Genomic DNA, 72,089 nt, shown 5'->3' with positions numbered 1-72,089 from the left:
ACTTTGCTTGTAAAAGAAAATATAAGTAAAAGAATTGTACTTAGGGATAATTTTCTGACACTGCAAGCTAGAAGAGAATCTCAGTCGTGCAAAATTTTCCAACCATTGTTATCCACAATTTAATTTGCGATAAGTTTCTTTACTTCTTGTAGTTTAAAAGAGGTTAAAATGGATTGCAAAATGGATGTTCTGTTTAATCTTTAGCTCCTCAGTTTGCAGCAGTTAAATGGTTTGTCTGAAGGGAAACAAACAAAGCCATTCAAGTATATTCACTAACTGTTCAAAAGAAACTACCAAACACATCCATTTTCAGCACTCTACATAGCTTGAGAAATCTGTCATTCTACCCTTTACTAATTAGTTCCATTGTCTGAAACATATGTAGCAAGTTTTTAGTATGAAAGAGGAAAAAATTGAATAATGTGAATTATGGACAGGATTAGGCAATCCATTCCCTCCATTGGCTCCTCTCTATTCATTTCATATATTGACTAGTTTGTATCTCATCTTTATTTTTCTGCCTTTAATCCATATCGAACAAAGGAAATTCACCATTCATTCCTCTAATTTCACAGATTATTGGCAGGTCAAACACTGGCCGAAATTGCTATTGAATCAATCGTGGTGATGGTAAAAACTGCAGTGGTTGTATCTCATCCAAAAAACTTTTAATAATTTTCCGCACTGACCAGGATTCCATGAAGAACTTTTGGATCTTGTAGAAACAAATGGCCAAAAAAGTTTCCTTTTGATTAATTTTAGCTTTGCAAGGAGTGAAAGAAAAGGCAACTTTTTTTCTTCAAAGCAGATATGCTTTCAAATTTCTTAGAAATTCCCATGAATGTGGTCCTAAGAAGCCATTATAAGTCTCTCTCAAGCCATTGTATTTTGACATGTAACATTACTCAATTCTGAGGAATCCAGCCAGTCCTTCTAAATTAGATATTATTCAGAAGGAATGACATAAGGCACTTTCAAGCAGGGAAAACACCTGTCTGTAAAGGCGGAGGTACTTCGGCCTTACACCTAAAGACTTACCTTTGAATGTGCCATGGTCAGTTCCAAGGCGCTTCTTGGGGAAGGATAATCGAAGGAGTGCTGCTGGTTAGGGGTGGGCTAATGATACCATCAACCCGTGACCCATCTCCCCACTCACCATTCTCCCTCCATGACCCCTCAAGGCAGGGGTGGCGGGCAGGAGCCATCAGGCTGAGGATACATTTCAGATACAATTTTTTTTATTCCTACGTTGTATAAGTAGAATTTCAAATTTTGACTGCCTTGCCAACTTTAAAGGATTTTCAAAATTTTTCAATAATGAAGCTTTAACTTGATAAGAACAAAAAAATACTTTTTCGAATTTCATATTTCTCATTCATTCTTTGAAAAGAAATAAAATGACCAGGTTCGTAGCAATCTTGAACAGTCTTAATTCCTTTCTGATCCCATATTTTCAAATGTTGATTATTAAGAGTAAAAGGAAAAAGTTTATGCTAATGCAAGGGTGTCTTACCTGAAGTTTTCCCGTGTACATATTTCCTCATTTATCATACTCCATAATTCAATTAAATGTCTCAAAATAGGTGAATTATAAATAAGTTGCAATTTAGAATTTCATTTATAAATAAATTGCTCCATCTTCTTCTCACCAATTTTAGTTTACAAAATATTAGCCCATACTAATAAATTTTCCAAATCAAACATTCTATTGATAAATTTCATTTGAGGGAATTAATTTCAGTTCTTCAGTTATTCTATCCATTTAGATTTACGTATGGTTTATGTCCCATTGAGCCATTGTCTTGTTAATGTAAATCAGGTGTGTGTGATTTCTATTATCAAACCCAATGGTTTGATGTACGATCTCATACTTCATACATTAATAGCATAATAGGTTGCTCCTTGTTTTTTTTTTTGACAGTGAAGTGCCAATTCTATATCAGGTTCACTACAGTCCAAAGCTATTTTAATCAGCTCTTTCTCCTAAAATTTGGTATCAGCATCTGAGTATCACTTCAGTCACTCAATCCCAATATGGAACCAGACTCATTTGTCAGCCCAAAAGTTGGACTTATTCTTTCAACTTATTATTTGTAGGAATTGCATGTATGATGACCAGGATTTGCATTAAGGTTATGCATGCCTTCCTAATGTTACATTCCATGTTCATTTGAATCTCTTTGCAAGTGAGGTAGAAATGTACAAGACTGTTGTATATTCTATAGTACTACATTCCACTATGAATCTGGAAGAATCTGGAGCATGTATATCTATACCTAGGGCACTCAAAATTATAGCAAATTTTTGATAATCCACTATCTGACTGTAGTAAAATCCCTGGTATCCAGCATCTATAGGTATTGGTAGATGCTGGATAAGTGAATTTTTTGGTTGCTTGAAATTGAGTGTTGCGTGAATGGAGAACTAATGGTGAGGAGCACCAATTTTAAACTTCCATATTTTTTACCCATTTATATTCTGCAATTTTTTTTTGCCAGTTGCTTAAGGCTGCCGGTTGTTTGAATTCTGAATAACAGAAAAATACCAATTGTTCATCTTCTGGTTCCTTGGGTGTTGCTTAGAATACTCCAATTCCATTCTACAGGGTTCTGGTTCCCAAATTCCCTTTAAAAACCTATGTATACCAATATCACATTAATCCAATTTTCTCCTCTCATATTCCCAGCAACACACCCCAATTCTCCTGCCACCTACTTACAGTAAAAGCAATTTAGCAGTCAAAAACATACCATCAGCAAGTGTTTGGTATGTGTAAAGAAACTGGAGCACCTGTGTGGTCACAAGAATGACATGCAACCGCAGAGATCACCCAAGATCAGAACTAAACCCAGATCATGTAAACACTGCACCAACAGACATCACTGTATCACATCTTTACACTAGAATTCATCTACTCCTTCTGGGGTTATTGCATTCCTACACCTTATAGCAGTATCCTACAGACTTTGCAAATAAAAACCCAATTCTTGTTTGAATAGCTTATCTTCCAATAGGCAGAGAATTTATCTGCAACACCTTGTTCTTCTCCATCACAAATGATATATCACATCTCATCTCAGGGTGAATTTGATATATCCCCCCCAAAATTCCACAGCTTATCTAATGGATATTAGATTTCAGATTTATTGTCAGAGTGCATACATTACATCACATACAACCCTGAGATTCTTTTTCCTCCAGGCGAGGCAAAATTACAATTTATTGCACTGCAAAAAAACTACTCAATGTACACTTGCAAACAATACACAGAATTTAAAAAAAAAGTTCATAAGAGTCCTTTAACGTGTCTCTGATTGAGTTTGTCATTGAGGAGTCTGATGGTGGTGAGGGAGTTGTTGTTCCTGAACCTAGTGGTGCAAGCATTATGGCACCTATACCTCTTTCCTGATGGTAGCAGTGAGAACAGAACATGTGCTTAGTGGTGTGGATCCTTGATGATGCTGTTGCTGCTCTGAGCCACTGTTCCATGTAGATTTTCTCAATGGTGACGAGAGTTTTGCCAGTGATGTCCTGGCCTGTGTCCACTACCTTTTGCAGGGCTTTTCACTCGAGGGTATTGGTGTCACCATATGAGACCATGATGCAGCTGGTCAGCACACTTTCCACCACACAACTATAGAAATTTGCTAGGGTTTCCGATGTCATATGAAACCTCAGAAAATTTGTGAGGATGGAGAGATGCGGACGTGCTTTCTTCATGATGCCATTAATGTGTTAGGTCCAAGATAGTGACTCCCAAGAACTTAAATTTCCTCACCCTCTCCAATATTATCAACTTTGTGTACATATGTAGGAGGTAAAAATAAGTTAATCAGTTTTTGAGATTCAGGGTAAGATTGTTCATTAAGGATTCAAATGCCCATGAGTGCAAATCTCCACAGTATCGCACCAGTGTTTTAAAAAATAATTTATTTTAGTTTTATGCTCAAACAAGTATCAGGAATTAACCATCACAAATATATAATCACAGCAGTGGTTGTCTGTCCCTTTGTCATTGCTCAATTAGCTATTTGAATGAAATGAACATATGATATTGATGTAGTTTCATCTTGAGATTTCTCTTAAATTAGCATGTGTTGACTATTTCTTTGCATTCTCTCAGTATGAAGAAAGATCAGTGCGGATGTTGGCAGGTTGGCAACAGTGCCAAAGTGATTAACTCGATCTGAATCTTGAAATAGCTGGATCTCAGTAAGACAGAAAAAAGAATAGAGAGAAAAAAAGAACAGAGTCCCATTCAGATCAATTGTAAGGTTGGAGCAAGAGATGTAGTGCCATCTAATGGTGGTAAAATGACAGCTCTCCGATATTTCATATTCAGAAATCAGAATGTGCTATTCAGGACACACATTACATGCTTGAAATTAGCTCAATCGTCTTCCAAAAGAATTGGCTAAATACAAGGGTTTAACTTTTTTAAAAAGAAAAAAGCTATGGTGATAGGACTGCTGTCAGAAAACCTTTGAACTGAGATGTTGCTTGGAAAACTGAATTGATTTAGAAACATGCTGCACAAATTCCTGTAAAAGGATCTATGGTGAGGATTGAATGATTTTGGATCCATCTAACAGAATAGGGTGCTGACAGCCACATAACCAGATATTATGGAAGGCCTTAAAAGGCAAAATTTTGAGAGTGCGGTTTGCATGTTCCAGTCAGGATTAAAGGTAAAATTAACAGGCATAGGGAACCTTGATTTTCAAGAGATATTAGCAATCTGATTAAGAGGAAGAGAGAGGTGTATAGCAAGTATAGGCAACAAGGAGCAAATTAGAAACTAGAAGAGTATAGAAAATGTAAGAAAGTACTGAAGAATGAAATCAGGAAGGCAAAAAGAAGACATGAGGTTGCTTTGGCAGATGATGTGAAGGTAAAACCAAAGGGTTTCTACAAATATGTTAAGAGTAAAAGGATAGTAAGGGACAAATTAGTCCCTAGAAGTTCAGAGTGGCCATCTATGTGTGGAGCCTAATGAAACTTGTTTTGCATCAATATTTACTCAGGAAACTGGAATAGTGTATAAATTGGGAATAGTTGATAATGAGAATAAAAAATGAACATGCAATAAGACTGAGACATTTAATGCAACCGTAACTGAAGTTGTTGGTTGCAAATTGAGTTCTGAGGGATTCACTGATCTGTGACAGGGTGGTACACAAGATTCAAATGCAGGACTGAGAAAGTACCAGATCATAAAAACAGGTTCATCAAAACCCGACAAAGTATATCATATCGTTTTCAGCCTCAGATGTGTACACAGCCCTACCTGATGAGTTTGAAAAGCACAGAACAGAATTGTGTCCATGCAGTCAAACAGAAGAATAGAAGGAAAGAACAGCATGTACAGTGCAAAATCTGCAGTGAACAGTATGAATTTCAAAATGAGAAATACTCAGCTTATGGAAAAGAGTACTGCAAGTGCAAAAGACAAACCAATTTTCATCCCAGTGCAGAATGAGGAAGATAGCCAACAGGTAGATGGGTATTAGGAAAGTGACAAGGCCAACTCACATTGTTCCACCCAAGGCCTATTGTTTCCATGAGGCATCTGGGGGGAAAAGTCAAAGTAGTGACATTAAAATCAGGCCGAGAAAAAATGAAACAAGTGAACAAAGTATAGGAGGCCAAATACCCAATACAGATCTTTTCTATCAAGACAGTAGCAGAAATAGACAATGTTGCATGTAACAATATCTTTCCTAAATGTGCAAAGAAACTTGATGAAACAAATCAAATATGTTATGTCACAACTCCAAATACCATTGGGAAAATGCAAGCTAAAAATTAAAAATCAAAAAAAATGGATAACAGTATATAGAAGAAATTATACCTGAAGAGTCTCAATGCAGCCCAGTGTGGATCTGTTAACAGTAAACAAAGAGCCATATGAGAATATAGGTTACTGCAGATGTAACTTTTATACTCAATAAAGGAGCATCTGCTAGTTAGATTTATAGATAAGTTTGAAGAAAATGGAAAGCTCCAGGAAAAATATCTGGAGCTAGGTGAGAGTTTACAGTAGCCAGGTGTCTTTTGGGACCTGTTTCAACAACTCCAAAAGTCAAAATAAATGGCAGGTGTGAAATATTGATGGAGGCGGAGTTCATAGCACCAGTGGACATTCCAACCACTTGGATATCTTCAAAGATCAGGAAATATCATTGGTGAATACATGGAGATGTAAACTAGATGGATAGTAAGTGAACACTGGGGGTTCTGGGTGTTGAATAGTGTTGGATTTACATTCATGAGGAAGTATAATTGCTCATACAATATGTCACAGCAGAACCAGTGGTATACTCCTCAATACTGAAAAGAAAATTGGCAGTGCAAGCAAAAACCTCAGAAAAGAATATTAGAGCTGCTATCATGCAAGAGGGCTAACACAGTCTCTACAAAGTGAATTCTAATAAAGACACTGAGACAAGCTAAACTAAAATTAAAAAGGATCTCTTGGATGTGACATACGGGCTTAATAGGACCTCACGTCTTTATAAATGATTGTGATGAATAATTTTCAAAATGCCTCAAGAAAGCTACATTGACCTTGCAGTAAGTTTGTTGATATAGAATTGTCTACTATTAAGACTGTTTCACAAATACACAATACATCTCTCTGCAGGAGAGACAGATAGAGACACATTTAGAGAAAGTGAATCTGCTGAGTAAAGGATCTGCCGAAGGCAAAACTATTGTTGAAGAAGCTCCAACAAGGCAAATCATTTGTTAAAAAACAGCATAAGTTACATACAGTTCAAATTAAATAGCTGGAGAAGCAGCAGACACACCAGGACAGTCTGACAAATTAATAATTTTTCTGAGGTAAAAGAGTGATGGTGCCAAAATCCTCATGGAAAAAAATGTTGAAGTGTATAAACTTACTTACCACTTCAGGAGGAGACTGGTTGTTTGATGAGAGCTTGTCAATCATTACACCTGTCAGGAATGAATGAAGAAAAGGCAAATGTTGCAACTATTTTCCTTTATAGTCGCTTCCAGGAATTAGAATGTTGTTGCTGTCTATGTCTCATTCAAACAAATCTGTACTAAAGTTGAGTTGAGTTTTCCTCAGTTTATTTAACTCTATATTAGTTACTACATTATTACAAACTGTTTAAAAAAACTTGGTTATACAGTACTAAAACAGTGATTAAACAATTAAACGATCAACAAAAGTTGTCAGAACAAAACTAATTCCACACAAATCTCTCTAGCCTATCTACTCTGAGATATTGTAAATATCACTCACCAATAATCAGAATTCAATTTGAATTAGTTGTTTATTTTCCTTTCAGTTATTTATTTTTGAAGAAATCGTATGAACTTTCATCCTCATGAATAATTGTGACTAATTATGAAGGAAATTTGATGTTCTTTTTAAAGCTTCCTATGGTTTACACTTTCTTTCATAACTTTGTGTACAATTACTCCAGTTTATCTGATTACCTCTTTTAAATGTTGCTGGATATCAAATTATTCACCCTACTTGATTCCCTTCTCTCTCAGTAGGAGTTGTAATTTCCTAAGTTATAATTCTTAAAGGCTTCATAAATTATCAGAAATCAGAAACCATGGGTTTCTTTGTTTAAATATTTTGTCTTTTCACAGCCAGTTGGATGAAATTTATGAGAAAATTACCCTTGATACAAATATTTGAAGATGCACAGTACTGCATTTCTAAAAACAATAAAAAGCTTGATAGATGTTGTATTCACTCCTTTTATATTGCATGTAATTTGAGTTCAGTCTATCCCAATGAGTAAGAGACTTGTCAAATTAAGGATTATCTATGATGACCCTTTTATCCCTCTAGCATTCTTAGGCAAGTGAACAAAGTATGTTCAAGATCTAATGTGTAATTAACTGTCATTATCAATCATTTCCTTTTGTTCCATTTAGATTTCATTTTTAAAATATTTTTATGAGTTTAATTGAGAACATATATAATAGATTCCTAAAGAACCAATACGATATATATTATTTTTTTTATTTCCTACTGTACATTAGTGATAGTAAATGAAATCTCGATCAAATCCATAAGTATTTAGTCCCGCGAGAGAAAAAAGACTAATTGCAAAAAAAACAATTACACTAACCCTCCTACTAACAAGGTTGAATTAATAATATTAGCAGCCTTGGAATTGAGTGACGATCTTCGGAGGTCCAGCAAAGCATACCAGTCAACCACATCCATGTACCTTAATTACTCAAATTGTGGTAATAAACCATAAACCATCTTATCACATGTGATTTTAAGTTTCATGACATTATATCTAATTTTCTCGAAACTCAAAAATGAAATATTCTGTAACCATTGCAAGTGGGTAGGTGGAAACTCATCTTTCCATTTTCACAGAGTAAGTTGCGAAGGGGGTGATTGGTGAGAAGGGAGGAGTGGACAAGTGAGTCACGGCGGGAGATACAGATTCAGATTTATTGTCAGAGTACATACATGACATCACATACAACCCTGAGATTCTTTTTCCTGGGGGCAAGGTAAAATTACCACTTGTTGGTGGTGCAAAAAAAATACTGTACTCAATGTACACATGTAAACAAATAAATGTAAACAAACTGTGCAATACAGAGAATTTTTAAAAAATCAATGAAGTGCTAAAACTCCTTAAATTAGTCCCTGATTGAGTTTGAGACTTATGGTGGAGGGGTAGCAGCTGTTCCTAATCTGGTGGTGCACGTCTTGTGGCACCTAGACCTCTTTTCTGATGGCAGCAGTGAGAATCGAGAATTTGCTGGGTGGTGTGGATCCTTGATGATTGCAGCTGCTCTCTGACAGCAGCATTCCCTGTAGATATTCTCAAGGGTTTTACCTGTGATGTTCTGAGCTGTGACCATTACCTCTTGGAGGGTTTTATGGTCAGGAATATTGTTGTCCCCATACCAGACCATGATGCAGCCGGTCAGCACACTTTCCACCACACATCTATAGAAATTTACCAGGGTTTCTGGTGTCATACCAAACTTCCACAAACTCCTGAGGAAGTAGAGGCACTGACATACTTTCTTCATGTTGCCATCAGTGTGTTGGGTCCGGGAAAGATCCTCTGAGATAGTGACTCCCAAGAACTTAAATTTCCTCACCCTTTCTACCTCTGATCCCCCAATAATCATTGGGTCATACACCTCTGGTTTTCCCTTCCTGAACTCCATAATCAGCTCCTTGGTTTTGGTGACATTGAGTGCAAAGTTGTTGTTGGTGCTCCATTTGGCCACGTTTTCAATTTACTTCCTGTATGCTGACTCCTTGCCTTTCTTTATATAACCTACTACCGTGATATTGTCAGCTAAGTTGTAGATGATGTCATTGTCATACCATGCCACACAGTTGTAAATGTAAAGTGATTAGAGCAGTGGGCTAAGAATGCAGCCTTGTGGTGCTCTGGTACTGATAGAGATTGTGGAGATGTTCTTAGCAATCCTCACTGATTGTGGTCTGAAGCTGAGGAAATCCCTGATGCAATTACACAATGGAGTGTTGAGTTCCCCGTCTTAGAGTTTGCTTATCAGTTTTGAGGGGATGATGCTGAACTGTAGTTGATAAAGAGCATCCTGATGAATGCATCCCTTCAGGATTATACCATTGTTTAGCCATAATTAAAATACAGTAATTAATAAACATTGCTTTTAAAAATCTCTTTCCTCCAATATTGTTTCCAAACTGCTCTTTTGCAAGTGAAGAAGTTAATCAAAAGTTGATTCCACAGCAACCCCGGTGACTTTTTGGAATACAGAGAATTTGATTCACTGAATATATTTATCATGAAGCAAACCTTATAACTTAATTGGAAATATAAATTTAGAATTGCTGATGTCAACATAATAACAAAAACAGTGACTATAAAATATTCTACGCAATGAGCCCAAATGGATAGATAGCTTTGTCGACAGCTTCTTTGTTATCATTTACTTCAGAAGCTATCACAATTTCATTCACTTGAAGCTATCACTTTCTGTTTTCTGTTACTTCTTTGTTTATAGTCATATTCGGGTGAAACATGAAGCTGCTGAACATTGTAGAATCTAGTTCAATGCGAATGAGATCAGACATTGACCGAATATTCCACACAACTGAGCATTGAAAAAGGCATTAACCTGTAAATAGCTCAAATAATCTCTCCACAAAGCGTTTTGTCACTTTTTTCAAAGATGTTAAATCTGAGATATCCTTCAAAGTGTTCACTGGATAATTAGGAAATGTAATAATAGTCTCTTGTGGCTTATATTCCAGTTTACCATAGCAATCTAGGCAAGGGTAAACAAGCTGTTCCTTTAAAAAAAAGTAACTATATATTAATTTGTACACCTTTTCAATACAAAATAAAGATTCTATAAATTTATTAATGGCAGGTTTTCAGGTCCATCTAATTTAATATAGAGTGTTTTACATCGATGTCATAGAAAAAAAGTGAAATGGACTGAAGAAAAGCAATATGGTTAGCATAGCGGTTAGTGCAACACTGTTACAGCATAAGCGACCCAGATTTGAGTCCAGTGCTCTCTGTAAGGAAACTGTATGTTCTCCTTGTACTTTTGTGGATTTTCTCCAGTTCTCGGGTTTCCTTCCACCCTTCAATACGTATTGGGGCTGAGGTGTGGGTCAGGAGGAGGGTTGTAGATTAATTGAGTGGCATGGGCTTGTGGGCCAAAGGGCCTGTTACTATGCTGTATGTCTAAAATAAAATAAGAGTTTAATTGAGATCAGCTAACTCAATCAGCTAACCTCATTATTGAATTGTGTTAGCTGATTTCAACCAGACTCAGCAACTTACCAACCAGAGTGGCAATAGGCTAATGTTTCTTTATCAATTCCAGCATCTTGACTGAGAGGAAAGGAAAGTCATCTTGCTCTTCAATTGTTTATTCAAAATGGCAAGATTTAATTGAACATTCTAACCAATGTTAACTTGAAAAAAATATGATTATATTTTTTCAGGGAATGTTATTGTAGAGGGTTGTGCTTTTTTATTTTGTTATTTACACCAAATTTCTCATGCTTTTCATAAAGGTGTGAGCTTCAGCATAATTTGAGCATCTCATATATGAGGCAATATGGTGTCAGCATATGCTCAAGGATTGTCTCTGTTCAATTAAATCTTGCCATTTTGAATAAACAATTGAAGAGCAAGGTGACTTTCCTTTCCTCTCAGTCAAGATGCTGGAATTGATAAAGAAACATTAGCCTATTGCCACTCTGGTTGGTAAGTTGCTGAGTCTGGTTGAAATCAGCTAACACAATTCAATAATGAGATTAGCTGATTGAGTTAGATGATCTCAATTAAACTCTTATTTTATTTTAGACATACAGCATGGTAACAGGCCCTTTGGCCCACAAGCCCGTGCCACCCAATTACACTCAATTAATCTACAACCCTCCTCCTGACCCACACCACACCCCCAGTACGTTTTGAAGGGTGGAAGGAAACCAGAGAACTGGAGTGTTATATAGAGAATTTAGGTTAAAATGACTTAAGTTAAAATGTGATGATTAATCATAAAAAGGGAAGCCAGAACGGACAGGGAGCTTACTAGCAGCCAAGGACAAAAGGTTCAGCTGGATATGTTTTTTTTAAAACCTATCTTTTCATGGTCATAGTGAGAGACATGCAGGAGACAAAGGATTGATAAGAAGGGTGAGAAACAGAATTTAGTGTATGTAGAGTTCACAGCGTACGTAACGAACGTGATAATTAAAAATGCAGTTATACTTAGAATGCTTTTGCAATACTAACCAATTAAAACAGTATTAATAAGAAGGGGAAGGGCAAACAATAAGGGTATAAAAATCAATGCACTGTATGTATCGGGGCTTAACTGGTGAGAAGCCAGTTGAGTCCAACTCTGCAGACTTGTAAATAAAGCTTGTCGTGTCATCAGTTTTAAAGAGACTCATGTGTGAGAAGTTTTATTTCTGACAAATGGGGGCTCGTCCGGGATCTACACTCCGGCCGTGAGGGGAGGCGAGAAGAGGGACATCGGAGGCGGTGCACCCTGCTGAGTTCAGCGGCTCCTAGTCCCTTGCTCGTCGCTTCGGGCGGCTTGAGCGAGTGGTATCCGGACAAGGTGACACAACAAGACGGAGAGGAGAAGGGTGACGGTTCAATCCCCGGGAAGACACCGGTAAGTGACGACTTACGGTTGTGGTGTGGGGATTGGGTAACAGGTGTAATGGGATACACCTGTTTGGATAAAAAAACCTAACATAATAGATCAGGTATAGAGCTTTTGTCGTGGCGTGAGGACCCTGTCGTGGGACTCTAGGATAGACCCCAGGGAAACCTCGGCGGTAACCGAAGGAGGGACAGCACCTCCGACGAAGTGCCGAGAAGAGAGGGGTCAACCCCAGGGAAACCTCAGCGGTAACCGAAGGAGGGACAGTACCTCCGACGAGGCGTCTGAGAAGAAGGGAGTAGGGTCCACAACGAGAGAGTCCTCAGCAACGATAAACAGATCTAGGTGGGAAAATGGGAGGATCAAAATCTAAGGGCTCGTCTGAAAATTCAGGACAATTCCTGGGAGTTCCCCTTGACAGCCCTTTGGGGAGAATGTTTGAAAATTGGGATAGTAAAAGATATCGAGACAAAAACAAGAAAAAGATGGTCCAATATTGTCTCCTTTGGTCGAAACAACCTATTAAAGGTTCCTCGGTCTGGTGGCCGAAATTTGGATCTGATGAGGATTGGGTTAGACAAGCATTAAACATATATGTAAATTCGAGACCAAAGGTGAATCAAGAAGAGTCAGCATATGCATTTTGTTGGGTTCCCTGGCCAGGATCCTTAACAAAATGTTTTAAATTGAGGGTAGTGGGAGAAAAGAAATGGGAACCTCTGGACAACCTTCCCCCTCCTTATATTCCCCCGGTGCCTACTGCGCCCGAGGAAAGCTTATTACCGGAGGGGAAAGGTGATGAATCTGATTGCCCCGAAAGGGGCCGGGAAAAAAAGGATGAATTAAGGGAGTCGGATCCTAAACTTCCACCGGTAAACCGACCCTGGACAAGATCCCAGACTGGTCCAGGACCATCAAAGTTTTCAATAAGCCTAAATCCCCTGAGGGAAGTTCCTATGGGAGGACCGGGAGGGGGAACGGGATATGTGAATGTTCCCCTAACTAGTACAGAGGTGCGGGGATTTAAGAAAGAAATGAAAAAGTTATTGGAAGATCCTATAGGATTGGCTGAACAGCTCGACCAATTCCTGGGACCAAACACATATACGTGGGAAGAGATGCAGGCAATAATGGGAACATTATTCTCACCCCAGGAGAGGCAGATGATTCGACGGGCTGCCCTCCTCATGTGGGAATATGAACAACCTGGGGACCCCAGACCCCATGAACAAAAATATCCCTTAAATGAACCCAGGTGGGACAAACGAACACCCGAGGGATTGGCAAGTATGAGACAATATAGAGAGTGGACAATTAAAGGGATACGGGAGGCTGTGCCAAAGGGTCACAATTTCACCAAGGCATTTGGGAACCACCAGGGGAAAGACGAGTCCCCTACTGATTTTTTGGAGAGGGTGAGAAAGAATGTCCAACAGTATGCGGGCGTGGACCCTAGTACACCAATGGGTGAACAGCTTATTCGAATTGAATTTGTTTCCAAATCATGGCAGGACATTAGAAAGAAACTAGAAAAGGAGGAGGACTGGAGCGAAAAACCCCTAAGTGACCTGTTAAAAAAGGCGCAAAAAGTATATGTGCAGAGAGAAGAAGAAGATCAAAAGAGGGCGACAAAGGTTATGGTACAGACTATCCGACAGATGAATGCCGAATCCAGAGGGGAAAGAAAACAAAACCTTCCTCTAAACAATCCAAGATATCCAAGAGAGGGAAGACCCCGGAGGTTCATTAAGTGCTATTACTGCAATGAGGAATAATCCGCCCAGAATTTTTCCTCCTACCCCACGATCACGGTCATAAATTAGGCGTGAAGGTTTTTGATACATTACACCGTCAGCCCCGCTCTAGCACGGTACATTTGGGACAATGGGGAGATGATTGGCCTCCAGAACGCATAATTCAATATTATGGTCCCGCTACATGGGCTCAAGATGGATCCTGGGGTTATCGTACTCCTATTTATATGTTAAATCGCATTATTCGCTTACAAGCAGTCCTTGAAATTGTTACAAATCAAACAGCTCTAGCCCTGCAATTACTTGCATCCCAGCAAGGTCAAATGCGCTCTGCTATATATCAGAACCGTCTGGCCCTAGACTATCTCCTAGCCATGGAAGGAGGTGTATGTGGAAAGCTTAACTTGACTAACTGCTGCTTACAGATTGATGATAATGGCCAAGCCATTCGAAAAATCGCTGATAATATTCGTACTTTGTCCCATGTACCGGTTCAAACCTGGCATCCTTTTGCACAATTAAATTGGATGGACAAATGGTTTGGGGGAACCTGGTGGCGTACCTTCTTGTGGGTCATCGGAGGTATTTTATTCCTCCTACTTATTTTGCCCTGTATTATTCCCTGTCTACGCAGCCTGGTGATTTCCATGGTACAACAGGCTATGCAACCAGGGGGACTGGGAGACCCCGTTAGAATTTTACTTCAGCACGAGATTAATGTATCATGAAACGTTTCTCTTCCCCAGGTTAAAATCCCCATTCATATCTATATATATATATTACACACATTTTAAAGAGAGAAAGGGGTGGATTGTTATATAGAGAATTTAGGTTAAAATGACTTAAGTTAAAATGTGATGATTAATCATAAAAAGGGAAGCCAGAACGGACAGGGAGCTTACTAGCAGAAGTAAGAAGCATTATAAAACGTGCAATATATACAATGTAGAAAATGAGGATGTTGTTTTGGTGGCATAGAAAGAACAGTGAAATGGACAGAAGCACAGCATATAGCTTCACTTCAACTGCATTAAATTCCATATGGTTTGAGGGAGTAAAGAAACCATACAACAAAAATATGTAAATTGTTGAAAAGTAGGATCCTTCAAGGCAATAAAGTCCTTCAAGTTTGATAAAGTGGCTAAAATTGATTTAAAATATAGAGAATAAAGTCAAAGAATATTATAATTAATTAATTTGTCCTCAGCTGAAGTGCTTTGGAGATTATAACATGTGGATTTGGACTGGACTTTGTGTGGCTGCAGGTGCTGTGGTAGTGTTGGAGACAAATCCACAGGCACACCAGGTCTCTGAGGGTACCCTCTTTTGCTTCTCCATCTCTAACTGTAAGAGCCATTCTGCCGAAAATGAATCTGTCTGCCTTATAGCAGACAAAAACAAATTCCGTGTAATATTGCACTGTTTTCATTAGTCAAAAGACTCACAGTATTGTTACTGGTGATGAGACTGTCTTTCTTGCAAGACAGGAAGTTAAATTAAATAAGAGTTATCTCAAAGTTTCTAGAGGATTTGAAGAGAATACTTTTTTTTACACAAAAGAATTGTCAGAATCTATGATATTGGAATCTGATAAAAGATACGGTGAGGTGTTTTTCATTCTTTTTCAGGACATCGATGACGAAGCCACCATTTAATGTCCTTACTATGTGGTACTTGAGATGGGGGTGATGAGCCACCTTCTTCAACTCCTGTCCTTCTCGTGAGTATTTCCAAGACTAATGCGAGTGGAAACAAAGCAATAACAAGTTTTTCTGTCTGCTATTTGGCAGGGAACATGCAAGTTGTGGCTTTTTTATATACTTGAACCTCTTGGCCTGATGTTTATAGATTTGTGAGGTGTTTGCCAAACAATTGTAGTTTATTTTGAAGATGGTAGATACTCAATCCGTTGCTAACTAATGGTGGAAGTAATAAATGCTTAGTGATAGATAGGTATTACTTTCTCCTAGGTTCTTGAGTGTTATAGGACTGTAGTCATCCAGTCAAGCAGAGGCAATTCCATCACTGTTTCGAGCCCAGAGGACCCCAAAACCCAGCAGCAATAGAAATTCACCAAGGCAAATGATTACTTAACAAAAGTTGCTTTTAATTTTCTTTAAATATAAAAACCAGATCAAACTTTAACTTTTTACTATTAACTTAACCTAACTTAACCCCCTTCTAATTCTAAGCGCACATGTATGCAATGTGTATATGTTCAGGAAAGTTCTTTGCTTTAATAATCTAATCATTCACTTCTCACTTCTTCATGTTCACTGGTATATTATGCATAGAATTTAACATTTATGAATTTTCACCACATTCTGGTGCTTAAAGGTAAATGGTTACCGCTCAGGAAGATTCTAGTTGGTTTCAGAGAGAGATTTGTTGCTCGTTGGACACACACCCAAACTGATTTCCTCCAATCAGTCACTTCAGAGTCTTGCCAAAGAAACTTTCCCCATCACAGATTTTCCAAATTATAACCTCTTTTTCCAGGTCATCACAGAGTTCCTCTTGTTTCCCTTATTTCAGGAGAAACACCCTAGCCAGCCATTTCCTCTTGTAAGGACAACAAAGGTTTTCAACAGGCTGAACTCAGAACTCTCAACTTGTCTTCAAAATGGGATTTTCAACAAGCCTGCCAGCTTGCCATGTTGCAACCTCAAAAGCTACTGAAGAACTCAGTTCTCTCTCCCTCTGCTTGTAAAAACCAAACCTCCTTGCAGGGCTCCAAACCCAACTTTTGAAAGATCTTTATCAGCACTTTGAACCTAGACTTTTCCATTTGCACCTGATTTTGAAATTCTTTCCCAAAGCAGTTCCATTGTCTTTGCAAAATTATTGGTGCCTGAAAGTCTAGCTTCAGCAAAACTCTTGCATTTTAAATGAGATGTAAAGTGTTACTCTATTTGTGAAATGACCTACACTGAACCCCCATAATCTATCTCTTTTAAAAACATATTTATATATAATATAACCCATAACAGTCACATTTTTAACGAGTAAATTATCTGGAAAATGGATCACTTGCTGTTCCCATTGTAACTATACTTATGCGACTGATCCATTTGAGTTCCTAGTCATGATGCTGATGTTATGTAATATAAATACAGTATTCACTTTGATATGCATCCAACACCTCCTCCCTTTAAGAGTCTATTTCATCAAAAAGTATTAGCATTGATTGTCTGCAGGTACAGGGTGACCAAAGGGCCTGTTTCTGTGCTGTTTTATTCCATGAGTGAAATGGATGAAAACTGTGAGTTATAATGCTGTTAGGTCTACCTCAAGGCTGAGATAGACAATTTTTTTGAAATATACAAGAGTCAGGTGTTATAGAAACAGGTGGGAAAGTAAAGTTCAGATCAGCCTTGCTATTATGGAAATGTTAAGCAAATAGGTAGTCTGGCCTCTTTATGTTATAAGTATTTCTAAAATTGTGCATAGTTTTGAAAAAATGTTTTCAATTAAGTTTCTCTTAATTCCTGATGCATTTGTTCACTCTCTATACATTAATTTGTTGTTTTTTTACCCCTGTCAGTCTGATTTTAGTGAAAGTTTAATGTAGCCAATTACATTTTGGTATGGATAGATGATCAACTGGCCAATAGGAAACTAAATATGTTCAAATGCATATTTTTTCTGATCAGTAAGTTGCAGCGATATCAGTGCTAGGGCCTCAACTCTTTACAGTTGTTATGAATTATGCAAGAAGGTAATGAGGCATGGTCATTCGATTTTCAACATCACAAATATATGCTAGAAAATAAGTTATGAAGAAATTATGAACTTTTGGCCAGCCATGGTTTTATTGGATGCTGGAACAATGAACGGATAGGTGGTTGTGTTTAAATTCAGGAAGTTGTAAGGAAGCAAAAGTAATGCAAAATCACTGGCATTGACTGCACCAAATTGATTATTTCAGTATCATATATGCTATGAAGTTTGTTGATTCTCGTGTCTCACCTGACATAGCTGTTGATAGAAGAAGACATCTGCACTTCATAACCTGTGTGTGTGGTGGCTACTGGGTATTGTTCCATCGCCGTTGGATGCAAAATCCAGGCTGTTGTCCACAATGGAACTTCTGTTCTGGTGCTCACCACATATGTTGCTCAAGGCCTATTGACTAGCTCCTAGTTCACTTTTCCACCAACTCCGGTTTGACTTTGCTAGGTAGTTATCCCATTAAATCACTGGGATCATGAGTATTAGCTTTTCTGAGTTACCCATCTTATTTGAGCTTTGTGAAAGTAGTCAAACAAGTTTATTGTCATTCGATTGCACAAGTACAACCAGTGTTCTCTGGTCCTTGGTGCAAAACACGCAGGCACACAACCAAACATAACACACATACTAACAGACAATACATACGCAAGACAAATATTCATATATGCAAATATTTTTTTCCTGAATATAATAATCTCAGATGGTTAGTGTGAGTGGTTCTTTTGGTTGCTCAGCATTCTCATTGTCTGTGGGAAGAAGCTGTTCCTCAGCTAGTTGTGCTGGCTCTTATACTCCTGTATCTCTTAAAATTGTTTGCTTCAAACACTACTTGCAACTTTCACAAACCTAACTACGTAAAACATCACGCGAATGTTATTTAACTTCATGCTGCATTAAAGTGATCTCCAACAGTAATTGACGAAAATCAAAATCATTGATGACCCCTTCCACCCCGCACACAGCATCTTTCAGCTGCTCACGTTCTGGAAGAGATACCAGAGTATCAAGGCCAGTGTCACCAGGTACAGCTTATTCCCACAGGAAGAGAGAATGTTGAATGACCAAAGGAACTGCTTACACTAACCGAGATTCTCATATATGTAAAACAATATGTATTTATTTGTATCGATTAAATACTTGTCCTGCATATATGTATTGCCTGTCTGTATGTGTGTTGTGCCTGTATGTTTTGCCTGAGAACACTGTTTCATCTGGTTGTACGTGTACAATCAGAAAAAAATATCCAGAGATTCTCTGTCTAGTGTCTGGAAGTCACTATTCAATCCATATTTTCACAATTGTTACAAGTTAACCTTGATTAGAAGGAGGAGCTAGATTAGATTTAGCTATTTTTTTTCTTTTTAGATTAACTGGTTAAACATGGGTTTAAATATGATTGTCATGGATCATATAATTAAGATAGAATTTACCCTTTGTTTCGATAAAGGAATTGTTTAATTCAGTCATTTATTTTCTATCCAGTACCATATTGGATTATATAAAGAGATAAATGGCTCAGGACCATAATGATAGAATTTTATGTTTTAAATAAATATTGTTAAAGAAACAATTATGGATAGGTTTTTGATTGATTTATATTTAATTTGTGATATGCATATGATACGACCTGTTGTTTGTTATGTACGATTTGTATGTTAAATTCAATACAAATATTTTAAAAAGAAAACAATAAACTGGAGTTATTGCATTCATGAATAAATCGAGAGCAATCACAATTCAGCGCGCATGCGCAGAATACACCCCCCCCCCCCCCCCCCCCAGAAGGCAACCGACCAATGGCGGCGCAGGGCGGGTGCTGCAGCCCAGTTTGAAGGGATCCGCAGCGACAGCCGGCGTATGTGCTCATGGAGGCGGCCTTGGAGAATGCGGAGCGGTTCGCCGACGTGCTGGCGGTAGCGCGAAGTCCGTGGGCCAGCGACTGGGACGAGGTGGCGGTGAGCCGAGCTTTCCAATGGGCCCGTTACTTCGAGCACTTGAACGCCCAGCTGGCGGGGAGCGCGGGCGCTCAGGCGGCCTGGCGGCGGCGGCTCCGGAGCCGGCGGGCGGACCTGCGGCTGGAAGAGCTGGGCCGCGGCCAGGAGGTGCTCAGCCAGGCGCTGCTGCTCAACCCCGCCGCCTCGGTCGCCGCCTTCCATCGCGCTGCCGCCGCCTGGCGCCGTGGCGCCGGTCGCAGCTGCGAGGCCGCGCTGTCATCGTCGCTCGGCAGCGCCGTCAGGCGAGCGGCGGCGGTGCGTGTCCTTCGGGCCTGCGGGCAGAGCGCGACTGGGCCCGGCGCTGAGCCGCCAGAACAGCGGGCCGCGGTCGCAACCCAAGCGGCGATCCTGTGCCAGCGCCTTGGGGAGCAGAGGCAGGATTTACCGGAGCAGGAGGTTTTACGACGGGCCTTGACAGCCGGCGGTTGGGAGCCAATCGCCGAGTTGCTGGCGGGTGCTGCTGCGCCACCGCCCGCGCTGCAGTGGTTGCTGGGGAACGCTAGCGCCGCCTGCCGTGAGCTGCCATGCGCAGTGTTGACCGAACTCGCTGCTCGGCAGCCGGCGTTTGCGCGTGCGTACTCGAACTACCTCCTGCAGTGGGCCGGTGGCATGCGGTTCGATGCGGGAAGTGGCCAATGGATACACGAAGAGGCGCCCGAGCAAAACTGGGAGAGGTTGTTACAGCACTTTGCCAGTCTCCTGCAGGGTCCGCCGAAAATTAAGGAGTCGACGCAAGAGACGTTAAACTCTTTGAAAACCACAGATGGAAACTTTGAAGTTTGGGGGATCAGTGTCTGGACAGATCTGTTACTCGCATTAACACGATAGAAATGTGTTTGATTATACGCTGTATTCTGAAATATACTTGGGTGTTGAAAGCTAGGAAGATGCTTGCACAGCGAAAATTATTTCCTGATATTCAGTCCAACTGAAATAATACTGAATACATTGGCATAAAGCAGGGAGTGCTCAGATCTGATAGTATCTGGACAAACAGCTAAGGATTCAAATTTTCATGGAACAGGAAGGAGCAAGGCATTGGCCACCGTCTAAACGAGCCCAGCTGGGTATTTTTTTGGCTCCGTTTTTTATTTATAAAGTCTGGCCTGTAGGGCATCTTTCACAGGCCTGGCGTTCAATTTTCCATACCATATAGCCTGTGACTAGGCAAAAGATTGAATGACAAAATGAGTGAGAAAGCAGATGTCACTGGGACCTGCCAGTGCGTTCAGTACTTCTGTGTTCAGATGTCCAGCCTCTGCTATTTTGCTTTAAAATGTTGGTATGTTTTTTTTTTGTCTTGACAAGTGGTTTAAAGAGGAACTTGGCACCTTTACATTCCATTTGAGTAAAACTAAGCTGTAATGTGATTATTCAGAAATCTTGATGGTTTAACGTCTGCCTCACTGAATTCTGGTTTCTGCACTCCCCATGAATTCACTGGGTCCTGGTTACTGCAGTCTTACCAGGTTTATTCAACGTAACATTGGTTTTTTTTAAGTGAATTAAAAGTTAGTATTTTCTTCCCAACAATTATTTTTCCAAATGGTTTTTAAATGTTATAATATCTACCTTTTGCAGTTAGTTTCAACTATAAAGCACTATGTACAGATGAGAGAACTTGCCACGGTTATCTTTTAAATCTCTCTTTCCTCCCCCCCCCCCCTCCCCCCCCTCCCCCCCCCCCCCACCCCCCCACCACTACTTTGCCTTAAATCACTGTAAAGGATGCAGAAGTATCACACAGGAATGTCAAACACTAAGGGAAGTTTCCTCTGCTTTGTGTGTGATGAAGATTAGACAATATGATTGAAACCAAGGCTGCATAAACACAAAGGTTTCTTGTTTTGTGTACTATTTCTTTGTTCTGGCAATCCCTTTTAAGAATTTTATTCTGTACCTTATTGGAAGCTATTTACTGGTAGTTGTGGCCCCTGCAAACATTAACATTTTTTCATTTCACATTTCATAGTTTTAAAAGCACTTCTTGTGCCTTTTTTCTAATGGAGATCCCCAACCTATTTCTAGATGGTTATTAATAATATATATTTTTTTATGCAATTCCTGTCTTAACCCAGTGCAGTAGAGGGTGGATCGAGTTTATGCTGTTTTAAGTTTTATCTTTTTACACACACTTCAGTTTTTCTTCATTGTACTGTATTTATTGTAAAACAATTAAAAAAAAAAAAATTGAAAAAGAAAAATATAATCGTTTGAGTCTTGGCAGCAGTATTTTCAGCAGTAATTATTTTACTTTGAAGATTCTTTTTGTATTGAATTTGTGTCGATGAGGTGTAAAATTTGGCATTTTCAGCAATGTATCCAGATGATTCATGATGCAAGAGGCTTTAATTTCCACTCCAGAAACTTGAGCACCTAATCTAAGTTGACACCATGTGCTCTAAAAAGAAAGTGTGATGCTGTCCTTGGCGCCACTGAACTGACGCCTAGTTCTCTTGTGAAAAGACATTAAAGAATTCAAGTCTCTATCCATGGGCTTGTTCAAACATCAGATATATTCTCCTGACTCCTGTATAAATTTGAAATGATCCACCTGAAATTTGACTTGATTATTGATCATTATTTGTGGGGGTTGTCTGTTTGGAAACTTTGCAATGTTTTATAATTCAAACATTCTTGATTTAAATTCTTTGAGATATTGAGATTGGAGGGGGGGGGGAAGAGAAAGTCAATATAAATGTCAATTCTTTGGTTTGTTTAGTTAATCCATTTGTTTTCTGAATATCAAAATATTGAAGTGTTAACATGGAATATTGAAGTGTTAACAAGTGAAGTTGTAACATGGAAATAAATGACACTCTCCTGACCATAATTTCAACCAGAAGTGTGATCATGCCATTTGTATATTTTGAAGTTTAAAAAAAAAGAGATTAAAGTGATCTTTATCATTGTATGCTTGATTTGTTTGTCGCATCCATAGAAATTATATATTATACAGTTTGCATGTGATTAATACTTGGAAGTTATAAAAATCCAGCAGATTACTAAGGACTCCCTTGCTCCTATCTACCTTGATATTTATTTTTTCTCTTCTGTGAACATTCTGGGCTGGTACTAAATATAAACCATTTTTTTGCTTTGTCCTTGTCATTTGTTTCTTCACAATGCTTGTAGAAACTATTGACCAATTCTAATTGTGATGCAAAGGTGAGAAAGTCAAGAAGAGTAATATGGAACGAAATCTTGAGGTATAAAAAGTGTTCCTGACGCACTATATCCATAAAATATGGGAGCAGTGGGAGGCCCATTGACCCATCGAGTCTGCTCTGCCATTCTAATCATGAATTGATCCATCCTCCCACTCACGGGCTTTCTCCCCATAACACTTGATGCCTTGACTAATCAAATACCTGTCAATCTTTGCCTTAAGTACACTCAACAACTGTGCTTCCACAGCTGCCTGTGGTGATACTCCAAAGACTCTCGACCCTCTGACTAAAGTAATTTTTCTACACCTCTGTTTTAAATTGACACCCTTTTACAACTCTCTCTGCTCTAATCCCTGAAGGGGTCATGTTTAGTCAGCAAGACTGATTGAGAAGGAATCTGTTGCGGATGTCCTGGAAGAGGAATCTCTGAAAACCAGCAAGAACCCTCCTGAGTGGTAATCATTTGCCTGTTAAGCACCAAAAACTGGTGAACTTTGTTGATGCTAACTTCTGTGCACAGTAAAAGAATTGCCTGCACCAGTGAGATTGGACTGTGATCCAAAGAACTTTTCTAATCTTAAATATACATTACACACACCTGTACTTAGTATTAGAGGGGGTGGGGGGAGAAATTAAGTAGGTTAAGTAATAAGTTAAAGTCTAATTCTGTTTTCTTGTTCAAATATAATTAAAAGCTTTTTTTTTTAAATATCTCTTTGTGGTGCATATCTATTGCTGCCGGTTTTTGGGATCCTCTGGACTCCGTAACAGTAGGTTTTTGAAAGGTGAAAGGAAACCAGAGTGCCTGGTGGAAACCTACATAGACACAGGGAGAATGTACAAACTCCTTACAGACAGTGCTGGATTTGAACCAGAATGCTGGCATTGTAATAGATGAAGGGTCTTGATCTGACTGCTTGTTTTCTTCCCTTGTAGCTACTTGACCCATTGAGTTCACTCACCAACATTTGCTCCAGGTTACAGAATTTACTGACTTTTGTGTCTCCATTGGGTTATACAGTTTTACAAAAGATCCTCTGCTAATTTTGATAAATTAGCATCCTGGACTTGTGTTCGGGGATAAGTTTGCAGATGTCATGAAATAAAGTGGAATCAGTGAAGTCTGCATATCCTGTGATTGTAGTGTAAACAAAATTGCTGGAGAAACGTAGTATTAAAATGAATATTAAAATAATTAAAGTGAATTAAAACAAAAAGATAGCTGAGAGATTAAGGATGCACCATGAATATGATACAGACTGGTACGACCTTCGTAAGGCACCAATAGATGGCTTTGGAATGTAGGCAGTGCAGATAAGGAATGTGTGTTTTTGCTGAATGTTGAGTAAATATAACCCAATGTTCTTATTATTCAATCTTGATACAGGGAGATAGGGGAGGCGGCAACAAAGGGTGTTATTTTCCTTGTATGTAAAGTAATGATGTAATCTTTTAGTTTGACTTTTTTACTTGAGTGTATAAAAGTTGATGCATCCCTTTGTCGGTCAGAGACCCCTGGTGACTGCTTTCGAGGCTGTACACAGTAAGGGTTCTCTCAGGTTAACATGGTGTCCAATAAAGAGTTAGCTGTGCCAGTTCTGTACGCTCTGTTCTTCGCATCAGGAAGCGGCAGTTTCAATACAACAATCTCACCCTCTCCCCTAATCTTTTCTCTCCTGCCCTCCTATCTATGTTCACCTATGGCTTCTTAGTTGTTGGCCTATGCTCCACCCTTACCTCTTTATTCAGGCACCTGCCTGCTTTTTTTCTCAAACTTTGATGAAGGGCTCGGGCCTAAAACATTGGTAACGTATCTTTGCCTCCTAAGGACACTACAGGACCTGCTGAGTTTTTCAAGGAATTTTGTATTGTAATAAATAATAAGATTTGAAACATCCAAGAGAAAATATGCTGGTAAAATAGACCATTACATGGTCTATTACAGGTAACACAGAGTTTGAAGTAAAGCACATAGGAAAAATAAGGAGAAGCAATATATATTGGTGCAGTTTCAAAGGGGTGGGAGTGAGGAAAGGAACTGGCTTGCAGCAGTGGGTACACAAATGAAAGGTGGAGAGATGGGTTTTTTTTTAAATTTGTAAATATTGTTTGGTATATATTTGTATTAAATTTGTTGTGACGAGAGTTAATACATGTTTATGTATTTAAGTTCCTTCAACTGCAAAGTGTATACAATTTTGAAATTCAAAATTTGCCATACAAATTATTTTCTACTGGAAATATTAAAAATCCCTTTACAAATTGAGAGGAAATTGGAAATGAGACTGCAATCAGAAGAATCTTGTTTATGGTCATGAACGTCATGAAATTTGTTGTTTTGTGACAGCAGTATTTTGCAGAATAAAATGCAAAATGGCTAAAAATACAAGATTTTTCTTTAAATGCAAAAAAGAAAAATTTACATTTTCAGATTTATTGTCAGGGGACATACGACATCACAAAGCCCTGAGATTCTTTTTTCTGCAGATGAGGCACAATAACCACTTATTGGTCGTGCAAAAAGACGGTACAGTGTATACGTGTAACAAATAAATGTAAACAGGTAATAAATGTAAACAAACTGCAATAGAGTGAGAATTAGAAAAAATGAAGTGCACAAGTATGAGTCCTTAAATGAAACCCTGATTGAGTTTGTTGTTGAGAAGACTGATATTGGAGGGGTAGCAGCAGGTCCTGAACCTCATGATGCGAGTCTTGTGCCACCTATATCTCCTGATGGCAACAGCGAGAACTGAGCATATGCTGGGAGGTGTGGATCCTTGATGATCGCTGCTGGAGCTCTCTGACATCAGCGTTCCCTGTAGATGTTTGATAGTGGGGAGGGTTTTGCCTGTGATTTCCTGGGTTGCGTCCACTACCTTTGGAAGGGCTTTATGCTCCGGGGTATTGGTGTCCCTATTACCAGATTGATGTAGCCGGTCAGCACACTTTCCACCACACATCTATAGAAATTTGCCAGGGTTTCTGGTATCCTACCCAACCTCCACAAACTCCTGAGGAATTGGATGCTCTGACGTGGTTTCTTCACAATGCTATTTGTATGTTGGGTGCAGAAAAGAACTTCCAAGAGAGTGACTTGCAAGAACTTAAATTTGCTCACCCTCTCCACCTCTGATCCTCCAATAATCATTGATTGGACACCTCTGGTTTTCCCTTCTTAAAGTCAATCAGCTCTTTGGTTTTGGTGACAACGAGGGCAAGATTGTTGTCTGTGGTTTTGGCCATGGGTTCATTGTTCATTCAAAATCTTTGCAGAGGGGAAGAAGCTGTTTTTGAGTTGTTGAGTGTGTGTCTTCAGGCTTCTGCACCTCCTTTCTGTCGGCAGGAGTGATGAAAGGGCAGTGAGAATCCTTGATTTATAGTTTTTTGGTGAGACTATTTCAAGTGGACATCTGATTTTTAACACAAAATGGTCATGCAATTGAGGGTGGAACCTCAAAGAGGGTTTTTTTTTTCCTATTTGTGATGTGATGATTTGTTCCCTCTCTGATGGAATGACTTGTGATTCATTTCGACTGCTGAATTGTTTGGAGATAACTTTGAAAACTATTCTCATCAGATTGAATTAAAATCTATCAGAGCACTTCATCTTGATATTTATCAAGATTACTTTCAATAGTTTACCTTCAGTTTTATCTCTACACTGACATCTAATACTTCCTTTTTAATAGTAACATGTTCTAGAATTTCACCATTCCACCTCTAGGTTTTTGAACTGCAATGTCCTTAATGAATCCACATGATAAATATTCATTTGAGACTGCACCTCTACCCTCTGGTGCCACACGTAGCTGTTTTTGCCTTTGTGCTACCTCTGGTTATTCTCTTTCCCTTAATAAAATACTTTGGGATTTTTTTTTCTTATTTTGGCCTACAGTGATATTTTGACCTCTGTTGAAAATCCTCCCCTAATTACAGTTCTCTATAACCTGCATATGCTTCCTAGAATCCCTTGATATCCAGGGATCCTTGGACATGCTGTCATTTCCCTTCATCTTTGTGTTGGCCCGTAATTTTCATGGTTTGTTTTAAGGTTACATGTAAATGTACATCACACGCCTTTTACTGCAGGGGTGTCAAACTCAAATTCACGGAGGGCCAAAATTAAAAACTTGGACTAAGTCGAGGGCCGAACTAAATATTTATTGAAAATTTTCAACATCTGCATGTTTTCTCTTCTTTCAACATATGTAATGTTAAACTTTTTCTTATTAAAATAAATGTTTAATAATAGTTTTGGATAAACTCTTTCCAGAAGCATTAACAAATGAGAAATAAAATATTCAATAAATAATATTTCTCTATAGAGGATTTGTCAAATGTTGCTAGTGTGCTGTCGAATAGTAAAATCTGAGGGCTATTGAGAATGTGGGAGAATAACATGATTCCTGAAACAATCAAATGGGTGACTGATTGTGGGCATGAACTCTAGCAGGGTTATTTGCCATGCCCTTTTTCCATTGGTACAAATATCCTTTGATTTACATACTTCAAGTTTTATGCCTAATGAGCAGGTGCAGGACCATTTTTAACCAGGAATATATTTATCACTGTGACATGAAACTATTGGAAGATCGTTTTATCCTGAGATGAAACTTCATAATACTTACTCAGGCCTGTGTGCGGGAGGGCGGGGGTTTGCGGGCGATCGGGATGGACAACGACAGTGCGGGGGCATCGGCTCTCGTTGCAGGGCGGCATCTCGGCGGATCAGCGGCCCCGTCACCGTGAGTCGCGGGTCGGCCTGCGGCAGGGAGGGGGAGTGGGCAACGGTCCTGGCGAGGTCAGGCCCGAGGCCTCCGGTTCCGGGCGCTGGGAAGCGGCCTTGGCTTCCCCTGACACCAGCCAGGCCGCTCAGTGGTGGGGGGGGGCGGGCGGGGGGACACGACAGTGCGGGGGGCATCGGCTCTCGCTGCAGGGCGGCATCTCGGCAGATCAGCGGCCCCGTCACCGTGAGTCGCGGGTCTGCCTGCGGCAGGGAGGGGGAGTGGGCAAAGGTCCTGGCGAGGTCAGGCCCGAGGCCTCCGGTTCTGGGCGCTGGGAAGTGGCCTTGGCTTCCCCTGAAACCGGCCAGGCCCCCCCTGAAACCGGCCAGGCCCCCCCTGAAACCGGCCAGGCCCCCCCTGAAACCGGCCAGGCCCCCCCTGAAACCGGCCAGGCCCCCCCTGAAACCGGCCAGGCCCCCCCTGAAACCGGCCAGGCCCCCCCTGAAACCGGCCAGGCCCCCCCTGAAACCGGCCAGGCCCCCCCTGAAACCGGCCAGGCCCCCCCTGAAACCGGCCAGGCCCCCCCTGAAACCGGCCAGGCCCCCCCTGAAACCGGCCAGGCCCCCCCTGAAACCGGCCAGGCCCCCCCTGAAACCGGCCAGGCCCCCCCTGAAACCGGCCAGGCCCCCCCTGAAACCGGCCAGGCCCCCCCTGAAACCGGCCAGGCCCCCCCTGAAACCGGCCAGGCCCCCCCTGAAACCGGCCAGGCCCCCCCTGAAACCGGCCAGGCCCCCCCTGAAACCGGCCAGGCCCCCCCTGAAACCGGCCAGGCCCCCCCTGAAACCGGCCAGGCCCCCCCTGAAACCGGCCAGGCCCCCCCTGAAACCGGCCAGGCCCCCCCCTGAAACCGGCCAGGCCCCCCCTGAAACCGGCCAGGCCCCCCCTGAAACCGGCCAGGCCCCCCCTGAAACCGGCCAGGCCCCCCCTGAAACCGGCCAGGCCCCCCCTGAAACCGGCCAGGCCCCCCCTGAAACCGGCCAGGCCCCCCCTGAAACCGGCCAGGCCCCCCCTGAAACCGGCCAGGCCCCCCCTGAAACCGGCCAGGCCCCCCCTGAAACCGGCCAGGCCCCCCCTGAAACCGGCCAGGCCCCCCCTGAAACCGGCCAGGCCCCCCCTGAAACCGGCCAGGCCCCCCCTGAAACCGGCCAGGCCCCCCCTGAAACCGGCCAGGCCCCCCCTGAAACCGGCCAGGCCCCCCCTGAAACCGGCCAGGCCCCCCCTGAAACCGGCCAGGCCCCCCCTGAAACCGGCCAGGCCCCCCCTGAAACCGGCCAGGCCCCCCCTGAAACCGGCCAGGCCCCCCCTGAAACCGGCCAGGCCCCCCCTGAAACCGGCCAGGCCCCCCCTGAAACCGGCCAGGCCCCCCCTGAAACCGGCCAGGCCCCCCCTGAAACCGGCCAGGCCCCCCCTGAAACCGGCCAGGCCCCCCCTGAAACCGGCCAGGCCCCCCCTGAAACCGGCCAGGCCCCCCCTGAAACCGGCCAGGCCCCCCCTGAAACCGGCCAGGCCCCCCCTGAAACCGGCCAGGCCCCCCCTGAAACCGGCCAGGCCCCCCCTGAAACCGGCCAGGCCCCCCCTGAAACCGGCCAGGCCCCCCCTGAAACCGGCCAGGCCCCCCCTGAAACCGGCCAGGCCCCCCCTGAAACCGGCCAGGCCCCCCCTGAAACCGGCCAGGCCCCCCCTGAAACCGGCCAGGCCCCCCCTGAAACCGGCCAGGCCCCCCCTGAAACCGGCCAGGCCCCCCCTGAAACCGGCCAGGCCCCCCCTGAAACCGGCCAGGCCCCCCCTGAAACCGGCCAGGCCCCCCCTGAAACCGGCCAGGCCCCCCCTGAAACCGGCCAGGCCCCCCCTGAAACCGGCCAGGCCCCCCCTGAAACCGGCCAGGCCCCCCCTGAAACCGGCCAGGCCCCCCCTGAAACCGGCCAGGCCCCCCCTGAAACCGGCCAGGCCCCCCCTGAAACCGGCCAGGCCCCCCCTGAAACCGGCCAGGCCCCCCCTGAAACCGGCCAGGCCCCCCCTGAAACCGGCCAGGCCCCCCCTGAAACCGGCCAGGCCCCCCCTGAAACCGGCCAGGCCCCCCCTGAAACCGGCCAGGCCCCCCCTGAAACCGGCCAGGCCCCCCCTGAAACCGGCCAGGCCCCCCCTGAAACCGGCCAGGCCCCCCCTGAAACCGGCCAGGCCCCCCCTGAAACCGGCCAGGCCCCCCCTGAAACCGGCCAGGCCCCCCCTGAAACCGGCCAGGCCCCCCCTGAAACCGGCCAGGCCCCCCCTGAAACCGGCCAGGCCCCCCCTGAAACCGGCCAGGCCCCCCCTGAAACCGGCCAGGCCCCCCCTGAAACCGGCCAGGCCCCCCCTGAAACCGGCCAGGCCCCCCCTGAAACCGGCCAGGCCCCCCCTGAAACCGGCCAGGCCCCCCCTGAAACCGGCCAGGCCCCCCCTGAAACCGGCCAGGCCCCCCCTGAAACCGGCCAGGCCCCCCCTGAAACCGGCCAGGCCCCCCCTGAAACCGGCCAGGCCCCCCCTGAAACCGGCCAGGCCCCCCCTGAAACCGGCCAGGCCCCCCCTGAAACCGGCCAGGCCCCCCCTGAAACCGGCCAGGCCCCCCCTGAAACCGGCCAGGCCCCCCCTGAAACCGGCCAGGCCCCCCCTGAAACCGGCCAGGCCCCCCCTGAAACCGGCCAGGCCCCCCCTGAAACCGGCCAGGCCCCCCCTGAAACCGGCCAGGCCCCCCCTGAAACCGGCCAGGCCCCCCCTGAAACCGGCCAGGCCCCCCCTGAAACCGGCCAGGCCCCCCCTGAAACCGGCCAGGCCCCCCCTGAAACCGGCCAGGCCCCCCCTGAAACCGGCCAGGCCCCCCCTGAAACCGGCCAGGCCCCCCCTGAAACCGGCCAGGCCCCCCCTGAAACCGGCCAGGCCCCCCCTGAAACCGGCCAGGCCCCCCCTGAAACCGGCCAGGCCCCCCCTGAAACCGGCCAGGCCCCCCCTGAAACCGGCCAGGCCCCCCCTGAAACCGGCCAGGCCCCCCCTGAAACCGGCCAGGCCCCCCCTGAAACCGGCCAGGCCCCCCCTGAAACCGGCCAGGCCCCCCCTGAAACCGGCCAGGCCCCCCCTGAAACCGGCCAGGCCCCCCCTGAAACCGGCCAGGCCCCCCCTGAAACCGGCCAGGCCCCCCCTGAAACCGGCCAGGCCCCCCCTGAAACCGGCCAGGCCCCCCCTGAAACCGGCCAGGCCCCCCCTGAAACCGGCCAGGCCCCCCCTGAAACCGGCCAGGCCCCCCCTGAAACCGGCCAGGCCCCCCCTGAAACCGGCCAGGCCCCCCCTGAAACCGGCCAGGCCCCCCCTGAAACCGGCCAGGCCCCCCCTGAAACCGGCCAGGCCCCCCCTGAAACCGGCCAGGCCCCCCCTGAAACCGGCCAGGCCCCCCCTGAAACCGGCCAGGCCCCCCCTGAAACCGGCCAGGCCCCCCCTGAAACCGGCCAGGCCCCCCCTGAAACCGGCCAGGCCCCCCCTGAAACCGGCCAGGCCCCCCCTGAAACCGGCCAGGCCCCCCCTGAAACCGGCCAGGCCCCCCCTGAAACCGGCCAGGCCCCCCCTGAAACCGGCCAGGCCCCCCCTGAAACCGGCCAGGCCCCCCCTGAAACCGGCCAGGCCCCCCCTGAAACCGGCCAGGCCCCCCCTGAAACCGGCCAGGCCCCCCCTGAAACCGGCCAGGCCCCCCCTGAAACCGGCCAGGCCCCCCCTGAAACCGGCCAGGCCCCCCCTGAAACCGGCCAGGCCCCCCCTGAAACCGGCCAGGCCCCCCCTGAAACCGGCCAGGCCCCCCCTGAAACCGGCCAGGCCCCCCCTGAAACCGGCCAGGCCCCCCCTGAAACCGGCCAGGCCCCCCCTGAAACCGGCCAGGCCCCCCCTGAAACCGGCCAGGCCCCCCCTGAAACCGGCCAGGCCCCCCCTGAAACCGGCCAGGCCCCCCCTGAAACCGGCCAGGCCCCCCCTGAAACCGGCCAGGCCCCCCCTGAAACCGGCCAGGCCCCCCCTGAAACCGGCCAGGCCCCCCCTGAAACCGGCCAGGCCCCAAAACCAGAGTCCACGGTGAGACCCTGCAACGTAAACAGAGGAGGTGGGGGCGATTAGCGGGCTGACGCCAATGCATTCTGGGATTTGTTGTATTACTGTGCATGCGCTATACTGGCGTGGCGGCCAGCGGACCACCTCTAATACATTTTTGAAATGATCTTGCGGGCCAAATATAATTATATCGCCAGAGTTTGACATGTGTGTTTTACTGGAAAATGTTGGAATGCAGTGTGGAGCAGAATTCAACCAAAATATTCCACAGAAGGTTTTTATTGTTTAAATATCATATGCAAACTCCCAACAAAAGCAAAATGTGTGCATTGTTATTCTCTGTTTAAACTTGAACCACTGCTATGTTTATCTCCCTCATGTGGTTCATTTGACATCGTGCAGCTATGTACAGTCACTTTGATGCAGAGAACCATTTTTTTTTTTTGGAGCTCGGTGAGACTTGTAAGTAAAAATTACAACATGAAATATTTTGGAGATGACCAAAGTTTTAAGAAGAGTTGGATATTAAGGAATTTTTCACTGAAGGAAAGGGAGAAAAACAATGGTTAGGCAGAAAATGTCAAAGTTTGGAACTGTGACAGCTGGGGGCATCTCTAACTGGTGATTCAGACCCAAAATTCAGAATATTCAACAGCAAAATGGAATGTCACATCTGGAGAAAGGATTTAGATTACTGAAGATTTAAATTTGATTTTTTTTTTTAAGCAAGGGATAAAGCAAGTCAACAAGCATGAGGTGATCACTGAAAAGGATTCAATCCAAATATGGACACAAAAGATGTGTTTTGGAATAAAGCCAGAATAATCGAGATCAATGGTAATTAAAGTATGATTGAGGTTATGGGCAACTAAGAAATAATTGACCCTTCTGACAGTGATCAATCATTTAATGATATATTGCAGGCTTATTATTAAAAATTAATCATCGTAACAAGCGTGTGGTCAAAGCCAGCTTGAATGATGATCTAAAAATCAAAATCCTTCATCTGTTTGATATCTGAAATAAAACCTATGCTGGAAGCACAAGATGGGCAGCATCTGCAAGAGGGAAGGAGGTGAGTTACAGGGAAAGATTAAACAGTTTTAGGACTTTATTCTTTGGAGCACAGAAGAATGAGGGGAGATTGATAGAGGTTTACAAAATAGTGGGGGTTATAGACAGTAAATGTAGTGAGCTCTTTCCACTTCGATTAGGAAAGATAAGTATGAGAGGACATGGCTTTAGGGTGAAAGGGAAAAGGTTTATGCAGAACATTAGGGGGAACTTCTTCACTCAGAGTGGTGGGAGTGTGCAATGAGCTGCCATCTTATGTGTTAAATGCAGGCTTACTCTTAAGTTTTAAGAATAAATTGGATAGATTCATGGATAGGAGAGGTCTGGAGGGTTATGGGACAAGCGGAATGGGCTGTTTTCTGTGCTGTAGTTTTCTATGGAAGCTCTTTTTAAATGTAGACGTACAGCACGGTAACCGGCCCTTCCAGCCTATGCAGGCCAAATACACCAATTAACTTACAAACCCCGTCTGTACATGTTTGGAGGGTAGGAGGAAACTGGAGCACTGAGGAAATTCATGCAGACATGGGGATATTGTACAAATTCTTTACAAACTGCCATATCAAACCTGTTAACTGGTGCGCTAATTGTCTCATTCTTATTTAATGAGAACAACTTGCTTCAACACTTTTGTGGGTTTTGAGATGGTTACTGAGGCCAAGACGAGAGCTGCAGATTGAGCAGAAGATACCTGAGAGCTTGGATAATGAGTACTTTGTGAGGTGGATGCCTCTTGAGCAAGATGTCCTGATGCATGGCTGTATCTCTTAATATCCTCCCACCAATATTCTTTCACCAGTAGTTGGTAACGGGCCACAGATTTTAAAGAATCTGTTGGATTGCTGTATTTCTTCAATGAGGTTTTGAATCTCTGACCACCAGAATCCCTTCCCACGACAAAGCTTGGAATGGAGTGTCTTGTGGGAAAGTAGTTTTAAGCATGTAAACAACATAATTTGTCCATTGTTGTACATGAGGATAAAGCTTCAATATACTGGGGCATATCATCTCTACAACTTCCCCTGCAGCTTGTTCTGTTTGGGGGTGGGGGGGGAGGAAATAGTTCCTTTCAAATCCTTCTCATCTCACCTTAAACCCATGCCTTCTAGTTTTAGACTCTCCTCAGCTGGGAAAAAGATTGTCAACGTCCACCTTATCTTCGTCTCTCGTGATTTAAAACATCTATCAAGTCATCTATCAGCTCCTATGCTTCTGGCAATCACCTTGTCAATTTTTTCTGCACTCTAGCTTAATCACATCCTTCCTACAGTATGGCAACCAGAAATGAACATGTTGTTTCAGGTGCAGTCTTACCAATATCTTGTACAGCTGTAATATGATGTCCTGACTTTTGAGCCCATTCCCCTACTTCAACGGAACTATGTATTTGTTCTACACTATTCCCTAGGGCCCTGTAATTTACTGTATAGATCCTGCCCTGATTTAACTATAGAATTCATTGATGACCTTTTTTTTTTAATTAAAAAAAACATTTGAGAACAGGAATGCTAGACAAACTATCTGTTTGCTGCATTATCCCATTTTTGAAAACATTTAAAGAGTGCTCAAATGCACAAGAATCCCATCAATGATTTATTTTGACTACGAGTTCAGATGATCCGATTTCTGTGGCAAACTCCCATTTTGTTATGATGCTCTGTGATGCCACATACTTCATGTAGCTGAATTTAATCCACAGTTCCATCAACTATTCAAAAAGCAGAGATCAGCACTTCAATGTGTGGGGGAGGGGGGTGGTGAAATTTTACTATGAAAATTGCAACATTACTTCAACCAGTAGCAAATGACTGAATGCAAATTTTATTTCCCTTTCCATAATTTTAATATAGGCAACTAATGCATTAACAACAAACATTTCTGTGGTAAACCAGAATATTCAGAAGTTTCATGAATATTATCAGATAAAATTTTATATCGCGAAATTAATACATGACCAAAGGCTGAACTACTTTTTTTTGGAAAAAGATAATTGCTCAAATCTTAAGAAAGCTTTAGGGAGTGAATACAAAAATGTTGCATACAGGAGTTGGAGTGTGATGTTGAAGTTGTAAGATATTGGTGACACCAAATATAGAGTTGTGTGTGCAGTTTTGGGGAAAGATATCATAATATTGAAAGATATGAATAAGATTGAAAGAATGCAGAGAAAATTTACAAGGATATTACTAGGTCTTGAGGGCTGAGTTATAAGGAAAGGTTGAATTAATTGGGATTATGAAGAAGGAGAGGAGATTTGATAGAAATATACAAAATTATGAAGCATAAAGTAAATACAAGCAGGCTTATTTGACTTGGGTTGCATAGAACAAGAAGAAGAGGAGGATATGGGTTAACGGTGAAAAGTGAAATGTTTAAGGGGAACATTGGGGGGAAACTTCACTCAGGTGGTGAGACTGAGTTGCCAGCAGAAGTGATTTGATGTCAACATTAAGATGGTGGCACCTGTGCTGGGCAACATACCACGGGGGGTTGAAGATGTGGATCAATGCAGAGCAATGGGGAAAGCGCCCCCATTGAGAAGAAAAGGCATGGAGACAACCCTACAGGACGGTGATCAATACAGCGTACCAGCGAGGGGCTCAGTGGCTGAAAGACCCACACAGGCTGCAAGATGTTGGCAACTTGCAATTGAAGGGCTCACACAGACTATAGGATTCAAGAGGGAGCTGAGGGCAAAAAGGACTTCCAAAAGGGTCTCAGGTGCTAAAGGTTTCCTGATCATATCAGAGCTCATGTTGCAGATGGTTTGAACGGGTGTCTGTGCGGCTGCTCAGTCTGCAGGAGCACTGGAGGCGAATCCATGGACACTTCGTGTCTGTGAAGGAATTCTCTTTTGATTCTCTTTCAGCTATTGTTAGAGGCAATGCTCATGGCGACTCATTGTTTCCTTATGACCCACAAAATTTGAAGTATATTGTGTATATTTTTAATGTGTAATTACATGACAATAAAAGGAATCTTTGAACCTTGTAGATAATCTGATGAAGCTAGTGTTGTTCTCCCCAGGGCAGGAAGCTCTGAGAGAATCTGATTGAAAATATTAAAAATTGTTGTTGTAGATCAGTAACTAGGGCCAGTAGGCTCAAAATTAGAAAAAAATGTAGAATGAAGGAAATTGGCAAGTGAACCAAAACTAATGTTAGGAAAAACCTTTCACACAGACACTTGTCCAGATATTGAATACACTGCTGAGCAGCAGTGGCTGGAGATTTGATTGTAGAATTTAGAAGGGATCTGGATAAGTATTTGAAAGGAAAGAATTTCTGCATTGAAGGAGGAGGGTTGGAGATGGAGATGGCCCTATTGCTTTTACATAAAGATAACACTCATGTCAATCTAAAGAATTACAAATTGTTTCTTGTATTGCATATTGAATTTTTATTATATGGCCTTACAAAACAACAATAAGTAAATTTAAAATTAATGTTAGAATAAAAATGGCATCAGATTTAAATTTGCAAGTTACTACCAGTACTTTCTAAGTTGCTAATTCTAGCCACCTGATCGTCTGCAAAACAAGGTTTCCATTAGCTTTTAACTGCATCTTGGTATGTGTGTCAATATTCAATTTAATTCCAATCTTTCATGCAATTTTTTTTGTCTTGTCCAAGGGCAGCATGCACCCACAAAGGTGCAGTTGGCCGCAACAATAAACCTTAATTACCGAGCCCTCTTAAAATATGCAGGTGGTGTTGATACTTTGACAAATGTCTTTCCCAATATTGCTACAATTGGTGAGGGACTATCCAGGAGAGAAACTATATCACGGTGGAGCACAAATCAGCCAGTTTTTCTCAGAATAATGGAATTTGAGATCCCTCAGTTATGATTGCTGCCTTGCCCTTTGTGTCTCAGACATTAGCCAACTTTGTAAACTGCCAGACTTGTTAAGATCCAAGCTGCTTGGAGATATTGCCACAAATACCTGAAACCTTCCCCCATTGCAGGTTTGCAGCTTTCCACCAGACCTGATGCAGAAGAATGGCCCTGAGGAATTCACCACACTGAATGCACACTTGATGCCTGTGCAAATATTTGTCACAGCTGTATAAACATTTCACCAAATTAAATATTGTTAGCCTTTGTTTTACTTGAGATTGATTTAAAATGTTAGCTCAATTACATTTTTACAGATATTATGTTTAAGTGTTTTCTGCATTTTCTGTTTATACTTTAGAATTCCAGACTGTATAGTGTTTTGCCGTTTTGGGCTTTATTCAATAGTTGCTATGATATTTGTGGGAATGTCAGATTTAAAAACTTGATTATGCAATCTGGTGAGGATTATATGATTTCTTCTCTTCCCACCACCCCCTTTAGGAAGGGTTATTTTTAATTACCTTTTCCTTTTTCCACTCCCTACTCTTCCCGTTCCCACTTTTATTTGGCATACAGCACACAAGCCCAGGAGCCCTTCTAGCCCACCAGCCCGTGGCCCTCAAATACACCAGTTTACCTACAAATCTATGTGTTTGTTTTTTGAAGAGTGGGAGGAAACCCACACAGACACCAGGAGAATGTACAAACACCTTGCAGACAGTGCCAGATTCAAACTCTGATAGCTGGCAACTGTGCTATCCTGAATTTTAATTCAATGGATAATGTTCCAATTCATCATTCTGAAAGCAAATATGTTGAAAATTTGAGATAAAAAGAAGGTTGAAAATTCTCAGCTGATCGGGCAGCTCATGTGATGAAAGAAATCCGTTTGAATGAGAGTAACAAGCTCGTTTTAAGTAGAGAAGAGGTTATCACAAAGGGATAGTGAGATGTGAGGTTGCTCTAGTTAATGCATTAATGAGGCCAATTAGAGAGAAAACACACAAGTGTGAAATCCAATTCCGAGCCATTGCTGAACCTAAAATAAAAAGAATGCTGGAATTTCTATATATTGGGCAGCACCTATGGAGAGAGAAAGTGGAATTATCATAGAGGGATATCAGCAGAACTGGCCTGTTCTGATACAAATGGTGTGATCAGGAAGCCTGCAGCACCCAAGGCCTTTCATGAATCCTTCTTGCCCTCAGCAACCTCTTGAATCCCAGTTTGAATTGGATATGTTATTAAGAAGTTGGGTATCATAATGGTGGCCACAAAACTTTTAATTTTTCATCTTAGTTATCATGCATATGTACTTTTTCTTTGGGAAAAATTGGTTCATCTGTGTTATAAAATCAAGCACATAACTGCAACAGGTCACAAATGTGTCTATAAATTTGAATAAGGAAGATTATGTGAAACTTAAAACCTTGAAGCACTCTCAATGTAACTGTAGGTCTGAGAGAAGAAACCAGTTTCCTGGATAAGACTGGACAACTAAAAGCGGGATCAGTCAAACACCTATCCATCAAGTAGGGAAGAGGGATAGAACACAAATGTTGCCATTAAGGGAACTGGAAAAGTCAGAAGATAGGCCAAGATCATGAGCCGTTCTCAATAATGTCATTCCAAACTTTTTGTTGTCTGTTCTGTGAAGAGAAGGTCTGCTGCAAGGAATTGCATGAGGGATGGAGATAAAATGGCAGAAATAGAAAGATGATTAGAAATAGCCAGTGGCGCCGCAAGTAATTATTCTCAAATGAATTTTGGGGAGAAGGATTTCTATGCCTGAAGAGAGAGAATTAGCCATAACATCAGCTAGCACAGGAACCAGAAGGGCAAGTTAAATGTTCAATAGTTTAATAGGATGGTATAAAAGAAGCAGATGGATCACAGACAAGATGAGGTCAGGAGAAGATGACAGAGGAACTGAAAACAGATGGCAAGAGTCTGGTGGGAAGTTTGTGATTGGGATAAGGTGACAATAATTTATTAAAAACTCTATTTAGTTAACATATCAGTTGACAGCAGTATTTCTGCAGCAGGCTCTGGAGATTCAACTTGTACAAATGATCAACACATTTGCCCATAATCAACTTCCATTATAAGCTTCAGAAATGATAGATGATTGTAATTCTACTGCATAAATGCTATGATATTGGATCCCCATGTGAATGTAGAAGTTGGCAAGAATAAATGAAAATGTACATAAACTTTCAATAGGCTGTTAAATGCAGATGTGGCAGGGGCATTGATCTGTGTTAGACAAATTTGTTAGTTAGGATTAAAAAGTGTGCTCTTTTAATACAAGGACCTAAATGATGCTATTGTTATTATAATCAAAGCATAGCTAATAATTTAAAAGTTAAATGAACACTTTGATTCCTACCTTGGCCGATTGTTCTTGATGATCATATTCCAAATCTTTAGAATTCATCCCGTGAGCTATGTAATTCAGTACTTAAAGCATTATGCCTACTTGACTAAAATATTATACTTTATCATTTTCCCATATGCTGAGATATGATTTCCAAGCACAGAATAACAAAGCTTGTTTTAAATATAGTTTAGAAACATAATTTATTAATGAAAATATTTTAATTCATATGTTTTGCTATCTAGTTAATGAATCTGGTTATTATGGATAAAAGGTTAATATTTGCATTGGAAACTATTTTTGAAAATACCATGCATACTATAAAATTATAAGCACCATTTTTATAAATGCAGTTAAAATTCTCCTGAAGTAAAATAATATCTTTTCCCATCTGTTGAAAGCAGCAAGTGAGAATTAAATCCAATCATCTGCTTCTTTTGCTCGGAAACTCAGTACATTGTCGAATTCTGATCCATCTGCTTACTGCAAGCAACTGGCTTACTTCTGGTGCTAGACTTAAGACACTGTACTGAAATGCAAATGATCCTTGGGCAAAATATGAATTTTAATGTTTTTTCTACAGGCATTTTAAATATTTCACGAGCAGAATTTTTTGGAAAGCGCGTCTTTCTATATCACCACGTTCAGTCCAGCTTCTCAAGTTGTTCAATTGTTTGTGAGTTCATGCTTTTTAAATATTGCAAACTTTTTATAATAGACTGATAAATTAATTGACATGTAGAAGGAAGCTGATCAATAAATAGATACGGTGACTTTCTATAATGGGTTAAATAAATGCTGTCATGTGCTCTGCTTTCATTTTAAGACATTGGAAAGTGAAGGTGTGAACAGCAGTTGGTTGGTTGGGGAGATGATTGGGCTAGGTTGGTAATGAAGTTTAGAAATGTTGCTGAATGTTTTGACGGTAAAGTTAGGAAACAGTTTTTTTTAATTTGACGATGGGATTCTTCCACAAATAGTTATTGATGCATGATCAATTGTTCATTTTAATCCAATGTTTATTCTTAATCATGTGGTTGAAGGTTATTGCAAACAAGGTGATCTTGTTGTGTAAGATCACAGAGCTTTCACGAAAGTGTGAGCAAGCATGTTTTGTCTGTCCAGTTGAGGAAGTCCCTAACTTGATGGCAACTTTGCTGGTCTTTTACTAACTCTATTCTGATGCTGGACTCTTCATGCAGTCGGGTATCGGATATTGACCAAATTGTAATTTTTCACTGGACGTGTTGGAGAAACTGCTTGAATAATCTGGGTCAGATTAATGAGAAATTAAGAAAAGTTTGGGACAGTTTTATGTTTTTTTGAGTGTTTAAATGCTATTTTGGTTTATTAATATTGAGTTTTTTCATCAATTGGTTAACTTTAAATTGTTTTGGGTGTTTCTAAATGTCAAAAAATTAAGTAAGATAGCCAGAATGTATTTGTTTTGCAGCATTTGTGTGAGCTTGCTTCATCCTTCTTTAGATTCACATTTGTCAGATGACATACATGACATCACATACAATCCCATGGTTCTTTCTCCTGTAGACAAAGCAAAATTACCACTTATTGGCATGCAAAAAAAAATGTTCTTAACATACACATGTAAACAAACTGTGTAATACAGAGAGAATAAAAAAAATCAATAAAGTGCAAGAGTCCTTAAATAAGTTCCTGATTGAATTTGTTATGGAGGAGTCTGATGGTGAAGAGGTAGCAGATGTTCCTGAATCTCGTGTTGTGAGTCTTATGGCACCTATGTCTCTTACCTGATGACAGCAGTGAGAACAGCGTGTGCTGGATGACGTGAATCCTTGATGATTGTTGCTGCTCTCTGACAGCAGCGTGCCCTGTAAATATTCTCACTGGTGTGGAGGGTTGTGATGTCCTGGGACCTTTTGCAGGTTTTTTCACTTGGGAGTATTGGTGTCCCCATACCAGACTGTAATGCAGCCAGTCAGCACATTTTCTACCACACATCTGTAGAAATTTGCCAGGGTTTCCGATATCATGCCGAAACTCCTGGGGAAGTAGAGGTGCTAGTGTGTTTTCTTCACTATGCCAATTGTGTGTTGGGTCCGGGAAAGAGCCTCTGAGATAGAGTCCCAAGAACTTGAATTTGTTCACCCTCTCCACCCAAATGATCACTGGATTGCACACCTCTGGTTTTCCCTTCCTGAAATCAACAATCAGCTCCTTGGTTTTAGTGACATTGAGTGTGAGGTTTTTGTTGGTGCACCATTCAGCCAAGTTTTCATCTCCCTCCTGGATGCTGACTCATTGCCCCTTTTTGACAACCCATTACTGTGGTATTGTACTGAACTTTAAGATCAGCCATGATCTCGTTGAATGGCGGAGCAGGCTCGAAGGGTCGAATGACCTACTCCTGCTCCTATCTTCTATGTTTCTATGTTGCTGTTGTACTGAGCCACACAGTTGTAGGTATAATGTGAGTGGAGCACGGAACTATGAACACAGCCATGGGAACAAACACTTCCTATTAATTTCTCACTGGTGCAGCTCTACAGGTAAAATTGTGATCTTTTTCTCCGAGGTCATTGAGTATGGACAACTTTCACTGCCAATGTTGCAGCATTAAATGGTGGAACAGGCACAATTGCCTTGTCTGTTTCTATATTTCTACGAAATAACTAAGAAAAGTTACAAATGATTACATTCATATTTATACATGTAGGCTTTAGACCTACAGTATTCATTTCCCCTAAACAATCATAGGATTTCAAAAAATTGCATCTTGCTTAATTAACATCTTTATTTCATGAACATCAAATTGAAGTTCAAAATATGGGAAATTAATTTGAGAGTAGTGTAAAATGTTTTTAAGGATTGAGGGTATTGTGCTCCCATTTGTTTCTATGGGTTTCATTGTGACTGATGAGGTCTTTGTGACATCTTCCAACCTGTTCATAGGTGGAACAGTAAGTTCTTGGAGTGGGCAGTATTGGAGGTTGTGCATTTGTGGTGCAGTTTTTGCTAGCAGTTCATGTGCTCCGAGCTAAGAAACTGAATGTTTTAAGTAGTTTCCTGCGTGTTGTTCCTCTTTTTTTCTTCCATATGTGACTTATAATTTCCATGAATTGATCGGGATATTGCAACATTTCAAGAAAGCCTCAAGAATGTTCTTGATGTTTGGTTTTGACCTGCTACAATCTTGCTCCAATGGAATTCTCGAGTAGCGTCCCTGCTTTTGTAGTGTAGCATCAAATATGTAAATTAGGTAGCCCAATTACTGGACCCAGCTGGCTTCATCTGCAGCCTTGAATTTGTTTATCCTGCCAACAGAATTAGAGGATTTTGTGGAGACCGCTTTGAATCTAATTTTCTAATACATTTGAGGATACTTGCTGGAGATGATCATACCTCCAAATCAAACAGTAGGATAGAGATCATTTCTTCTTGATAGATCATGATCTTGGCCAGATCTGAAAATATGATATGCTAATATAACCAAAGTTTCTGTTGGTACATTGGAAATGACAGTGAAATTTGACATTGATATCTGCCTTTTAGTGTGGCTCCCTGGATATGGAATGCAATTGGTGTTTTCCAAAGTTCCATTATAGACCTTTTATTGTTTTGGTGAGAGGTGAAGTGCACTATTGTGCACTAGGAGTAGATTGTTTCGGGAGCATCTGCACTCTTCCTTGCTTTCATGCAAGCTGAGGTTTGAATGGTTGCTTTAATTTTGTGCCTCATTTCTTCCTCTGGCCAAAATAAACCGTATGTTCACTTAGGCAGTTGCTCCAGCATTGTGTGTGTATTTTGTTCAGAGACAACTGGGGCAATATTTAGTAAAATTGAGTACAGAAAAGATATTGAGTGTAAAATTATTTTCATGTCAAAGTAATTTGGCTAATAATCTTGCAAAATCCTCTGGAAAGCTATATATAAGATCCAATCAGTTCAAGTATTTTAAGAGCAGCAATAATCCACATCTAAGCCATAATTAAAATGAGATGTATGCATATTAACTGGCATTAATGAGCTTTATGTTAAGGGCATTGTCATGTATTTGGATTCAGAATCCCTTTTAATAACTTCATAAGCAATGGATGCAAATGAGTTGTATAAGAAACAATTGATTGCTGTCAAGATGAAACAGCATGTGATCAATCATAAAATAGACAGTGCAGTGGCAAGGTCAGTCTTGAGCAGCTTAGACATTTGAGATAGAGACCCATTCCAATCTATGAATTACAATTGAGACAAAATTTCAAGTGTTAATTGGTGGAAATTAACACATTCTGTGACTTGTCTGCCACGCGGTTACACTTGGCTGAATTATTTATTAACTGGTGCACTGACGGTCTTCTGAATGCGTGATTGGTTGTAACTAAAATATCCATCATTTAAACTCCGATTACAGTGGGTATAGAGCACTCTAATTTTTGAAAGAAAGCTTTTCAAAATTTAGGAAGAGAAATGCATATGTGTAATGTATTTTTAACAGCTGTAACTGAATTGAAATATCAGATTTCGTATTGCAACTTATGTGTCTCGTACAAAATGAAAGGCATGTAAATTCTTTTGCTCGAATCCAAAGTTTTTTTCCAATCATTTTATTTCACATATTTGATTCCCTTTCCTTGAAGGTGATTCATATTTATAAATGTATCAAACTTTGGGCTGCAAAGGAGGTCAGTTCTGAACAGCCAGGTACAATCTTACAGCTATTTTACCTGAAAGAGATCATCTAGTGCAGTGGTTCTCAACCTTTTTCTTTCCACTCACGTACCACTTTAAGTAAATCCCTTTGCCATCGGTGCTCTGCAATTAGTAAGGGATTGCTTAAGGTGGGATGTGAGTGGGAAGGGAAGGTTAAGAATCACTACTCTAGACCCAATTGTTACTGAAATATTTTGCTTAAGAAAAATTGTGATTGGCCCATTTCCTTTGGAGTTATGAAACTGTGCACATAACGAGTCAATGAGGTACGATTAAAGCAGTGGCTTTGAAACTTTTCTTTCCACCCACTTACTAATTACAGAGCACTTATGGCCTTGCGATTGCTTACGGTGGAATGTGAGTTTGGGGGCGTAGTTTGAAAACCACTGAATTCTAATGGTGATCAGTTGCAGCAGAACTCATTAGAATGATCAAGCTTGAACTTTTGAGTTCCTTCATTTCTATAGATTTTTTAGAGTTTTTTTGAGATGAAATCTTGTATTTGAAGAATTAGATACTTCGGTATCGCTGGATGTTCAAGATAATCAGAAGCAGGCTCGAAGGCAAGACCTCCTGAATGAGAACGTGGCTAAAGGTCAGAGCATTGTGGGATGAAACATTTGCTGGAATCAATACTAACTCAAGCCATGCACCATGTCACCAACACTAATGAAAGTCTGATCTAGCTAGATGAGAGACACTTCCAAAGGCTTGTTCAATGGTGGTGATGGACCATTAATGCTGTTATCCTGAATCCCTTACATAACAATGTTCTAAAAAGCAGGCAGCTCACAGAATCATGACATAAGGCTCATAATGGTCACAACACAGGAGTCCAAAGTGTTCATGGCAGCAATTGTAATTGTCAATACTAATCCCATTTACCCAGATTTGGTCTGCAGTCAAAAGGAGCCTTGCATCTTCATGAAACTTTTGAGGAGCTTTGAGCACTGGTATCCAAGGACATTAAACTTCTGCTGGAACATGAGACATCATACCTGCCACTGACATCTCTGGTCGCCACCTCCTAATGGATCTTCATTGTAGTCCTAAAGCAGCCTTTTAGCATGCTGATCTGCCTTAACAATCATCCCTTCCAATTGGATCCAGAGATCAGTGTTTGTGAGGAGCAGTACTCATTTCCAGATCTCAGCTGTGGTTATTTCTATCCAGTGCTCGCCAAGCTACATACGGAGCTCCACAAACCATTGTTTTCTGAGCCCATTTCCACTTTAAGAGCAGGATATATACCATGAGTTAACCCCAGCTAGTGTGTAGGCATGTCAGTGGGCAGCATGTGCTCTTGCCCCTCCAATGCACTTAAACCTTTTCTCATGAGATGTGCACACTCAAACCTTGTGCAGCCAATGCTTGAAGATTCTGGCATGGTTCCAAGCATACAGGGCTATTTTACAGGGTATTTTCATAAACAAATGGAATATCTGACTGTGTCATTGGAATTTGTCTTTTCTTGCAGAATTTGAAAGAGGAAAGGATGTGGTGAAGAAAACCTCTCTTCCATCTTGTGGCAACTGCTAACAAAGGAACTAGGGGGCGAAACACGAAAGTTTGCAGATGCTGTGATTGTAGTAAACAGAAAAATGCTTGAGGAACTCAGCAGGTCATGCAGCGTCCATAGAAGGTAAAAATATGTAACTAATCTTTCAGGTCTAATATAAAAGTTTGCAGATGCTGTGTTATTTGTCTTTTGATTTATAAGAAATACATGACACAGGAGAAGTCACATTTTATTTATTTCCCTGACTATAAGGAGGTGGCAGGCAATTTCTGTTGATGGTGAATCTTATGGCAGAACTAAAGTCAATTATGTGTAGCATTATATCTGTTTTATTATATGATAATAAAGGAATCTTGAATATGCCATGCTAATAAAATTCAAGGAAAGGCTGTCAGCGTGATCTGTATCTGATATTTTTGGAAGAATACTGTAAATAAGTTTGTGCTTCACGATGATTTTTTTTTCTCATTCTTTGAAGTGTGTATCTTGTCAGACATCAGCATCTGTTGTGGCTTTTACAGAAAAGGGCCTGGGTAGGAATACAGACTGCACTACATTGAAATGTCTGCATCTCTCCATGGCAACTGAGATCCTTGGCATTTTGCCCCCAAGGTATTACATTTAAAATGACAGCAATCTGAATGACTTTTGCCTGCTGAAATCCACTTTCCTGCACATATATCTAGTTGAGGGCTGCAGTCAGGGTCCAATGTGCTTTGTTCTCTTTATTGCACATATAATATTTACTCTGGAAAATCACCATATTCAAATATAATGGATTTTCCTTGAAATTACAACTTGTTTTTTTTAAGTTTTTGATCTATAAGACTGCATCACTAAATTTCCACAGCAGCATATGTATGGTCTGTCTTACCCAACTGTGGCTGTGCAAATCAATTAGTTCTTTAGGAGATTAAAAACTGCTGTGTTTGGCTTTACAAGAAGGCCTTGAAAGGCACTGCTGACCTTTTTAAATGGCTCCCAGAATGGATTTACCCCAAATAAGCTTCTCCAAAGAGAAATATATTTTTTTTATTATTAGGTACTATCTGCATGTGCAACTTGCATGTTCATGCAGGTTTGTAAATAAAAATTTAAAACGACACCTGCAAAACCAATCACATCACCACATTCTTTTGTTCACGCTAAATGTTTAGCACAACAGTGCAGGCACCTTCAGTCTGGCCCTTTGTGTGCTAATTGAACCCCGAAAATTAATTATTAATGATTGAGGAGATCAATTAAAGAATCTGCAGGATTTATTTTGCCAGTCAACAGACAGATGGTGGCATCAGGTATCACCATAGCAACATGAGCTATGAGCAACTAATACTTTAAAAAGAGACAGGCACATTTGTACTCCAATCAGTATTTGTCCAAATTGGACTTGTGCGGATGGGAGCCATTTTATCGCCACGATTAACATTGCTCCTAAAAGTACATCATGATCGTATATTTCTAGGGAAGCTAGACATTGTGCATTTTTACGATAAGAAATATCCGATAATTTGAGTATAAAAAGCATCAAAAGAATCAGGATTAAAGATCTAAAAATAAGTAGAGTGAAGTGTTGTAATTAAAGTTCTAGCAGTGATCATTTGATGTAAGGGGTAGTGCATGCAGAAGGGATGAAAGTAAAGCTGAATGAAAATTCAGCCATGTAAAGCAGACTTGAGGGCATAAATGGTCGTCTGCTTCTAATTCTTAAATATTCCCAAAGTCTCACAACATATTAGCTGGGGGAAAAATACACTATGCTGACTCAGAGCATGAGACGATTTAATTGCAGAGTACACCAAATCTTGTGCTTTTGACTAATGTCTTTCGCTTATTACTAGTATTTGTTTTACTAGTGTCCCAAAAGCATTTGTACATTTAGGTGGTGATAAGAGAAAAGGTGTGGTATGGGAGCAGCTCTTCCCAAGCTGCAAGGTACTGCAGGGAGATGAAAATATGACTCGGTTCTTCGCGCCAACCAACCTGCCCTCCGTCGACTCCGTCTATGCCTCCTGGTGGCTCAGGAAAGCTACCAATATCTTAAAGGATCCAATCCACCCTGGTCATACTCTCTTCTCCCTACTTCTGTCGGGCAGAAGCTGATGCATTTGAAAACACAAGCCTTCAGGTTCAAACACATTTTTCTGCTGTTCTCAGACTTTAAAACTGATATCACACTGGCAAAAATTTGCCCTTGCGCTGTTATTAATTGTGCTTTACTCTAACCCCGCCCTATTTGACTTATTGTAACCAACTCTTATTTATTTGTTATTATTGCACTTCCTGATGTATGTCCTGACTTAATCGAATAGCGTAGAAAATAATTTTTTAACTATACCTCAGTGCAATAAACAATTCAATTTGTGTAAAATTAAGGATGCTGCCGCATCGTAAATGTATGTGCATATGCAAGAACTTCATTCCAGCCACTGTCCTTCAAAAGAATTTTTTTTTTCTCCTTGGGGGATAATTCCTCCGAGACAATGTTGGCATCAACAATAGAAACCGTGAATCTCAGCTGCTGCAATGCCGTAAACAAGGAAAAAAACATCCATGGAAGTGAACTTGATAACATATTGCATAAATATGAACAATTTGGTTTTAAATACTGAAATGCAGTAGCAAGAGCAGACAAGCAGCAAACATTACCAATGCAAGAAACCAGCTTGGTTCAAATAACACTGGATAATTGTTTATAACTGAAAAGAAAATGCATGCTACTAAATGCACAATGTTCACTGGTGGAAGCAAATGTGGCTAGTTTATATATTTTAGTTTTTTATTCCTTCATCAGCAATGATCTGTGCTGTCAGGAATTGAGACAAAAATAAGATTGAAATAGTGGAAATACATTGTCTGTAACTAAAGATTTTCTTTGCCTTGCTGAGTCCATTTTAGCCCAGACTGTTAAAATCAACAAGATGGTGCTTCTCTTTGCTTGAGAAAATTCCCGGTAAAGTACCAGTGTGATAATACTGCATAATTCATGAAGGTGATTGGCTTGAGCCACACATGTTCTGCATTTTTCTATTAATGCTTATGTCGCTGCGATTTGGGCTGTCAAGAGCATGCTCAGTAACACCAACAGCCACCTCTTGAGCTTTAATCAAGTACTGCTCCAAGATGAAATACAGCAATCTGTCATTAATGACTCTTCATGCAACTGCTGCAAGACAACTTCCTGCACAATGAAATGTTTATTTTTCTGATGGGCTCCAGGAGCTGGGGAATACAGAGCACAATATTCTGTTCCACTAAACCGAATGGGTTGTCTGCCCTGAAGGAATATCAGAATAATAAAGTGAGTAGACTGACAGGAAGGATGTGGAAGCTATGGAGAGGCTGCAGAGGAGATTTACCAGAATGTTGCCTGGATTGGACTTGTGAGGCAAGGCTCTCCTCCTTGGAGTGAAAGGATTAGAAGTGGCTTAATAAAGGTCTGCAAAGATTCAGAGGCATTGATAAGGTAGACAAACAACACCTTTTTCCCAGGGTGGGAGTAGGAAACACTAGAGGACATCTGTACAAAGTGAAGGGAGAAAATTTTAGGGAGACATCTGGGGTAATTTTTTTTATACACAGAGAAATGTGGATATCTGGAATGCATTGCCGGGTGGTGACTGAGGCTTGCACAATAGAAGCATTTAAGAGGCTCTTAGACACATGGATGAAAGTAAAATAGATGGTTATGAGGTAAGGAGAGTATAGTTTTTTGGTTGATAAATATGGGTCAGCAAAACATTATGGCATTTGAACCTGAACTCGAAAATTATTTCCTTAAGGAAAATACTATGATGTAATTTTCCTATAATGCACATAAAAATAACATTAGCTAGGATTTCATTTAACCATGGACTTCAACATGTCAATTTAAATATGAATTCCACAATGATTTCTTTGTCTTGTGTGTGAATGTCGTTCTTCTATTTTAGTGGAAGTGACAGATTGGAGGCAGATTCTCTTATTAATCTAGAAAAAGGAAATGGATTTCTATGCAGAACAATGTATGTGTATATCTGTGCCAATTCTTTGCCACATTAATCTCATTATTTTGTCTTTCCTCAGAACCTTGTTTCTGCTCCTGATGTTTATCTGTTCCTTCCAGAAATTCCTATTTGGTTTAATTTAGTGATAAGACAAAATAGTTTTGGCTGTCTGTTGTTCTTTCCTTCCCAAGTTCAGAACCATTAAAATGACAGGAAGTGAATTTTGGAAACCGGACAAAATGTGTTTTCCACATGAAACAGAAGATGAATTTCAACCTTGCAAAGTTCTCTGCCTCAGGCACTGTAAGGTTTGTGTTATTCAGTATAACGAGAATTTACCCTCACTCCTCTCAGACCTTTTGAACTTGCTTTTTGTAATGAGCCATAACATAGAATAGATATTTCTCCAGTATTCCATTCAAAATTGGATAGTTTGGCAATTGAAATGGGCAATGAGTAGTGGTGGAGTGATGCCTATTCATAACTCACTACTAAGTCCTGGATATTCACCACTGTTTATTTTCCCCACTCCATTCCTCTTCTAGTCCAGTTTGTTTTCCAATGTGTTAAATCAAACTCCCAAGGTGGGAAAAGAAATCAGTTCTTGGCCTGACCCCCCTTTCTCTCCTATTTGCCTTTCACATTTTGACTCCCCAACATCACTTTTGTGGCAGTATTGAAGGAGAGGACCAACATCCATTTCTTCAATCCACACCTGCCAGTTCACTATTTCTGCAGCTTGAAGAAGAGCATTATCACATGACACAGAAAATTAAAGCATTTTTGACTTGTAATTATATAATGCCATTTCTTTAACACTTCCTGCCAAAATGGTTAGCATTAGCGGTTGCCTTGACAATATTACAGCCCCAGCAACCTGAGTTTGAATTTGGTGCTGTCTGTAAAGTGTTTGAACGCTCTCCTCGTGTCTGCATGAGTTTTCTCCGTGTGCTCAAGTTTCCTCCCACCCTCCAAAATGTACGGGAATGCAGGTTAATTTGGATGTAATTGGGCAGTGTGGCTTTAAATGGTCGGAATCGGCTTCTGCCATGCTGTAAATAAAATTTTAAACAGATTGTTTTCAGCTTAATCTTTCCATGGAGTTGTGACAGTTCAGATCAAAATGGCACAGAATTAGTCATCTGGGTATCAGTGTGAGCTGGGCGGATAGTGGAATCTTTACCAGTCCTTGCTGCCAATTTCAAGCAGACAATCATTTTTAAAATGTGGTCACAGCAGGATATTGTTGTATCACTTTATTGATCTCACAGTCGAGGAAATCAAGTTCTGAATGAAGAGAAATTTGCACAATTTTTGCCTTGTAGTAATTGGGCTGTTTGTCTTATGTAATATTACACAAATTAAAGAAGGTAATTGGGAATAATGTAAATTGATTGTCTTGTATTTTAATCCAAATGATTATTATTTTCTATAACTTTGAATATTTAATCTTTAATATTTTCATAAATGTCATCAATAAAAGCATCCATTCAGTTGTTTTTCCATTTTATGAGCAGACTGAATTCTACAGATGCTCTCACTCTTTAGAAAAATTAAAATGCCTCATAACTTCAGAACTTTTACAAAATGCAAATGCAATGAAAATAAAATGACTAAATAATGCTATGTTAAGTAACCTGATTATCTATTACACCAAAAACCTTTACAAGCACTTCTTCACCCTCAAACTACTGAAACAACAACCTTGCATAAATTGCAGGAAGGGAAACAAAACCATACTGTGACTTTGACTTTGACATACTTTGACTTTATCGAGTCAATTCTCAGAACCCTATTATTGTACCACACTAAAATTTCTTAACTATGGCACAACCTTTTACATTTGGTGTTAACAGTGTAATGTTGCCCTTGCTTTCTGTATGCTGGTAGATTTTAAAAGCAATTTTTAACACTTTCTGGATATAAATATATGCAGTTTTCTGTTTAATCAATCATATTTTGACTGATCCTTCTATAATGAATCAAGGGGGAGATCTCCAATGTGACATCAAAATGATTTATCTCAGTAATGAGCAGACGAGAAATTAGTTCAACTGGATTTGTAATTGTTTAGTGTACTCGGGTAAATGGAGATAAAGTGTCAACCTCAGAGCATCAATTGCATGTATCCTGCTTGTTCTAGTGGAGATGATGTAACTATTGGAAAACATCAGCAGTAGCAACAAATAATACTTTTTCCAGGTGCCCCAAATCAAGCTACTTGACATGACACCAAGTTTCCTCTCTAATTAACACAAAAATAAATGCTGCATATTTGCAGTTTCCCAGAAACATAGTGGTTTTGACACAGGTTTTTTTTTAGGGATCACGGCTGAAGCTGTGTTGAAAAGTAAGTCGGCTACATTAGTTTCATTTTACACTTGGATATCACTTTCTTTCCTATTCTTGGATTTGTATGCTTTTCTGGCTCATTGCACACTGGGGCAGATCTTAACTTCCTCCCTCTGACAGTAAACTCAACATAGTTGATTAATCACATCAAACACTCATCCAGCCATGTTCCTTTACACAAACCAATAAATTCATTGTTAATGTGACGCATGGTATTGTCTCAGTTTCAACCTGTCCTCACTTGAGTCAAAAAGTAAAACATTCAAGCCCTTTGCTGAGAATTGAACACGATATCTCCACTGGATTCACTGAAAGTTATGCTGATAAAATTGATGAAGGCAGCGGGGCTGGAGGCTCATGCAGAACATAAACACTGATGTAAATAAGCTGGGCTGTGCAACCTACTCCAAGCAATCTCTACAGCTAAGGGTGTATAGTCAGGCCGTGAATCAAATTGGCATTGCTGCTGTGATGGCAGTGTTGCCACCGGCGCGGACCAGGAAATAGGTCTTTCAATTCTGCTCCACGACGTCCTATGCCTGGCCATCCCACCTAAAAGACACCATGAAGTTTAAATTGCCTGTATATTAGGCTGGTGCTGGTTTTCACAATGAAGACACTCCGAGATCTGTGCCCAAGCTGGCAGCCCAGACTTTGAGGGTTTTGAGCTCCAAGGAAGCAACAGGGCACCAGGGTAGGAAAATGTAATTTGCCCTGTCTCCAGCCTGGAAGGAGGAGCCTGAGAGAGAGGGCCCAAAAGGATAGGAAGGCACAGCTGTAAATCAGGCTTTGGGCTTAGCAGCTGAAGGTGGCCAGCTTCTGGGAATCTTGGGTATTGGGGCTGGGATTCATGAGAGTGCCAATAGCAAGCAGGGGTCCTGAAGGAGTTGGGCACTGATGGCTTCCTAATGCTCCAGCAAGGTTTGGAATCAGCTAAGGGGTGGGGGGGGGGGGGGGGGGGGTGACTTGGATGCCTCAAACTTGAGTTCATTGGAAGTCACCATTAAAACCTTAAAGGATCCTTTTTTAAGTGTTAATTTTATGTATCAATGTATTCAATCCTATCTTTAACATCTCAATGCCAATAAATCTCATGTGAATACCACAAATAAAATTGTTCAGATCACAAAGCATATTTTTAGGAAAATCTTCAACTCTGGAGGAGGGGGAGAAACTACCAATTAAATACTCAAGTATACCTATTTCACAGGCTGCACTCTTTGAGCCTAACTGGAGAGACTTAAGTTCCTAAAATATTAAACCCCTGGAATCATTATAACAGAGTTAATGTAATGTGAGATTGTCTTTGCAGGCCTTGAATGAATCTCAATCAAGAGAATGGAGCAAATTGGTGTGGAGGAGATGATCCATATTGGGGTTGGGCTTGTGGCTGAAAACATGACTAGAGACCTGGTCATTTTGTGCTAGAGATTGTGGCTCTATGAATGATACATTCTGGAATTTCAGACCTTATAGAGTCTTCAGACATATTATAATCTGATGTATAATATGAAGTTATGGCCCAAGCACTCCAGGTCACAATGAATAAGATGTTAAGAGAGCACATCTGGTCTGTGCAACCAAGATGGTGTTTTGATTGTAATGAACTAAGGAGCAAAATCTCCAGGCACTTTAAGAGATGCTTAGGGGGCTTCATACAGAGCAATGTCAACCTCCAGAAAAACCTTTGATATATAAATAGTATTTATTTGGGACTTGGATTGGAAGGAAAATGTCTACAACTGGCCAAAGAAGGTTGAGGCCAGTGGTAAGGTTTGAATCCACAATATTTCATTTCAATGGCTTGGTATTATGCTGGTCTTGAGAGCAACATTGCCAATAAATCTGAAGAGAATTTGACATCTGGTGAATTGGTGAAATTTGTGAATGTTATTAAATGAGTTCCGCGCCACCTTTGCTTTAAAAAAAGAAAGCAGTGTAGTTTTTGTGAATAAAAAGTGGTCATTTGTGAACATTGGGATCACATGTTCATCATGTGTGTAGCCTGTTAAGAACCATGAATAAATCAGACTCATAACTGTGTTTCCTGCATATTTCTTTGCAACTCTTCAAATTCAAACGCTAAGAGCTCACAACATTATGCATCTTACTCAAGAAGATGGTCATCCTACTGATTTTGCATCTTATCAAAAGCATAGTGTCATTACAATGCTGGAACTTCAGCCTCAGACCTGGTTCTCAAGCGTCTGGGATAAGATTTGTATCTACAGCTTGTGAGTGCTGCCAACTATGCCTCAGTAGGCACAGAAAATGTGTCTACTCTCCCTGCTCCTTGACTAGAGCAGCAATTCTTGATGGGGGCCCTATGCGCCCCCTGCTGGGGGCCACAGCACATTTAACTAAAAGCCTCATTTCTGTTTATCTCACATAACATAAATATTTTTTTAATGAAAATGGTAGAAGTACAGAAGAAACCAAAACTTGACTTCCTCACATCGAATGGGGCCCATAAATTCTGAGCGTAGTCCTCGTGGGGCCACAACCAAAAAAAAATCAGTTTGAAAATGGCTGAACTGGAGCCTTGAAAAATGAAAAGCTGTCAAAAAGGAACACCATACAAAGCTGCATCCAGGCTGGTAGAAATGCAACTCAGTCTGAGGGCTTTTATTCACAGTAGCTGGAGTTACTCTTTAATGAACTAATTTTTTGCTGTTATTGTTGAATGGAAGATTCTTTTTTTATTGAATTTTATAGGAAATGCAATACAATGAATAAAATGGAACAAAACTGAAAATACCATATCACCGATGTGTGTGTGTATATTAATATAAAACTTCATACTTGATTCCCCCCTCCATTGGAATGGGTGAAAATGAAAAAAAATCAAAAGTACTGCATAAAAAAACTCACCTAACCTACTCTAATTAAAAAAAAACAGCTGAGGGTTACATATATTTTGTCGTTTTTGGTTCCGACTGTAAATTAAAAAAAAGTTAAGTTAAAACTATATCTCATCAAGAAGAGTAAATACATCCTATCACATTAAAAACATTTACATCAAATGAAAATAAGAGGTAAAAGGTCACCATGTATCTGGTGGTGAGCTGCCTACTTGAACTGCTGGAGTCCTTGAGGGGAGGGTTTACTCACAATGATGTTCGGGAGGGAGTTCCAGGGTTCTGAGCTAGCTATGGTGAGGGAACAGGAATATTGTTCCAAGTCAGGATGGTGTATGGTTTGGAGGACAACTTCCAGATGGTGGTGTTCCTATTTTTTCTGCTCACACATTCTAGCTGGTGGAGGTGGTGGGTCTAGAAGCTGCTGTCTGAGAAGTCTTCAGAGTCGCAGCAGAATATGAGTCTAAAATATGAGTCAGAATATGAGTCTCGGCCTGGTATAACGAATGCAAAGAAAATTCCTGAGAAACATATTTATATGGAGAATTTTGTTCAAATGTTCTGGAAAACTGGAAGTTTGTATAAATATGAAACTTGTGAGCCATGCATCAGACTCCCTTGAGACTAGTTGCAAGTGGCAGTGCTTCCTGCTGTAACAGAGTTCTTATGCTTTGCAAAGCAACAATAAAGTACGGTGAAATTTGTAACCACATTTGTGTTCGTTTGTCAAGTAATCTCAGGTCCATTTTCATATATCCTGTAGATGGTACAAACTTCCACTACTGTGCATCGGTGGTGGAGTGAGTGAATGTGTGGACAGAGTGCATGCCAAGCGGGTTACCAAGTCTTGTATAGTCTTGAGCTTTGTAAGGATTGTTAAAGCTGTGGTCATACAGGAAAGTGCTGAATATTCTACTACAGTCCTTGTAGATGGTGGACAGACTTTAGGGAGTTGGGAGGTGAGTTATTCACTGCAGGATTCTTCACCTCTGACCTGCTCTTGAAACCATGTTGTGTTTATAACTACTACAGTTCAGTTTCTGGTCAATAGTAACCCACAGGATATTGATAGTGAGGTATTTAGGTATGGAAATGCATTGAAAATCAATGGTTGATAACGTAATTTTCTCCTGATGAATATCATCATTGCCCCGCACTAATGCGGCATGAATGTTACTTGCTATCTATAAGCCTAGGCCTTGATATTGTTCAGATCTTGTTACATTTGGCTGTGGACTGTTTCATTATTTGAGTTGCTAATTGCATTGGAAATTATGCGACCATTCGCCAGATCCCTACTTTGGAGGGTAAAAATTAATCATTTTAATCAATGCTTTATGTGACAGAAATGAGTATCAAATGTTACTGAATAAAACCATTACTGCTGAAATGAATGTGAAGATGTGTAAACGTTGTTGCTGCATGCAAATTGCACAGAGTAAATATCACCCTATTGATTCTGCTTGGGGAAGAAAAATCAGTAGCTCTGACTGTGTCATTTGTGAGTATTGATTTATTTGTGTGAAATCTGATATTTGTGAGTTTGCAAAGTAATTTGAAACACAAGACTTTTAGGAATTTGCTACAATCTGGATTCAATTAGTTCTGGAGAGGCCTTAATTTTTTTAAAAATTTCTACATTTTCACTAATTGTAGAATAAATCAGATGGTGTGATTTATGCGCGCGCGCGCGCACACACACACACACACACACACACACACACACACACACACACACACACACACACACACACACACACACACACACACACACACACCGCTTTGATGATTGCTGCTGCTCTCTGACAGCAGCGTTCCATGTCGATTTTCTCGATAGTTGGGAGAGTATTGCCTGTAATGTAGTGGTCTGTATGCACTATCTTTTGCAGGGCTTTCCGCTCAGAGGTATTGATGTCCTCATAGGGGGCCGTGATGCAGCCAGTCAGCACACGGTCCAGTACACATCTGTAAAAGTTTTCTATGGTTTCCAATGTCTTCCCAAACCTCTGCAAACTCCAGATTAAGTAGAGGCACTGATGTGCTTTCTTCTCAATGACATTAATATGTTGGGTCCAGGATAGGTCCTCTGAGATGATGACTCCCATGAATTTAAATTAGCTTACCCTCTCCACCTCTGATCACCCCAATGATCACTGGATCATACTCTTTCCCTCTCTCTTCAGGAAGTGCCTGTGATCTGCACATTAATATAATTGAGTGGTGTGATGAGCCCATTGATGGATGGATTCACACCCTACCTGCTGCCTTTTGTAAAATTTCCTACTTGTGATAGAACAGATTCTATCACCAATGTGTATATGTACAGATTGTAGTGTAGGATGACTGTGATTGGCTGAGAGTGTAGCCACACCTACTGACAAGTCTTAAAGGATTGCTCCTAGCCAGACCAGGTCATTCTGGACTGGTCGACCTGCTTGTGAGATGCTCCAGTCTTTTAGTTAATAAAAGCCTTGGTTTGGATCAACAAGTCTTTGGTTCTTTCGACGCACATTACACTACTGTTTGACATCTGTGGCCTTAAAATAATATTTGTGACTATGAGCAGATCTCAGCACTTCAAGTGGAAATTTCAGTTGTGTTTTTAACAACCTTACTACTTTGACAGATTTGATGATTGGTTTGCTACTGCAATGACCTGTTATCCATCAAGAAGTTGTCCTTTTCTTCATGATGGTGGTTGAGGAAAGAAGCTCAGCCAGGAACTTTGCATGCACTTGTCTCTTGACTGGAACGACGCCAAGTGCCCTTACACTAAAGGGACAACGTCAGACAGATAGTGGCAGATCTTGGACCATAATCTTGTGATTCTAAAATAAGAATGGGCTGCACGAAGCAGCACGGTTGACAGAACAGTTAGCACAATGCTGTTACAGCACCAAGGACTGGGGTCAGAAAGTAGCGTTGTCTCTGTAAGGAGTTTGTACATTCTCGCTGGGTCTGCGTGGGTCTTCTCCACTTTCCTCCCACCATTCAAGTGGAGGTCAATGGGGCAGCATGGGCTGAAGGGGCCTGTGACCAGGCTGTATGTTTAAATTTAAAATCAAGATAATCTATTAACACAAAAGGAAATTTACAACTCAGCACCAGAATATTTGGTGTATGTGAATTTACTGTACTGCATAATTGATTGATGTTGCACTTGATAATACTGGGTCAAAGCAAGGAGAACCAGGAGCTCTTGTGTTTATTGATATTTTCCATAAACTTAATTCCAGTGATGGAAATTAAATAATCATTTATTTAATTTGTGTTCTTTAGTTGCCACATTGGATTTAAATTTGTGGTTTCCCATCACCTTGGATTATGTATCCTTGTAAGATCATTGCTATGGCTCTATACCCTTATGGTGATAACTATGTCACACCTTTAATTGTTTGGTGAACCAATATTTCCCTCAGTCATTGATGACAACATAGAGAGAAAGAAAGATCAATGCCCAGCATTTACATTTTTATTACCAGATTCATAGTCTGACGTCTTGCCCCACGGAGTTTCCTTGCAAATTCACACCTCCCTCTTTCTTAAATTGCCAAGATAACATTAAGTGCATCATCTTTTTTGAGTTATCCTGTATTTTCAAAAGGCATTGCTTCCGACAGCTAAACGGGACTCCAGACAATGTCAACCAAATACATCATTTGTTCTCTGGAGTGTTGATGGCTAATAAATGGCAAGAGTCTCGACTGATTTATTCTAACTTATAGTTTTAAGAGTTTGTCATGCATATCAGTGATGAATATTCATATGAATATGCAAGGATATACATCTATGCTATGCATTACAAACTGTAAAAAACCATTGATTATAATTTCACTCTGGATTTTTATTAAAGTAAGGATATTTTGCTTTCATAACAGCCTGGGTCACAACTTTCAATGCATAGTGATTGGCAAGAAAAGGAAAGAAGGACAGAAAGATGAAAGTTCATGCCTGCTGAAGGGAAGCAGAAGTGCATGCTTCTAAAAATAAGTTTCTGACAGTGTATCTTGGATAACTTGTTGCTTTTAAAATGTTTCTGAACAGTGCAGTGTAGATAGAGAAATAACCAGAACTCTCACCATAGGTGTTACTTTGTTAAGTCAGATCCTTTGATCCATTGTACAAGCGTTGTCAGCTTAACAACAATGAGTCGTGGTCGGAACTACACTGGGAATCTTTCTGTTTTCTAACCTGTGATCCAAGGACCTAATTTTGTGCCACGCTATTACCCTGGTTGAGATCAACATGTGTTGTGTGTCTAAGCCCAGGACATATAATAAAATTTGGGAGGTTGCTACGTTAGTTTGAATGCACATCAAGCTCAAATACAAATTCAGATTTATTTGTCATCTGATTGTACCAGTACATCCCGACAAAATAGCACTATCCTATCCACTGTTCATAACAGTGTACATCATGCTTCAGACACATATATACAGAAAAAAGATACATACAGTATACGCACTGCATTAAAATAAATATTATTAATAAATAGTAGAGTTATGGAGAGTTGTTCTATCAATCTCACTGCCCATGGGAAAAGCTGTTCCTCAGCCTGGAGGTGCTGGCTCTTTTTTTCCGACGGGAGTATCTGGAAGGTTCTGCTTGCGGGGTGGTAGGGGTCCTCACTGATTTTGTGAACCCTCTTTAAACAACCATCCTGTAAATCACATTTATAGGGGTGCAGGGGAGGGGGAAGATCCCACTGATCCTCTCTACATCTTTTATGGGCCTATGGATTGACCTCCAATCCAATATTCGACAGCAACCATACCCTACTATCATGCAGCTGGCCAGGAAGCTCTCAAAAGAGAAAGAGAACGAGGAAACAAGCTGTAAACCCAAACAAAAATGGGAATAAAATCTAAACATAAAGATAAAGAATGAAACATGGGAAAAGCTATGCTCTGGAACTATGAGAAATACAATAAACACGAGGTTACGCATGATACAATATAATTGGTTGCACAGGCTATACACCATGCCACAAAAGTTAAATAAATGGGACCTAACAGTATCAGACAGATGTTTTTGCAGTATCAGACAGATGTTTGAGTGTAAGAAGGAAATGGGAACAACAGTTTGGGCATGTGAGAAAGTGGAAAAGTTTTGGGAAGATCTAAATCAGGTATTAAATAAAATCACAAAAAGCAACATTCCAAAAAATCCAGAGATCTTCTGAGTAATATAAGAAGTAAAAAACTTGGACTTAACTTGGATGGAGCACAAAAAAGATTTATTATGATAGCCTTACCTGTAGCAAAAAAAATGTATTATGTCAACCTGGAAATTAGAAGATAGCCTGAGAATACAACAATGGTAGATAGAAATGAATAAATGTATTCCATTGGAAAAAATAACATTTCATTTAAGAAATAACATCACAGTATTCAAACAAATTTGGGAACTGTACATGGAACACAACAGAGAAGTCCTACCGTGGACCTCCAACATCTAAAATGACAGAAGGAGAAGAAGACGAAATGAACTGACCCAGTATGTAAAAGTAGCTGACACAATTTTCTTGTTTATTTTCATTGTGTGATGACATTGTTTAATGGGTTTAATGTATCATATATGTTGAACGTTGAGTGGGTGGAGAGGGGGGTGAGGGAGGAGGGAAAAGGGGAGAAAATGACACTGTGTATATTCAAGAGGGAAATGTTTGTGTGTATTTTGATCAGTGTGGTTCATAGTGAGAAAAATAATTAAAAAAAAAAGAGCTCCTGTGGAAAGTTGACTGTATGGCAGCCAGTAACTACATACAAGGAGTATTGAGTGTAGTTCTGGACACAATAGAGGGTGGATGTGGTTGTGCAGGATAGAGTGCAGACATAGATTGGGTAGCATAGATTTGTTTTCCCTTGAGTGACAGAAAGAGAGATGTAGCCTGAAAGAGATATATAAATTTATAAATGGTGGATGGTCAGAATCATTTTCTCATGGCAGTGGTATCAAAAAGATTTAAAGGAGAGTTGAGGGGAAGGTTCTTTTTTTAAAAAAAATTATATAGTTAATATCTAGAATTCGCTGCCAGAGGTGGTGGTGGAGTCAGACACAGTTATTGTTTTTAATATGTATTTGGATATTAAATGAACAAAGTGTAGAAGTGGGAAAATGGGATGAATGCAAAAAGGTTAACATGTAAATGATGGGCAGTCTGGCCTGTTTCTGTGTGATATATCTCCACAACTTTCTGGTCTCTATAGTGCACAACAGAACCAACTTACAAAATCAATGGATAGGTTTTCCAAAGGTTGTTAGGAAAGATCCAGAACGATGTGATGCTGGACCTTTCCCACTTCATTTTACCTGAATAGAAATAATAAATAAATGTCACCCAAAGTAAAAATGGTGCATTATAAGTATCCCAGCCTGTGTTATCCACTCAATACTTGCCTGCTGTAGACCACAGCGAAATCAAATTCACTCAGATTTTAATATATTTTGATCACATCCCCAGGAATTAGTCTGATCCAAGTTTATATTTCAAAATATCATATAATGACTTTTTGGTGTAAAATGTCTGAACAGCTTGGTTCTCTGAAAAAGGGCAGGCGGGCTTTAAAATATTAATCCCACCATGATAGAATGGCAGAATGGAGCAGTAGTAACAGCTGAGTCCGCACTCTACTCTGGGGAGAATCAATCGGCTTCTCAAACCTCAGCATGTTACAGCTTCCAAAGCAGATTTAATTTATTAGCCAAATTTACAGCAAATGGATTATTCTTGTCCTGACGATAAACCTAAAGTGAAACATGAACAATCTGAATATGAAAACAGTTGGTAACTACACAAAAGAAGCAATTTCATCTGTGTCACTCCCAAGTTAAGCAAGCATAGCACTTACAACTGGAATACTTTATCTTTACTGTTCATAGAATTTCAAATGCATTCAGTAAGATTATTGAAGACAAACACTTCACCACATAAACATAGCTGCTGAAGCTTTATTTACTGTTATAGCTTTGTGCCTGCATCTTGTGCCAGATAATTTTATTTATTTGAACTCGAAAGCATAACTGCATGATTTTTGGCAAACAGTCCGAAAGGAATGGAGCATCTCACACAGTTAGGACACGCTCAAATTTTAAAAAAGGGTTTGTACTTGTCAAAGGGTGCTATTAAAATCTGTTTGGTTCACTGACTTTGAGCTCAGCAGAAGTGAATCCCTCACACTGTTGGGAATGTCTCTTATTTAATCATTTAATTTTAGCATATTGCATGTGCTTGATGGTTAAAAATGAAAAATTAGAAGCAAAATGTCTTCAGTGGGGCTTGGTCCCTGAGGTGATCATTTCTTCATAAATAAATTGAAAAAAAAAGTATAAAAGAAAGATTGAATTGAAATCTTTTACTAGTTGGTTATAGAAAATGTATTTTCTCATAAACAATATACAATGACAATTTAAAATTGGTGAATAAAATTGGAAGAACATTTTGGGGAGATGTCAGAGTACATTTTTTTTAACTATCAACTCATGATTAAATGATTCGATGGGCTGAATAGCCTATTTCTGTTCCTATGTCATGGCCTAGCGGTTAGTCCAGGGCATCCTAGGTGTTAAGACAGAACTTTATTTCCAGAAGGACTGTGCAAAAGGTTACTTCTACCATGAACAGATTCACCTATCATGGATAGACTAATGAAGATACATTCAAGTAGGCTATCTTCCACAGATCCTTCAGGACTTCATTTTTTTTTGGTCCCTAGATAAGGGATGTATCAGATATTAAACTGATAAGAACAGATACTACACTTGATCTTAGCCAAAAGGCCGAGAAGCGATCCGTCAGAACTTCATCAACTCAGTCTGTGGTGTGCTACTGCATTACTCTATATGATGGACATTGACTTCCTCTATGAGGATACATGATACAGTAGTTCATTTACTACTTCCAGGTGTTGTTCAACTTGAAGGAGCACTGATTTTTCAGCCAAGGACAAGCCGCACATTGACCCCACAGGATCATTGTTGGAGATCATCTCAAATAGCATTATATCCTCCTAACCCAGGTCTAAATCATTAGGAATTTCAAGGAAGTCTGTCTCTTCTCATCACAATCAACATATCACCATCATTAAGAAATTCATTATCTTTCTGCACTCCTTACATTTAATATTTTGTATTCAATTCACAAAATGTAAAACCTCATATTTTTGCTTATAAAGTTAAATTTCATATGATTTCCCACTATCCTTTCCAAGAAGTTCACACTGAACAGTAAGTGTGGAAAATGACTACAATGCAGTTAACCTTCCACTAGAGAGCAGCAGCAAATCAAGTGAATTTTACAGATTTTGTGAAATGCTTGATCTATTTCTTCACTTTATATCATTTGAGTGAAAGTAATAGATGAATGCACAAAAATGCATTTTGAGCAAAAAAAATCAATCATTAATATTTTGACTATAATATTTCATTAATTGAAATTTTGCACTCAAGAAATGTGAAAGGACCAAATAAAAAGGCATAAATTAGGTGGGTATTCTAAATAGGTGATAGTCATGTTGGAGGGATCTCAAAGGTGGGAATTCTACTCTGCCTAGTTCACTATTCAATTTCACAACTGCATTCAATTTGTTCATTCCTCTGTCCAACCTTAATATTATTGAACAAAATGGATGAATTGGTGAATTGTTCCTCTTGTAAATTTCACGTAATTGTCTTCTAAATATTTGTGGTCATACGATCTTCATAAAATGAAGACTCAAATCAATGGCTAAAGTCGCTGTGAATTATTCCGTTTAATTGCTCCCTGGAAATCTTCATTTCTACAGATCTTTTTGGAATGAGTGAACCCTTCTGAACTAATTCAATTTTTTAAAAAAATGATGATTCCAATGGCAATTTCAAAACCATCTAAGATTTTCTTGACAGGAAAGTTTGGACTGACATTTGTGAATACCTTCTTAATGAGGATGTGTATTCACCAAAGCAATTTTTGATATAGCTGCTCATTTTTAGCGACACTTTGCAACAGGGATAAATCATGGATTTTAATTGCATTTGAAATATTCTAAATTATGCCGCTTTAAGCAAGTGCAGATGTGCATAAACCAAGAATTTATCTACAGTTACCTTAGTGTTTTCCAATTTTTCTTCAAATTCTTGAAGTTTAACACACGGTCATACATGATTTCCTTATTTATATTCAAAACTAAAATTCCTCTTGCCCCCCATGTTTTGTAAAAATGGCTCTTTAATCATAAATCAACAACAGTTTAAAGTCAATCACAGATCACAAAAACACGTTTGCTGCCATCGAGTTATATCGTGGCTTTGTGGAAATGCTTTTTTTCTCATTAGAAAATAAAATCAATGCATCATCTTTTGCTCCACAAAAGTAAATTCTCCACGAGGAAAAGGTCACGTTGAGAATATCCCAGAGCTCATCATGCGACTGGAAGTTCTAAAGGCCCACGTTCCCATGGCAACAAATGAACTCACTAACATCATGCAGGCAGGTTGCAGCATTGATTCATTCAAGGTTTGATCCAGAAGACAGCTGTCATGTGGCTATGTTGATTGAACACCTAGTGCTTCAATAGCCAAGGCTGCTCCTTGCAGTCGAGGCCAGCTTTTATTCCCCCTTGCAACAACATAGAACAAGAGAAACGGCTTGTTCCTCCACCCCAGATGAAGGGCATGATGAAAATAAGTATCATCTTATATCTATACATCTGTGCTTTCATATGCCATTGCTGCATATTTGGTGAAAGAACCAAATTCTCCACACTGGCATATCGTTGAACATTAAGAGCACTGTTCAGATGCTAGCTTTTGGAAGCAACAGTTTATTAATCCCACGCTTCTGCAATTTTTCTTCACCTTAGTAATTATTCAAATGATAAAGTTGGTGGACCTATGGTCAGTGAATAAGATTGTCAACGAATTCCGCAGGATATATATATAGATAAGCACAGAAAAATGGCAGATGCACTTTAATCCACTGAAATGTGTGATGATGCCATATGGAATGTTAACCATAAGGGCAGGACTCTCAGGAGCATTGATGCATAGAAGGATCTTGGGGTGCAAGTCCATAGTGGCAATACTATTGGATAGATGGTAAGAAAGAGATGAGGCATGCTTGCCTTCATCAGTCAGACTGAGTGTATAATTCAGGCAGCAAGTCGTGCTGCAGCTATATTCAACTTTTTTCTACTCTGTCTTTGAAAGCTGCTATTGAAACCAAGTCACCGCTGGGCGACTGACAGATTCCAAATCCTTCTCACTTGTAGGATTGAAGGTTCATCTAAACCTTGACCTTCACTTTTTTTTTGGAAATCACCTTCAATCTATGCTGTCTAGAGATTGATATTTGAAGTGATTTATCTAATTTGCTCCATTCAAATCCTTAATGATTATAAACCTAACATCCTTTTGAATTCCTATAGGAAAATTGGCCCAAATTCCAAACCCTTCATAAGTGAATCTAATCACTCCTCCCTGGAACCTTACTGGTATATGTCCTTGCCCTTCCTTAAGAAAGATGACCCAAATTACTAGAAATTGGGATAAGGTTTTGTTTTATGCACATTTAGGATAAAATGCCTTTCATATTCCATATTTATAAATTTCATCATCTGTACCACTGGCCAATCAGCTATCTCTTTTTATTGAAAACCACACCCCACTGTCCAGCAACCAACTAATCAGGTGCAAGCCCGCCCACAAGCCTGAGCACGCACTATCATGGGCTGGCCCGGGTAATTGGCCCCTGCTCTGCAGAGTGGGAAACTCAGACACTACCATTGGATCCTGCTAAGCAAGGTGAGACATATTTACGTCTGAGTGGGCTCTTTCTCTCTCTCCTTTTTCCTCTACATGGTGATGGTTCTGCTCCCTGCCCGACTGTGTTTGCTACGGTGGACGTTATTTGTGAGGACTGCAGGTAACGGGGCACTGTGTCCCCTAAGGCTAGCCAGGGGGAGGAGGAATGGTTCTGTGATGAGAGAGGGAAAGGGGGGGGGGAAGAGCTGAGGGAAAGAAGACAAAGGAAAAGGGCAGGGAGGGAGAATGCAGAGTAGGTTAGCAGAAACCGGAAAAGTCGGTTAATGTCATCTAGTTGGAGAGTACCCAGTCGGAAAATCAAGTATTATTCCTCCAATGTATGGGTGCTCCTGATGGGATAGTATATGAGGCCATGGACAGACATACAAGTATGGGAATGGGACTCAGATTTGAAATGGTTGTCTACTGGGAGATCCAGTGATGCAACCCAAAGTATTGTACTGATCAAATAACTACTCAAACAACTGCCTAGAATTTCCCTGCACAACCTTCCATTTTCCTCAGCTCCATTTGTACCTATCTAATATTCTCTTACATGATACTATTGTACCTGGCTCAACCACCATTGCTGGCAGCACATTCCATCAACCACCATTCTCTGGGTGAAAAACTTACCTCTTATATCTCTCTTGTGCTTATTCCCAAGCACCATAAAACTTGGCTCTACATGTTAACCATTTCAACCTTGGGAAAAAGCTTTTGGCCATCCACATGATCAGTGTCTCTCATTATGTCTATCAGGTCATCCCACATCACTCCAAGTTCTGTGAAAAGGCCTAATTTTAATAGGGCCCCTTGCTTAGGAGGTTGGCAGATAGGTACAATAAAACACTTAGTACATTGATAAGCCTACCAGAAAGCTTGTATCTAAAATCAGGGAGCATGGTGAGTTCCAATTGAGAACCCCTTCCACCATGTACACAGCATCTTTCAGCTGCTCCCGTTGGGGAAGAGGTACGGGTGTATCAGAGCCAGCACCACCAGGCTGAGAAGCAGTTTCTTTCCATGGGCAGTGAAAATACTGGATGACCAAAGGAACTGCTCACCCTAACCATCCGAGATGCTCATTTGCATAAAGCAATATTTACTTGGATAAAATACTTTCCTGCCTATATATTATTTGTCTGTATGTGGGTCTTATTGGGCTGTGTATTCATGTTTTTCACTGAGGACCAGAAAACTCTGTTTTGTCAGGTACAATCAGATAACAATAAACTTGACTTGATTTGACTTGACAATTTTGCACAGTGGTTGACATTGATTTAAAAGTCCCTCCTTTTGTTACATGACCATGATGGACTTTTCCCTCAACACACACATGGATGCAACCATCAAGTACGAGCTAATGCCTGATGCTTCAGCTTCCATTGCAAGTAAGAAACACTTCCCAATGGAAGGAGATGACAGCGGAAGGTCAGATATTTTGGCATACAAGGCCTGTCTGCAACTATGTAAGTTTAGCTCATTCGAGAAAATTAGATATATCCGAGAGGGAATTTATTTTGCTGCCAATAAAATGATCAAAAATATGGCATGGATTTTGCAAGAAGCCAAATGAAAAAAAAAAATGACAAGGATTGAAAAATTAAGCCAAATATGTAATATGTCAAGTGTTTTTTTTACCAGGCACAGTTTCATAATCTGCTGCTGGCTAGAGATTTCAGAATTTATATATTCTCCAAAAATTTTGTTTTCAAGATAAGAAGGGCTTTGTGTAATAGGAGTGCTGCAACATCAATTAAAATGCCAGGTCATCATTTTGCAGACTAAACTTGTTGAGGAACAAACGAACAAAATCCTTTCTAGGACAGATTTAATTTATGATCTCTACTCACTGTGTTTCAATGTAGAAAATAAAAATTGTTCCAGGATTTCTAAATATTCTCAATATTAAAGTTAGCTAGAGATCAGTGCAATCATTCTTGCCTGTTTTTCTCCAACAGAATCTAAAGCCTTGACCTTTCTTTATCACAAATTATCCATCAGAATCAGAATTTATTGTCATGAACATGTCATGAAATTCATTGTTTTGCGGCAGCGTCATAATACAAGCATTTATATAAACCACCTTACAAAATAGATAAAAACAGTGCAAGAAAAAGAAATCTCCGACAATCTGGACTGGAGCCTCCATGTCGATGCAATGACAAAGAAGGCTCAACAGCGGCTATAGATTCAGTATATCATTGAAAACTCTTGAAAACTTCTACAGGTGTTACATAGAGAGCATTGTCTGGTACAGGTTACCTCCTGGTGCTCCCATGACATCTGTAAACTTACCTGGTATCAATAAATTATCTTACTTTGGCTTGGCTTCGCGGACGAAGATTTATGGAGGGGGTAAAAAGTCCACGTCAGCTGCAGGCTCGTTTGTGGCTGACCAGTCCGATGCGGGACAGGCAGACACGATTGCAGCGGTTGCAAGGGAAAATTGGTTGGTTGGGGTTGGGTGTTGGGTTTTTCCTCCTTTGCCTTTTGTCAGTGAGGTGGGCTCTGCGGTCTTCTTCAAAGGAGGCTGCTGCCCGCCAAACTGTGAGGCGCCAAGATGCACGGTTTGAGGCGTTATCAGCCCACTGGCGGTGGTCAATGTGGCAGGCACCAAGAGATTTCTTTAGGCAGTCCTTGTACCTTTTCTTTGGTGCACCTCTGTCACGGTGGCCAGTGGAGAGCTCGCCATATAATACGATCTTGGGAAGGCGATGGTCCTCCATTCTGGAGACGTGACCCATCCAGCGCAGCTGGATCTTCAGCAGCGTGGACTCGATGCTGTCGAGTGTAGATTAATAACACAAAGCATGAGAGAGGATAAGTTGTGGCAGTGCAGGGAAAGAAGGAGAAGAGGAATGGAGTTTAAGGGATTGTTCCTCAATAGTTTGCATGGACCCAAGGAGCCAAATGGCCTTTTACTGTGTCATAATAAGTATAAAATATAAAACTTTATTTAGATTATAAATGGATGTTAGATGATCAAACAGCACACACTCTGTTCCCAATGAGGTATAGATGCCACAAGACTCACACCACCAGGTTCAGAAACAGCTGCTACCCCTCCATCATCAGACTCTTCAGCAAGCAACTCAATCAGAGATTAATTTAAGGACTTTTACTTTTGCACTTCATTGATTTATTTTCTCTCTGTATTGCACAGTCATTTTGTTTATATTTCTTTATTTGTTTAGAATGTTGAGTCAGTTATTTTTTGTGCCACCAACAAGTGGTAATTCTACTTCGCTCACAGGAAAAATAACTCAGGATATATACATAATGTCATGTTTGTATATTGACAAGAAATCTGAAATCTAAATCTAATTTTTTTTTCAACTGTTGATGTGTTAAACTGCTTAAGTTCAGAGGGTTTGTGCATCAATTTCTGCAAGACTCTTTCTGACCACAAATTGCTTGGGTGATGGAGTGGGTTGAGGGTAGTGCCAGTTTGATCGAAGGTATAGGCGGCAGTCATTATCCAATTTTTTCAGTCCAATCATTATAAACTGAAGAATTTGCATGTTATCTGTCTGCCCTGGAAGATGTCTACGGAACTATTGTTCTTCAGCATTCTCTCTGTTTCAAGGCTGACTTGCTTCCAATCTGTTCTCAGGGGGTTGATGAGGTCAATTTCAGAAATGCAGATATTTCCAAATGGGAAATTATGTACCTGGCAGTGTGGGTGGTGTTATGTTTGTACTTTCAAGAAAAACGACTTTACGTGGGTTTAACACTTAACCGATTTTACTTTTCTGGAGCTGCTTCAACTGACTTCCAACAACAACACCTGTGACTCCCATCATACACCACTTCCGGTTTCACTTAACTGTGTGCATTGCATGCTGGGAAATGTAGTTCTTTTTTACATACATAATAACACATCTTTCCCCTTAAAAAAATACAAACACAATACTATGCCTACATAACAAAAGTATCTACATTCCATGGCCAGCCTCTTTCTACTCAGTAGCTTTTGATCAATCAGTCTTTGAGGTGGTTTAATAGTCCTTTGTGGTCTGCTGTTTTTCCACCGGTGTACTGCTTGCATTTGCTCTGTTAGACTTAGTGTCCTTCTGTGGACTCTGAACCACATGTTCCTTTTCTTCCAGTGCTTGTCCAAAAATATATTGATGGAACCTTTCACATGCATAAATGCTAGTAAGAAGCTCTTTCTCTACTTGTTAAAGCCCTTGATACATAAGCCACAGGTTGCTATGTTTCCTCATGTTGCTGCAGTGGTACTGCTCCAATGCCATGTTGGGTTGCATCAGCCGAGATTCTGGTGTGAATATCTGGATCATATAAAGTTAGTACTGCTACGAGCCCAAAGGATCCTAAAACCCAGCAGCAATAGACATTCACCAAGACAAATGGTTTTAAAAACACAAGTTATTTTTAATCAACTTTAAACATGAAAATAGAATCAAAGTTTAACTTAACTCTATACTTAACAAACCCAAATTAACCCCCCTCTAATTCTAAGCACACGTGAATGTAATGTGTGTGTAAATTTAAGAAAAGTTCTTTGGTTCACAGTTCAATTTCATTTCTCCTTCTTCCAAGTTCTCCGAATGCAGGCAATTCTTATACTGTGCACAGAATTCAACACGTGTAAAGTTCACCAGGCTTTAGTGCTCGAAAGGTAAATGTTTACTGCTCAAGAAGGTTCTCATAGGGTTTGCAGAGAGAGATTTGTTGTTCCAGGATTCCACAACTGACGTACCACCATTAGTCACCTCAATGTCTCGCTGATGAAACTTGCCCCATCAGGGTTTTCCAGATGGTAACCTCTTTCTTTCAGGTGATGACAGAGCTCCTTCTGTTCCACTTGATCTAAGAGAAACATCAGACAGATAGAACTTCCAGCCATCCACTGCTTTGGAACTTTTCATCAGTTTCAACTAGCTCTTCCTGGCTTGCACCGTTCAGCTGCTTTTCAGCGTCACACACACACTGAGAGAGTTTGTTCACTTCTCTCTCTCTCCCTCTCTCTCTCCAACTGGTTTCCAAAAAGCTCCATGCGACTCTTTCACTTGTAAAACCCCACCTTCTTCAGCAAACAACAGGAGTTCTTTCTTCTGCTCAAACTGTTGTTAGATAAACAAAACACAGGATTGACTTTTCTGTGAGCACTTTGCAGAAAGATACTTGTAGCCAGTCTGTCTCCAGTTCCAAACAATGGTTGTTTATTTTATGACGTCATTTCAATTAGCACCTACTTGTGAATGTGCATAACATTCTCCAGAGATCTTTAGTATTTCTTCAGTTTTTTCAAATAAGATCTGTTTTAAAATGTGTGTTTATATGTAACCTACTCTAAATCTTACCAAATTTTCCCAAATTATTAATCCATTACAGTACTGGCTCTTCTCTTAGGACTTTTTTTGAGAGCCTGGAAGAACCCTTCTTGCTTGTGTGACCATATCCACTAATTTTTCTGCTCAAGGAGTGATCTAAGTGGTACTGATGCAGTTGACAGATGAGAGATAAACTAAGCCAGTTAAGTCACCAACCCCAAGATATGTCTCACCTCCTCTTTGTTTTGGGGCTTCACAAAATTCTCGAAGGCTGATGTCTTTCTTGGATCAGGCTTCACTCCCCGTTCAGATATGACATCTCCTATGACAGTCAGTGTCTTAATGCCAAACTCACATTTCTCTTTATTGAATTTCAAATTGACATTCCTTGTCATGTCAAGCACTTGCCTTAGTCATGTATCATGTTCATCCTTGGTGGACCTCCATAGATTGATGTCATTCATTCATTCATCATGGTCTCAAATCCAGGTATACTTTCAATGATCATGTGGATGATTTTATAGTAGATTCTGGTGTGGACAAGATCCCATATAGTAGCCAAAGAAAGTAATATTTTCCTTGTGGAAAATGCCACCCTTTGTATTTGAAGGTAACCATACAGTCCCCTTTCACTGGAACCTTCTCTCTAGGGTAGCCTGTCATTTTTAATTTTGCAGGATAAAACTTGCCCTTTATGGTGAGGGTCTTGTAATCATCCAGAGCTCCGGTGTTGAGCTTAAATGGAATTACTGTCTCATTCCCGGTCACTGGAACAATTCATTCCATTTTGCCAGTAACAGTCTGTAGTGAATTCATGAAGAATTCCTCCATCCTCAGCATATACCTTTCTCTTGGTATTCCCTGCTTTGCAGTACTTTGCAAACTGACTCTTCTTTCCACATTTATAGAAGGACTTTCCATAGGCAGGACACAGCTTTGGAATATGTCTACCTCCGTACCTGCTGGATTTACTGTTTGATCTTTCACTTTGCTTTGTTGTTGCTTCGGGAAGCGCCTGGTGCCCTGCCTATCTGTTTTTTATCGCATACACTGTTGTGCAGCTCCTTAGCTTGTGCCCGTGTGATCTCTGCTGCTCTACACATATTCACAACCAGAGTCAAATCTTTTTCAGGTAACAGACTTTCTCTAAGTCCATTATCAGGGATTCTGCAAACTATTCTGTTTTTAATGAGTGAATTTTTCAACTCTCCAAATTTACAGGACTTTCTCAGTGTGTGAAACTCAGCACAGTATTGGTCAAAGCTCATACCTTGTTTCTGGTCACAGGAGAAAAACTTGAATCTCTCAAATGTGATGTCTTTACTTGGAACAAAATACTCATCAAATGTTGTCATCAGATGCCCAATTTGCATGTACTGTTGTTCCCATTTCCTTCTTACAGCGAAAACATCTATCTGATACTATTGGGTCCCATTTATTTAACTTTTGGGATGTGGTGTATAGCCTGTGTAACCAATTATATTGTATCATGCGTAACCTCGTGTTTATTGTATTTCTCATAGTTCCGGAGCATAGCTTTTCCCATGTTTCATTCTTTATCTTTATGTTTAGATCTTGTTCCCATTTTTGTTTGGCTTTACAGCTTGTTTCCTCGTTCTCTTTCTCTTGCAGTTTGATGTACATGTTTGTTATAAATCTTTTAATTATC

At 40.8% G+C, this 72,089-nt stretch overlaps 1 protein-coding gene, 1 long non-coding RNA gene and 1 other non-coding gene across 3 annotated transcripts; 2 read left to right on the top strand and 1 right to left on the bottom strand.

Moving 5' to 3' along the window:
- The first annotated feature begins 11,476 nt into the window (after window positions 1-11,476).
- Window positions 11,477-19,151, top strand: LOC138746718 (uncharacterized). The gene is made up of 3 exons (XR_011347058.1): window positions 11,477-12,156; window positions 15,530-15,621; window positions 16,437-19,151. It is a non-coding gene; the product is annotated as an uncharacterized lncRNA (long non-coding RNA).
- A 267-nt stretch (window positions 19,152-19,418) lies between these two features.
- Window positions 19,419-21,302, top strand: LOC138746710 (Fanconi anemia group F protein-like). The gene has a single exon (XM_069905037.1). It carries the CDS (start codon window positions 19,499-19,501, stop codon window positions 20,453-20,455), a length of 957 nt encoding a protein of 318 aa, XP_069761138.1. The 5' UTR covers window positions 19,419-19,498; the 3' UTR covers window positions 20,456-21,302.
- Window positions 21,303-61,938: 40,636 nt separating this feature from the next.
- On the bottom strand, window positions 61,939-62,129 carry LOC138752065 (U2 spliceosomal RNA). The gene has a single exon (XR_011350351.1). It is a non-coding gene; the product is annotated as a U2 spliceosomal RNA (small nuclear RNA).
- Window positions 62,130-72,089: the final 9,960 nt, after the last annotated feature.

Source organism: Narcine bancroftii, chromosome 1 (assembly GCF_036971445.1).
Source record: "Narcine bancroftii isolate sNarBan1 chromosome 1, sNarBan1.hap1, whole genome shotgun sequence".
In the NCBI taxonomy this organism is placed as follows: domain Eukaryota; kingdom Metazoa; phylum Chordata; class Chondrichthyes; order Torpediniformes; family Narcinidae; genus Narcine; species Narcine bancroftii.
Note: the sequence above shows the minus strand (reverse complement) of the source record. Positions and strands in the feature narration are given on the sequence as shown.

Coding starts and splice junctions, on each gene's coding strand:
- LOC138746710 (XM_069905037.1), top strand. CDS start 19,499: ATGGAGGCGGCCTTGGAGAATGCGGAGCGGTTCGCCGACGTGCTGGCG.